The sequence below is a fragment of the Microchirus variegatus genome (assembly GCF_963457635.1).
Source record: "Microchirus variegatus genome assembly, chromosome: 10".
Taxonomy (NCBI): domain Eukaryota; kingdom Metazoa; phylum Chordata; class Actinopteri; order Pleuronectiformes; family Soleidae; genus Microchirus; species Microchirus variegatus.
Window position 1 is genome coordinate 26640607 of NC_139811.1, and position 72089 is coordinate 26712695.

Sequence of the window (72089 nt, forward strand, 5' to 3'; positions counted from 1 at the left end):
CATGGCAGCGGGGGTTTTTGACGCATGGGTAAAAAGCTAAACGAGTCTATCCACTGTTGTCTGTATGATTTGTCATACATCAGAATGACTCTACCTCTCATTGTCACCGGGGGGGGGATACCCTGCTTCACCATATATTCAAGAAGAATATAGTTGTCGAAACCTGATGCATTGTGTGCGATAAATGTGTATCCTCCATATTTGGGTTGTCTGTATCGTTTTACAAATGTGTCGACACATTTTAATGTACTAAAACCAAACTGGTTTCCCTCCATGTCCATCGCGCACACATAGTTTGCCTCATGTTTGCCGTTATGATACCTGGGGCCTCATTTATAAAACTGTGCGTAGGACCGACGTCAAAATTGGCGTATGCACGAAACACAGAAAGTGCTGAAATCATGCCGAAATCAGAGAGAAAGGCCAAGGAACGTAATTTTACCCAGTGTGAGGTGGAAGTACTTGTCGGGGAGGAGGAAGGCTTTATTGTTTGGTGTTCTAGAGTGGCAGCATGTGGCGGATAATGTCAGTGCTGTTGCCTCAGAAGGTCGGAGTGTGACCGAGGTGAAAAAAAAGTGGTCAGACATTAAAGTAGACGCAAAAAAGCGCCTGGCGTCACAGGCAGAGCGTCTGTACCACGGGCGGGGGAACGGGCCAACCGGAGCTCACCCCGCTGGATGAAAAACTGGCGGGGATCATCGGGGAATCCCTCCTGAGTGGAGAGGTGACGGAGGTGGAGGGGGACACCGACGCAGGTGTCGTGCAATGTAGGTATCTCCGACAGAAAGTTTTGCTGCGGAGGCGGAGAAACAGTGGTGCGCTTCCTTTCACCCAAGTAAATTAAAACAATTGTATTGTTTAATGATTTATTTTATGTATTCTTCACATACTACTCTATAACCTCTGGCAAAGATATGGGGGAAACACATTATTTCAGACTGTCTGCCATAATTTGTATCCCCCCATATTTTTGGCTAGAATAGAAGAAAGCTGTTCATAAAGAGGTTATAGAGTACTATGTGAAGTATGCATAAAATGAATAATTAAACAATGCAATTGTTTTAATTTACTTGGGTGAAAGCAAGCGCACCACTGTTTCTCCGCCTCCGCGGTCGCGGCCAACATCTGTCGCCAGAAACCCGAGTGTTGTGAGCACTTGGAGCGGGACTGGCATGGCGTGGTTTCTGCGGGTGCTCCTCTCTAAGGCTGGGCCCAATTCCGCACACAGATCCAAGAGGACAGCTCGTGGGAGTTGGAAACGGCTCATCAGCCACTCATCACTGTTGGCCAGTGGATCTAGCTCGTCACAGAAGTTCCGCTCCCTCCGTATCTTTCCGTTTGACACATCCTCTAACAGTGCCAAATCAGCCATTGTGCGGCATGATGCATTGTGAGTACCTGCCTTTATATGCCCATCGATTAGGTATCTGCTACACGAGTGAGAATTACCCTGATATCAGCATAAACATAATTTGCCCTACTGTTGTGTTACTATTGTCCTAAATCATATGTTTCCCGTGCACTCCAGGGAGTTTGTTTGTTTGTTCATTGTAGATTTTTTTTTTTTTTTTATCAATTTCTTTCAAATAAACTGTTCATATATGAGAGGTCATATAACTATTTATTTTACATGATCAGTTTTCACACAGTTTCTCCCGTTTCTTTTTCTGCCATCAGTGGCGCAGTTTCTCCTTACCCCAGGTATGTGCGTACGCATGGGTCAGAGTTGGCGTGGAGGACCGCACATTTTCCCGTCAAGTTCTCTTTTTATAAATCTCACGGTTTGCGTAGAGAGTGGCGTACGCCTTCTTTTGTGCGTACGCAACGTTTATAAATGAGGCCCCAAGTCTCAAAATCATACAGAATGTACTTTTGTTGTATTTTTCCGGGATTAGCAGGTTGAATAAAACACTCATGCTGTACCTCGTCTTATGCTTTATCTACACCACAATGTGGACACTTGGGAGGGGTGCATTCATGCTGCTTTTTTCCCTGCTTTGTGTATTTTTCCACATTTCTCACAGTATTTCAAAGCGGCGCATGGTGTTATTTTATGTTTTGACTCGGGCTGTTTGTGCTGATCGAAACAGTATTTGGATTTGCAAATACGTTTACAACCCACACATTTTATGGTGTTGGTAGGGTACATGTGACACTGTGTAAAACACACGTTACAGCGCACCTTGCAGTTGTGAAACATAACTGTCAGTTTTGTTACACAGGCTATGATAGACATGGTTGACGCCAAAAAATCCTGTCTGATTCTCAATTAAATAGTAATGGTCATTGTGAAGACACAACTAAACCGTCTGTGGATGTGGTGTGTTTGTTTGAAAGCACTATGCGCTTACGCCCTGTGCCATGATGAAACACTATGATTTTCACGTTCATGTGTTTCTCAAATTTAGTTATGTCTTAAAAGACAAATCTTGTCAGTATGCTCAAAGTTCAGAGAGCTGTGTAGTTGTTTGGACTATGCTGTTTTTTGAGCCTCGTTCATAGTTGCGTTAATATAATGTGCTAGACACAGAGAGAAACACAGCTTGTTGTTGGTGGCTATGTTGATGGGGTTGTACAAAAAAAACACCCTTTTCAGATAGAATTTCATCATACAATGTGTTACCCAGTTTTAAACGACGGCCGCCGCCACTGATTCTACCATTAGCTAGGGATACTATAAATTCCAAATTGTCGTCAGACATGGAATCATCATTACTCTGTAATGCCTGTGCTACTTGTTCAATGAATGATTCTGTGCTGTATTCATTGTTTGAGTTTAAAATCGCCTGAACATCATTCATGAGAGAAGGTCCTCAACACAACGTTTAACACACCGTCTGGTGGGGAAATCTCTAATGCACGTTCAATGACACCCGAAAGACTCTCTCTAATCCTGCCCGGTACCTCATCAATTTGACTCGCGTCAATGTTTCTAAAAACGAGACTTTGACGTAGTTCTGCAGCATTAAATAAGGGAATGTCTCTGATATGAACGTCACCATCCGAGGAAGCTGATGATTCGATATCATTTGACGACAGACCTGCACCATGATGCAACGCATTTTGATTGCTGACAAGGGGGGCGATACGCACAACACTAGATTCAACACTATGGGGAGCAACAGCAGTCTCAACACCAATAGCACCAGCTGCAGCAACAGCAGCAGCATCAGCAGAAGCATTATCAGACAGGTGTGCAAAGACATCTGTCTGAGGGATGTTCAACGTCATTATTATTATTATTATTAGACCAGGCAGCGAAACTATCAAGATTAGTATTTAGCCCTCTAAATCTCTGCTTTAGATTTCCCACATCTGCCAAAGCTTCAGCTGCCCCCATCATTGATGCTGACATTTGCGGGGTTAAGTGATCTGATGAGATCTCCATTCTTGGTATTTTTTTTAGGCTGTGACATGTTTGTAGTAGCACTCCTTACAAGAAAAACACTGTGGCATCAAATCCTCCCCTTGTGGGCTAATTTCTCCACTGCAGCACCTAGATACCCCACTGCTGTGACCACATCTTTGGAATACATTTCCACATGTTTTGAAAGTTCAGCTAGTGTCACCCGTGTTTGCTTCAGCTCTTTCGACATTAAATTAATTCAGTGCTCCACTCATTCAAAATCTGTTTGGACAGGTTCTACTGCTTCTGCATTTGGCTCATAATTACTATTCATACATAGATCAAACAACTCATTTAGTAACAGGGGTGTATCATAAAACAAAGCCGGTGTTTGTAAGACGCTCTCAATCCTCATACAAGTGGGTATAGTCGGCACCTCGCTAACTTGTAGAATTGGTTCTGGTGGTTGGGGAGGCAAATTGAGTGAATCCCCATGTGCTAATATGGGATACACGCTACTCTGATCACACACTAGACCCCCCAGCGTATCATGTTGAAGCAGGTTACCATGTATCGGCGTCGACGTTAGGTTTCTTGGCTGCTTGTCTGGAGCTTGTATTTCCAGGGGAGACACTTTCCTGTGCCTGCTGTATCCTCTTGGCCTCTCTGTGAAGAACCTTGGTTGGAAGCTTGTCCTCTTTAGTTCCCCTCATAGATCCAGTCTCTTTAAGCCATTTCGAAGATGTGGGCTGTTCCCTCATCTTCTCACCTGGTGGTACGAATAAAAGATTTAAAAAAAAAAAAAAAATATATATATATATATATATATATATATATATATATATATATATATATATAAATAAACACCATGCAAAAACACAATACATTTTTGAATAATATATACATACCATAAATCCCTTGGATCATCTAACTTCTTTTTTTCTTTATACCCTCCTTTATTAGTTTCTAAAGAAACCGCTCTGCGTTTTTGTGCTATTTCTTTAAGAAGGGAGAAAAATCACATTACTATGGTATAACAATCTGATTAAATAAATGGTTTTTTTTTTTTTTTTTAATGAAGAAAACCAAACCTTTCGTGTTAACAGATCACTGTCGTTTCTGTTTAACCGCCACAAAGTCGTCAGCATCATCATTGTCGAAGCTAAACCAGAGCGGTGGCGGTTGAGCCTCCACAGTTTTGCCTGGCCTAGGCCTTGACAAACGTTTTTTTCCTCGTTCTTAAAGAAAGGGTGAAAAAAAATAAAACTTGCATTATTTAAGATGTAAGAATATTTGAAAATGAGGAAGATCATACCTTTCACATTAACAGGGCGAGGCTTTTTGTCTCCAAATGTCCGCAGATTGTCATCGACGTTTTAACCTTAATAAAGTCTTTAAGAAAAATGTTTTTTTTTTATCATATTTTACAAAAATATAGCCCATGAGACCACTAACACATGGTTTTATCAATAATAAAGAAAAAGGCTCTTACCCGAGTATGCAGCCATGAGGGTTTTCTGTTTCAGTCGACTGTGGTGAAGAAAGACCTTCGTTCAACAAGATCGGCGTTGGCAAGACATGTGCTCCTGGGTGCTAGCTTTTTATGTTACTTTCTTCATTGTCCCCTCCCTCTCCATGGGATGTGTCCTGTTTTATTTAATTAAATTTAAAGTCACTTAAGGTTATCTGTAAATAGACCATTTAAAAGAAAATAAAGACTCTTACAAAGTCCGTCGAAACTCTTTTTAAAGAAACTTTCCAATCATGCACACAGTCAAACACTGTTTATCTGAAACATTTGAATGTGAATTCACAAGGGGGTTGTGTTTCAAAAGGCCTCATCATACTCATGCGCACACAAACGTGAGTGCTCCTTACTCTCTCTCTTAAGATGAGAAGCAGAAGTCTTGACTTGTTTAGGGGTTGTAGTAAGAGGGAGGATAGAAAATAAAAAGTATAATATACGTGAATCAATAAGATTAAAGAAGTATTAAAGCTTATTTTCTTAAATTATCTCTCACATATCCTGTCCGTAAATGTGGCTCATCTCACACACCACTCCTGACTTCCTTTCTGGCCAGTCCAGCAACCCTTGACCTGACCAGTATGACTCAGTATGACTCACCAAACGTTGCCTCTGTCCAACCAGCAGTCCAACTCCAGCAGTCCACAATGAGAAACCCTATACATAGTTTCAAACGTTGCTTTTTTTATGCATAATTAATTAGGTATATTTTAAATAGATATGTGCGCCCACTAGTGGCAGATATGTGAATGTACTCATATAGACTATATACTACTCCTGGATTTAATTATCTGTAATGTAATTCTGTCAAATAATGGATTTTTTCATGAGTTAGTAAGTTTTGAGTTTGGTGAATGTTATGTGCCTATAATTACATTTTTATAGCTAGGTGTTAAAGTTGTGGTTTTCTTTAATTTTAGGTACATTTTACCTGACTTGATTTCTGGGCCAGTCTTTCGAAGCGATTTGACACCTTTGCATAAAAGGGTCCTCTTCCATGACGTCCAAGGTTACCTGTCACAGAATCACAAACCTTAACAATAAGAAAACAAGCTAAAAATAAATGTCAACATGAAAAAGAGTTTGTTTACCGACCCAGTAGTAGGCCTGACCACAGGGCAGCCTGAGGCAGAAAGTACTTCTGAATGTTCGGTATGAAGTTTGGGCAAAAGTAGACATTTTGCCCTCTGTCTTTGTCCAATGCTGGCTGCTGGATTACCGTCTTAAAGTGGTTTTCAAACGGTGTTGGGCCCAAATCATTCTGCAAGTGACAATCACATTCATATAATTTCTGTACATTTTGTTGTACTTTGTGGTAATAAACCACATGCAATTTACAAGATTATATTTCTGTGATCCATGCAATTGTGCATTTCTTAATTTCATTGACTACCCTCTTAGAAATAAAAGTGCTAAGTAGAACCATATAAGGTTCTTCGGCTTGTCCTCATAGGAGAACCCCTTTTTTATTTGTAGTGTTACCAAGAACCCTTTATTCAGGAAAGAGGTTTTAAAGGGTTCTCTTGATCAAAATGGTTCTCACTGGAACCATTAGTGTTACCAAGAAACCTTGAAAAACCCATTCGAAGCAAATGGTTCTAGGTAGAACTTCAGCCCTTGTCGAAGAACACTTTTGTAACCCTTATTTCTAAGAGTTTAACGTGACAATATATGAAAATATGCAGACATCTCTCACACAGGAATTAGCTTGAATCATTAAAGAAGTCCATTCAACATGTATTTAGGCATAAATAACAAAGGAAATTCCTGCAAGCATACTGAAAAACACAAACATACACTACTTCATCAAGCTGTTTCATAGTAGCCTGAGTCATCAGCCCGAAGACCTGCATGCACATAACATAGTGTGTTGCAGCACTATGAGGAAGAATTACACATACATTAGTTATTTTTATGCCACTGCATTGTAATATATCAAATATTATTCAGTCAAAGCCCGTACTCACTGTCTTTTGCAGAGGTCCTTAGCGTTTTTCATGACATGGCTGAGGCACATGTGTAGGATAGGAAGTGCAAATGCTCCTTTCCTTGTCCTGTCACGTCATAGTATTACGATAACATTTCATTCACATTTAGGCCACAAAGGTTGTGAGCAATTGACTGCATCAGAACTGTGGAGCCGTCACACATGCACGAGTGGCCTTTTGCAAATTTTGGGGCCATGTAATTTGACACAGTCTGTGATGAAGGAGCCAAGAAAGTAGGATACAGACGCAGTGGTGTGGTCATATGCAGCAACAGGGAAGTTCGTAGATATAAAAAGGTGCACTCTCCCCTTTTGCCCTTTTAACGATGCTACCAGTGGCATCTAGGTAGACAATGTCCTCCTTTGACCTTTGCTGGAATAACTGAATAGTTTTCTTAGACCACAGCATAACACCTTTAGGCTGCAGGATGAGCTTCTGGATCAACTGGTCATCAGTGTCTTTGTTGTCTGACAGGAGTTGTAGACTAATCATGTCACGGTCATGCCACCTTAGTTTTTTCCTTTCACTCCATGAAAAAGTCTTCATTACTCCAGTAGCTGGCACCTCATCTCTGCAACCAGATTGCACAACAGTCTCGTCAAGCTTGTTTAAATTTTGCAAATAGACACTTCTTGGGAGTTTTGAGGTCAAAGTGTCGGCAATTGGTTGTCTTTCTTTGCCTCTTATTGGCCTGCATCTCAACTGTTGTGTCGGATAACGCATTATGCAGTCAGAGAAGTATAATGTGGCCTTTAAAAAATATTTCGTGCAGCCGGAGAGACTCTCCAACAGGCTCACCGGCGACGTAGAGGGGTCTCCGTAACCTATGTAGAGCACTTTGCGCAGGAGTATAAATTGGGCTTAAGTCCCTGGGTGCCAAGAGCTGCCATCATTACCTTTCTTTGGCTGGATCCATGTTTGACCAGTACGTTCTGTTAGGAAGGCAGAACACAGCTGGACCCAAATGCACGAGACCGGAGGCATGGCGGAATATTTAAGATTAAGATTTTTATACTATTAAAATCAAAACAAAAAATAGGAACACTTAGTCCTCCGAGAAGGAAATAACATAAAGCATAGCACTAAAGGCTAGATAATCAAAAATAAAGAAACAAACTTAAATTAACAGAAATACAGGAATACTTAGTCTTTTAAAAAACACAAAAAGTAGCTCATGAGCTAGAAGATCAAAAATAGTGAGACAGACTTGGATAAGGTTTCCACTTGCAGCATAAACAACGTACTGGCACAAGAGAAAGTGACTGGGGACACTATATAGGGAAGGGGGAATCAAGGGCAGGTGTGAGTGATTTCTTAAGGATCACCAGGTGAAGTGCATGAGGGAATTAGGGGAGATGTGTCAAGGTCGGTGAGGTGACAGGAAGACATAAACATTATCAAAATAAAAGGGGAAGTGAGAATTAAATTCAACACCAAAAAGGTGACATGAACTTAACGTGACTCTAAACCAGGGGTGTCAAACAACCGGCCCACCAGGGGGTCCAGTCCGGCCCACCGGATAAATTTGCAATATGAAAAAAATGTATGTGCAGTTCCTATGTTGTCCGCTAGGGGCGCACTGTTATAGTCAGAGTAGACAACATTGCCACAGAACTAACAGCAGAGGGCATCTGGGTCTGTAAATGCCATTTTGTCCTATCATTATTGGAATCTTACCTGCTTTTCTTTTGACCCTGACACCCTCATCAGCGAAATGTCTTAAACTGTTAAGGCTGTGGAATGCTCTCCCTGAGCATCTGAGAGCGCCACAGTCTGAACATTCTTTTAAACAAGGACTGAAAACACATTTATTTATCTGAGCGTTCTGGTTTTTTTTTTTACCTGGAAAACTGTTAATTTTTTCCTCAACTTTCTGCCAGGTTTCTTTGGATTGTTATTTTATGGATTTATGTTTTTTTTTTTTTTGTTTTTTTATAAATAAAATGTATTATTATTATTAGCTTCGGGTGTGGCACTTAAAATGTTAATGACAGGCTGTTCTGCACAATAATGACAATAATTATACATTTAAATTGTATAATGCATGCACTGTTACAACATTCTTCACAATTAAAAAAATGCAGGAATTAAATGAAACCCATAACATGAAGACATAATTTGAAGCACTCAGCTGGAGCACGAGAATATGGATCGGTGCAAAGATATCCTCCTGTTTTCCTTGTCATTCCTGAGAATTCCTTTAATACCACACAAGTATTGTTTAATAACGGCAACATTTAATTTAAAGGTTTCCTTAGCAGGTGCATTTCAGGGAGTACGTCAGTCAAGCAGGTATTTGTTGTAAGTCCATTTGTGCCAACTAATTTAGCAAAATTATAAAATTGGTTGTACCACACTAGCTATTATGCTGTATATTATTGTTTATTTTCATGCCAAATGAAGTGCCAGATATCATATCCATGGTTCTGTGGCTGTCACTTAATAACTCCACCTCTTTCACAAGAACGCGCGTCTGGCCCGATAGAAAACTTCAAGGTTAACTGAGCCAGCTGATAACCAGCTTGGTGATACAGGTTATTCTTGACGCTAAACATTGTGTCATGTGAAGCCGATGCTCTAATATAACCTGGCTATGCAGTTGAAGCTGCTTCGTAGTCAGGGCGAACTCGTCTGATTGTGTTTTTGTTACAACAACATGGCAGTCCGCCGTGTCCGCCGTGTCCGCCTGACCAGTCAGCGTCGCGCTGCGCTTAGCTTGGAGGAAACGAGCGTGCGCGTTCACGACTGGTTGTGCTGTCACGAGCCTTATCAGAGCCGTGGAGAGGAGGCTGGAGAATTAGAGCGGACATCAATAATACACGACATCTTATTTAACGCGTTAAGTGCGTGAGAGACAGGGAAAGACACGTATTTCGTATCGCTACCCGATCGTTACGACTCTCAACCGAGTTATTCCGGTTAACCGGTGATGTATCCCAGCATTTGAACATTATTGCTAGCCAGCTAGCCAGCTAGCTGTTGAGCTAGCTCTACATTGCGTGACTCATAGTAAGTCAACGTTAAATTCCTGGGCGTTATTTCTATTAACATACATGACCGCATTCACTAGAGAGACATCCTAACATATCGCGGGTTTTACGTCAGCCAGACGCTGTCAGTGTCGTGTGCAACGCATCTGTCCCAACCAGATAGGGATTGAATGAAATAACGTTAGCTTGCCACAGGCAGCGGAAACGAGCCAGTTAGCAGGGATAACGTTAATTTATCCCACTACTGTTGGTTGATCCACCGCCGTCCAGCTAATCTAGCACATGCTGTCCGAGCTCGCCACATTCAGACAGTACAGTTAGTAGTAGCAAACGAGCTCTTCCTGTGAAGCCCTGACCGCTACCAAACGTCAAGTTATTCATCTACCACTCAGTGCAGGCTGACGGGCTAAGCAGCGGCAGGTCGTTTTCACGGATAAGGCCGGAGTGAGTTCAGAAAGCAGCAAACATGCCGGCGGTCTCGAAAGGAGATGGAATGCGTGGATTAGCGGTTTTCATCTCAGACATCAGAAACTGTAAGTGTCATTTTCTTTCGTTCTTCCTGCAAATGTGTGACATGTAATTCTTGTGTGTCTGTGTGTGTGTGTGTCTGTGTGTGTGTGTGTCTGTGTGTCTGTGTGTGTGTGTGTGTGTGTGTGTGTGTGGGGGGGGGGGGGGGGGGGGGTGTTGAAGTAGTACTAGGCGCTCACATATAACAGGTATTACTTTCACCTGTCACTTTACACTGAGTGATGTTAATGTTTGTAGCACCTAGAGCTCTAATGTTTTTCAGTGTTGGCTCTCACCTTTGGTCAAACTGAAATCACAATCATCTGTTCGACATTTGTCATCCAGATGTCCAAACTAATGTGAGGAATGGGGTTTTATTTGGTCCATCTGAAATCATTACTATTTCATCATTCATTTGAAGTCCACTGCATGACATGCTATTTTTATAGATTTTTTTTCAGTGAATACATTGTTAAATGTAGGATTGATATGAAGAGAAAGAGAAAAGACAGTAAAGGAAAGAGAAGAAGAATGTATCAAGATTGTTGACAAATATATCTGTGCAAACCTCAAAAAACGTCAGTTTCCCTCAATGTCTGTTTTGCAAGGGTAATGTTGATTTACACCATAATGTAATAATTTATCCAAATCCGTCATTTCATTTTTTTGTTATACTGCTCACAAACAGGCAGACACACAATCTATGCTTAAAACAACCTTCCTGTTGAAAGTAGTGAATGGACATAAACCACTAACTCAAATAAAGGTTAAATATGCAATTTTTGCGTGCAACAAGTTGTTGCAGTTGAGCCGGCATGTCATACCAAAACAAAAGTTATTGTGACAGCTAATGCCAGTTAGCAATCATGCCTATTCTGGTAGGTCACCTAGTAAACTATATCACCTTTGCTGTTTTTTTTTGTGTGGCGAGTTTACATACAAAGTCAATGTACTGATGTGAATAAACATGGTGTGTTTTTGCATCAGTCACTCCATTAGCTCAAACTGAAACATTTTAAACATGCAAAAACATGAAAACCAATCGGCCTTGAGAATCTATGACGTGATGTCACATGTATCCGTGGCCAGCCAGGCTCTGCTTGGAATAGTCAGCGAGGAAGTCGGTGTACAGCAGGGGTCTCCAACCTTTTTTCTTCTCAGAGCTACTTTGACAAAATGAAAATGGCAGAGAGCTACTCATTTTTTACCTTTATCCTCATAGCTTTCAACCCAAACAAACTGAAAAGGCTTATTTTGCCTGAACGTTTTATAAAATGTTGATGTACACAACAGAGTTTATGTGAGAAAATATTTTTGACATAGATGTGGCCGGAAAATTCCGGCCATGAATATTTAATGCTGGACATACAGTCCAGACGGAAATGGCATGAATTTATTTTTGCTGTTTTCAAACGGCATAGTTTCAGGAAATATAAAATATATCAGGACTGCAAGTTGTGCTGTAACGTTACACCAAAAAACATAGAAGGCATTGTGAACATTAACAAAACAAATTTAGCGAATTTCTGTCTCCCTTATTTCTGTCGTGCCAAACTTATGGTGACGATCTTCCCCAGCTTCGCCCCAGTCGATTTCCCCAAAATCCCTCGGCCTTGTAACAAAAAACTGGCCCAGAGATGTCTGTTTAGCTCTCGACATCCTGTTTAGTTCATCATCGAGCTGATGCGCGCATTACCCAGAGCTGTTTGACTTCACACTGCATTGGTCACATGACCACATGATGACACAGGAAACTCTCAAAAAGATAAAATAAAAAATACATTTTAAAGAAATTATTTTATAATATCTCATATCTCACAGGTATCTGAATATGTAAAACTTTATCACTGATTTCATTATATGGCATTTTTGGCCTGTGACAATTTTATTTGCTGGCCAAATTCACGTGACACTGCCCAAAAGCTGACATATACCGGCCAACGTAAACCTTGATCCACAACTCACATTTTGCAATGTACATAACAAACTACTATCTTGTTCAGCTCCATGTGCATTTTGTATTTCTGTATGCATTTCTTTCTAGATTATCTCACACACTATTGAATTAAAATATTAAATATAATTAAAAATATAATTCTGTCAAAACATAACAATGCAACCAAAAACCAAAAAAGAGTTTTAAAAGGGTTCTTGGTAACCTTGGTAATAAAGGTTCCTGGTGCAACCTTTATAAAATGTTCTACCCGGAACCAAAAAGGGTTCTCCTATGAGGACAAGCCGAAGAACCGTATATGGTTCTACTTAGCACTTTTATTTCTAAGAGTGTAGTGCTGGGCCACGATAATACAATAACAATATATATATTGCCATATAGCTTTAGTCTCTCTTTGTCTTTTCCAAAATACATGTTTTAAACACTGACCATGTTGTGCGACTTTTATTTTCCCTTCTTAGGTAAGAGCAAGGAAGCCGAGATCAAACGGATCAATAAAGAGCTGGCCAACATACGCTCCAAGTTTAAAGGTGACAAGGCTCTGGATGGCTACAGCAAGAAGAAGTATGTCTGCAAGTTGCTCTTCATCTTCCTGCTTGGCCATGACATCGACTTTGGACACATGGAGGCTGTCAACCTGTTGAGCTCCAACAAGTACACAGAGAAACAAATAGTAAGGCCCCATCCCAATACCTTCCCCTTAAAATTTCCACTTGGTTTTGAGTGCTCTCAACCATAAATTCCCCTCGTTGAGGGAAATGGTATTGGGACGCCACTACATGCAAATTAGTGTAATGAACGTAACGAAAGTGCTGACCTACGTCACATGTTGACAATTCTGCCGGTGGAGCGTGCTACTATTTTCATACAGGAAAAATGCCGGCAGATCCAGCTGTTGTGTTGCCTGTTGCGTTGGCTACATTTGTTTTTCTCCGTCCTCATAAACGCTATATCAAGAATGAATGAAATCTGAAGACCAGGGTATTCGTGATCAAGTGAACGCCGTTACATACATCCAAAACACTGACAAAACTACCCAGATGTAGAGCTAGCTAGTCTCTACATGACATCGTTTGCCTGCCACACTCTCGACATGGTAACGTGCTTATATGCGAAAATATATTACAACTAGATTATAAGGGGAAAATCGAACTTACCCTTGCTCCCCCCTACATGAATGCGCAAAATGTAGGGTTAGGGCAAAAATGTGGGGGTTAGTGGAGGTATTGGGACGGGGCCTAAGTCTCTCCCTGCTTGTATGGTTTGTTATACCATTGATGATTGTTGTTTGTAGGACTACACTGGGGCTACTAGAATAGGCTGGAAGAAGAAAGGGCGTTTTAGTGTTGCAACAGAAATTGTTCTGTAATTTTCATCACTGCCAAAAATGAAACTGACAAAGAAGAATTTAGCATTTTTACCAAGATCTTGCATTGCCACTAATACCAATTGGACCCACAGCCAATAAAATCTAGTGTGCATTGCAGTCAGTTGACCAAGGAACAAATGATGTTTAAACACATACCCTCTGGTCAAAAAAACATTTTGTCAAAAAAATATAAATAAAATAAAGTTTACTCTTACACACCCTCCAACCTCTCGCCAAACTATCATGTCATTTAATCTCTAATTGAAAGACTGCCAGACCTTCTTTCTCAGAATAAAGTAATACACTGCATATACCATTTTAGTGCAATGTGTTTGAAGTTTAAATATAATTTAAACATATAACATAGTTTAACGCAGGAAAAGTTAAAGCAGAAAAAACACATCAGCCACTTTTTCCAGTTTCTTTCTGGGGTTTTTTCAGCATCAGGAAATGTTGAGTAAGCACATTTTGACTGAGTCAGGATCTAAGTGTTGTCAGTTAACTGCTGTACCAGCAAAAACTGCAGAAACGGATGAGTTTCTTCAGTGTCTGTGCATTTTTAAGTGGACACTGCCTGTGATCATTTTAATGTTAACCAAATTTACTCACAATTGTAACATTTTAAAACCCCATGGTTATTTTCCGTTGACCCAGTAAAAGCAAAGATCAGGCACCACCAGAATTCAACAAGAACAGACAATAAGTAAATAAACATACTATGAATTGTCCAGCACATAATTGTGGTTGGCGATTCCATGAAAAATAATGACTTTGAATCTTTTCTAAACAATGCAATTTATCAATATGTTACAGAGACCAACAGCACTGCAATCGTCAATTATTGTGAAAATCGATTTGAGGCTCTTTCTTTTTTAATCATTAAAACAAGTTCTTTTATTATTATTTAGCTTCTTAAATGTGAAAATTATCTGGTTTCTTTGCTCCATAGAACAAAGAAATGGAAAAAACAGAATAATATTTGAATTGTGGACATAATAATTTGTGTTAATGTGTTAAATGAAAGAAGGACGTGTTGTTTTTTTGTTTAATAAAAATAATTATCATATAATGTAAGAGTAATTACAAAATAATTTGCTATATTGCTGCACCTACTATAAACAAAACTGATAGGTGAAGGTTCTTAAATAAATAAATAAATAAAAAGTAAATATGATAATAAATAGAGATCAATCATAGTGCAGCATGTAGAAAATACTGTCAACATTTTCAATTTCACATTCAGTTAGTCTAACAGTCCCAGCTTGTACTCATTCTATTTTCAAGTCACATATATCTTAATTTGTTGTTAATTATATGAAAGGGAAGATACTGTGGTTACTAACAGCAACAGAGCTAACGTTTGCCTTGCCACAAACTCTTTGAGTACGCTTAAAAAAACGTGGATATTTTCACCTGTTTTTCAGTAGTGAGGGTTGACGCAACATGTCCTCTTCCCTCTGTGTCTAGCTGTAGGTGTATGCTCACGTTTTTGTGTATGCGGGTGCCGAACTCCGCCCATCGTAAAACAGAGCAGAGGAGAAGCATAGATGCGAGACGATGAAGAAAATTAAATTAAATATCCTCGCTTAAATTAAATTAAATTAGATTCGATTTATAACATCATTATTTATTAAAAGAACACGGTACAGACCAATTCTATAGGAAAAGTGGCCTGAAATTACTTCTGTTGTGATTTGGTGATATAAGTTAAATTAACTTGACTTTCAGAGGGGGGGCGCCTCCCCAATATAATGATAGGGGAAACAGACCTGTCAACTTCTGGACGAAAGACGTTCGCGCGGTTGCTCGTCTGTGCTCTATAGTGCATTACAATGCTCATATTTCTATTGTGTAAAGATCATTTGAAACATCGTTTTCTGCTCTTTTTCAACCAAGGCAGTGGCCAAAACCATCCAGACGGCCCACCTTTGCCTTAGACATGCAGGGAAAACCCTGTATAAAAAGAAAAAGAAAGTCTTTAAAGTACTTCACTGAGCTGAAATAGAACATGTCAAACTATGTGATATGACTGGCTGACAAAAGCGCTATTACTGGCCATATTTTGGCTGACAACACATAATTAATATGTATCTTTCCCATGCTTAATAATCGCTTCCCCACTCACTTCTATGTCAGATATTCAACATACAAGTAGACAATGACGAAAACAAGAACTCTATAAGAAGAAAAAGCAATTCTTATTTAAAATTCATTTTAGCCCACTTTTAAATCACTTTAAATGTAGGTCTTAATATATTTGACATTAAGCTAACTGAAAATCACAAAGGGCTATGTTATGTCCCTCCAACAGGATTTAGCATGACAGAAATAACTGAAAAATGTCTCTTAAACAGACTTCTGAGGCACATATTTTCTTCTGTTCAAGTTTGCTGGATGTCATGTTTATTAAGTGCAGGTACACACACACACACACACACCCTATTTAGTGTTGGACCAGCGTTCAGCACCACCCTCCTGTGGAAAACTGGCGAGAATATCAAAATGGGCCGAGAGGGATAAAATCGATTTTTGGCACTTGCAATTTGGCGTCTCTACACTTTTGTGTGACGCCGGGATGGAAACGAGCGCAATGACTGGTCGAAGTCGTCTTTTCCCAGCAGGCTAAATTTCTGAACCATTTGCGTCAGAGACGCAGGATGCAAGGCATCGCTGACGTATTGAATGTTAAGTAAAATTCAGTCGCATACTCAAATTATGGTCAATTGACCATCAAAATAAATTGATACCACCTGTCCTTCGAAAAAAAATGTTTCTTATATTGATGCATGTCAGACAAATGCATGTGCTGATGTGTGACATGATACAGAACAGTTGGTGGGCTTTCTTTAAAAACTTCATGATGGGAAGATCTATTGTGGAAATGCTGGATTACACTGCATTGTTAGAGCTAAGGATTACAGAGTAAACTGTAAAACTACTGTATACAGGTATTATCATATAACACACTTGGCAGTGTACACTATATTTTATTGTAATGCCCACCTTGACTTCCTCTTCTCTACTGTTACTTTAGGGTTACCTGTTCATCTCAGTGCTGGTAAACAGCAACAGTGAACTGATCCGACTGATCAACAACGCCATCAAGAATGACCTGTCCAGCCGCAACCCCACCTTCATGTGTCTGGCACTTCATTGTATTGCAAATGTTGGTAGCCGTGAGATGGCCGAGGCCTTTGCGAGTGAGATCCCACGGATCCTGGTTGCTGGGTGAGTCTGACCGCTGCTTTTAAGAGTCCTGCTTATGTTTTGTTAATGTTTCTGTGAATGATAAAGCCAAAATAATGTCCATAATGTCATGTAACTGTGGGTATGTGATGCACTGCAGTGACACGATGGACAGTGTAAAACAGTCGGCTGCCCTCTGCCTTCTGAGGCTTTACAAGACTTCCCCTGACTTGGTTCTGATGGGTGAATGGACGTCACGCGTGGTGCACCTGCTCAACGATCAACACATGGTGAGAGCTCAGTCCAGACAACCTTAGACACAACCATTTCAGGTGTAGGTGAGCATGCGGTGGCTTTGGGCATAGTTATTTTGTCCTCATTACTCTGTTGCCAATTATAGATGCATATATTCTACTGCAGTGTTTTATAGCCCTCTAAATATCTGTTGCTGATAGAAAAGAGGACCAGCTCACGCCCCCTGATATCATCAACCCTTTGTCTGCTGCTTATTTTGTGTTTGTTTTGTGATACTGCAGTTAGTTTGTTCACTTTGTCTACAAACTTTGGCCACTACCCTGTCACATGTACTGACCAGACAGCACACCACTTTGTGTACACTTCACTGGGCGGGTAATGAAACAGTGGCTGTGGCATTCTGAGAGGAAACTACGACACTGATCTTTTTCTGACATTACCTGGAGAAACTGTGTTTATAGAGAATAACAACTAAATAAACTAACCCTTCCAGCTTTGTATTTCAAATACTTTCAGAGTTGTGTCTGATTGAGTCAATGTGCAAACAGACATAGTGAAGCTGGTGAAACATAAGACAATATGATGCAATGAAGGCTTGGGCAATGTGGCTGTGTCCTGAAATTCCCTAAATCACCTGAATATCCTACTAGCATGTTGATATTGATATAGCACGATATAGCCATATGGCTTATAAATAGTATCTCGATATTTTTAGTCTATATCCCGATATGCAATATACTATTTCTAATCTGTATTACATGCTTAAAATACAGTTATTACTTTTAATTTCAAATAATACCTGGTTTATTTATTTGGTCTTTTGATGTTGATGATATTTATGTTAGAAACAATAAAATTGACCATAAAAAAATGGTCAAATTCTGCTATAACACAAATAATTAGGCTTAAAATGTAATAAATGTTAAGTAACATTTTAACCTCTTCTTCCCTGACCCTCTTTTTGTAGTCCCTGCACAAAAATGACATGCCCAAACTAAATAAAGAAAATAACAACATGTGGATATGAGCTGTGCAAAAGTGAAGCAGAGTAAAATAACAGGTTTTAGTAAAGAGATGTCTCGGCATTCTCTCATTTGGCACAGTTTGGCACCATCTGTGCCATTTGAGATTTCTTATGTACCAAATTATTATAACCCATTTAATTTTATTTACATGTCAGTATTGGTCCAAAAAGAACTTGTTTTGAAAAAAAAAATTAAAGTTAGAAAATACGCTGTAAATCGGTGATCCCTGTGCAGAGCTTAATAACAATTCTGTGACTCTGCAGCATGTTCAGTTACGCAGTGCCATAGCTCTGGCTTTTGGCCGATTTGGATGATTGACAGCTCGTTGTAATCCTCATAACCGATATATAATTGGGCCCCGGTCTCCAAATGCGTGTGAATTACTTCAGAACAATCTTATATTGCTCTGGAAAGACCAGACAGACTGGGAATAGTCCCCAAAGCATGCTGGGAAGTGTAGTTCTTCATTAGAAGCGGTTTTGTTCTGGTGGAAATGACTTGTTTTGATAAACAGCAAAGTTAAGACAACATTTCTGGGTTTATTTCTTGAAAGTCAGTTGTTGTTTTGCTCTTGTTTTGCAGCTGGAACCGTGAATTTGGTCGTAGGTCCTATCATTTATATGGTTTTGTTTACATAATCACGCTGATGCTCCGGTGCGGCTTTTCAATGTGTGCACTGTAACAGTGTTTTCCTGATGGTTTGATCCATCAGTGTTTTAACTGTGTTTGGTGAACATAAGAATGGTTTATATGAGCTTTTAGCTGAGTTTCTGACCTTTCTGTGGGTATGCAGCATGTCTGTGTTTATTTAAGTTAGACTGGGGGAATCAGGGAAGAAGAGGTTAAAGTACAATTTTGTTGATTCCTTGTATTTTTTAATCAACATAAATAATATTTAATTTAGAATGTTTGCGTATTTCACAATTTTATCCAACATAATAAATATGATTGTTATCAATGCAAAAGCCATTAAAACCAGGAAAAGTCCTCACAAACACCTTATCACAATATGACAATAAAATAAATATAATTCTAAGATGATTTATTGCCTAGCCCTAAGAGATATGATTTGGTGCTTTACATATAAAACAGAAGTGAAATAAATATATAGGACTATCTGTGTAGCTGATAATTTAATCATTGCACATTAGGGTTGAGAATCTTCATCATCGAAGCGATACGATACGCGTCTCGAGACTGCCAACGATTCGATACATTAACGATTCATGAAATTTACCAGCGATACGATTCGATACGATTCTCCCACCTATTACGATACAGTGCGATACAGTACGATTTAATTTTAACACAATGCGATGCAGTGTGATACGATACGATGCAGAAGAAAATTATACTATCGAATACATAGTAGTTCTCAAGTTATAGCAGTTAAAGCATTAAAGCTGGCTGTGACTTTTATTTTGAAACATAGGAAATACAACAGAGATCAGAGAGAGCTTGAATGTGCTGAGACACACTGCTTTGAAGCAGAGACAATGGATTGTTACCAGGTATCTCTGGAACTGATACAAGTTTAACCTTTAACAAAAATCTGAAAAGATAGCTGTTGTGTATGAGCCTAAAATGTATTATACCATTAGCTACCAGTAGATGGCACTAAGCAACTAGTGCATACGTTCGTGTTTACAATAAAAGAAGCACTGAAGAAGTGAGTGAGGTCTGCATAGCTCTGTGTGTAAAAGTGTTTACATATTGACCTAAACGGGAGCAAAATAACAACAACTCTGTCTCGAGTCGACATGGATTGGGAAACATTTAAGTCGTGTCGCCGCTTCAGGTGAGGAGTTAAGTTTGTTGTGCTACCGGTGTATTTAACAGTGACACGGCACAATTTACATATCGCATTTGATTTATCCAGCTCTCCACCACACTTGTAAAAGCCGAAACTTTTCCACACACTTGACGCCAACCAGCGAGTTTATCACGTCAGATTGTTCCTCCATGTCTCTACCATCTCTGACCTGACTCGCTGCCTTGGGCTGCGGAGATGACTCAAACCAGAAATAGACCAGTTTTTATAGTTTATATACGTTTATAATAATAGATATTATTCGGTTTATATCGATGCAGATGTTTTAGATACGATACACCTCTCGAGTTCATTTGGATTTTGAACCGATGCACACGTTTACCATCGATGCAACCGCATCGTATGTTCATATCGATATACCGATGCAAATCGGTGAATCTTCCCAACCCTATTGCACATGGATATGTTTATTTTATATATTTAAAAGCATTAAAACAAAAGGAAGTTGCAGTAGAATTATTTTCTTCATATCATCTGATGTTGACAAAACTCTCACTGAGAGTCTGAATTAAGTTTTTTTTTTACATAAATGTCAGTGAACATCTTGCTTTTGAAACCAAAGTTCAGAAATGGTCCTGTATATTATGCAGCTTTGTAATATGTGTTTATGCATGTGATTTTGTAAGCGAAAAAAAATTGTTAAATTGAATCATAAAGACTGACTGAGTTTAACTGATATATGATACTGATATTTTCACTTTTACAATTATTGAAATCAGCTACAGCACTGGTTTCTACTGCGCTGGGCTATTCATCATGTGGTGCTTTTGTGTGTTTTTTAGGGTGTGGTGACAGCAGCTATCTCTCTCATCACCTGTCTGAGCCAAAAGAATCCAGATGAGTTCAAGACCTGTGTTTCTTTGGCCGTTTCCCGACTCAGCAGGGTAAGTGTGGATGTGCTTGTGATTATGTGGTGTACATAAGGGTGTGTGAGTCTTTTTGTATTAACATTATTAGGGGTACAGGTAAAGCCTTTTGCACTGACAATAGGACAGACATCCTAAAGTCCGTCCTGAAGCTGTGAAGTGGTTAATTTCACTCATTTCTCAAATCAGTATTGGTTGCACTTGCACCCTCATATGTTTTATTTGATCACTGACTCCACCTGCTTTTTCGAACACTTTTTTTTTGGTCCCTAAAGGTGATTTTCAATTTTCTGCAATTTCTTTAAGTAATTGTGTGCAAAGGCCTTGGGGTAAAATTTTGGGAAAGCATTAATGCAGGATTAGGGTTAATCGTTTTTGTAATGGTAAGTGCAAGGGTGCGGAGACGAGGCATTATAGTGCGTGTCCTCACATCACACGCAAGTTAGGGCTGTAGTCACCAAAATGAAACGTTGCTGGACTGAATTTGTACTTTGTACTATTCAACCATCGATTGGTTGCAAGGAAAAAAAAATTGTATGGTATTTCTAGAGCAATAAATCAGTTAAAGACGATGTAAGGAAAATGCAGAGTTTCTCCTCCTCACAGATTAGAAAAGTGGCTGACAACTAAAATACAATTACAGTGGAGTAAAGAATTATTGAGTAAAGACTGCAAACAGTTTCACTGCCGCCTTCTGTTCATGTTCATGTGTGTGTGAGAGTGCGTGTTGGGTTTGGCCCCTCCAGCAGACACCCCCCAGCATTTCAGAGCAGAAAAAGAGATTTGAAACTTAATTTTTGAAACACTTTTTAATCATTCAAGTTTATAAAGGAGATTAGTAATGCATTTTCTGTTTTTGTGATGATTTTCATGCCTTTACAAGGACAAAAAGATTATACATAGAAATATACTGTAGCACTATAACACACAGCTGTTAGATGAGACACTATTCCTTCAAATATATTAACAGTAATACAACAGCATTGTCTTTTCTAATGGGTCTAGAGGGCATTTCAAAATTACTTTAAAATGAAGCTGTGCTCAGATCGCCCTCTGCTGGACCATGTGATAATTACTTCAGATTAAATTTAAAATTCAAATTAAACTAGGACCGCTCGTGGTCTCTCAGTCATGAAAGTAATAATTATGACCTCCGTTTTGTCCTGGTTGAGCTGTATCCATACTTACAAGAAAGTGTAAGAGCCAACCACGGAGCTCGACTTTTAAAGCATTTGTTGACTGTTCTTTGTCCCTTGTTTGAAGTCACATGATCACAGTGTACATAAGGTCACATGCTGCATCTGAAACAGTACACTACCTGGGCAGGTAGTATGGTCTCAAACTGACCTGCTGAATGTTCAGAAAGCCTGGTGTGCTTCTAGCAGGGTTCGTACGGTCATGAAAAACCTGGAAAAGTTTTGGAAATTGAAAATGCATTTGAAAAGTTAATGAAAAATTAATTTCCTGTAAAGTTTTGGAAAAGTCATGGAAATATTGCATGGATAATATTTTGGATGCGTAAAACGAATAACATTTAAATTGAAATTCACACGGAAGTGTCAAGCGGAAACAAGCAGATCACTGGCGCCGTGCTTATCGACCCTCCAGTCCTCACATGGATTTTGGGATGCTCTATTCAACGACAAAATGCCAGGAAAGTGTAGTTTCAACGAGTGTGATATGATTTAACTGCGTCTGTGCAAATAAGTAGTACGGAGACGATCATTCAGTCCTGGCGTGTGGGTTTCGCCGGCTAACACACAAAAGCTAACGGAGAAGCTAAAAACACAAGGCAACACACTTCCTGGGGCGTTCTTACTCGGAGGTAAAAAAAAAAAAAAGGAGACGCCTATAGGGGACAACAATTCACATGCAAATGATGCCACACAGTGGCTGCAAGTGTATACTGCAGGTGTGAACCAAAACGTGAACAGCAAAAAAGCCCTTACAGAATACAACCACTTCCTCTCTTTTAACCATTACTTAAAGCATTACTCGAATAATAATTCAAATCAATAAGTATGAAAGAAAGTTACAACAGAGTGGCTTTTTAAGGAGAGCTTTAAACTTTGGCTACTGAAAGATGCAGACCATGGACGTGCAAAATCCGGATTATGAAAGACGTGTCGCAACAAACTGCATATGTTTTTTTATTTGACGAAAGTCTAAGACTATGGGATGGCACCGATTTTCGGTGAAAAGGTTATGGAGAAGTCATGGAAAACGATTGCTAAAAAAGTGCAGAACCCTGTTCTCTGTCATTGTTTTCTAAAGTTGAACAGGTTTCTAAAGTAAGAAATTGAACTGATTTTGAACTGATGTAAGATAAGATACCCACTTTTTAAATAAAAAGTCACAACCCTATCATTGTGTGTGTGTGAGAATTCAGTCACTGCAAAGACTCCCAAACCCAAAACTGCATGTAGTGTAGTGTGGGATGCACAGCAATCCTATGAAAGTCGTCCAATGTGTGAGCTTGGAGTAAGCAATACAGAGCTGAGAACATTTAGTTGTGTCTCAAATAGATTACGCTTTTATGATTGTAAAGAAACTAAAGAAAATAATTCTGTCCGTCTAGATTGTGTCGTCAGCCTCCACCGACCTGCAGGATTACACCTACTACTTTGTGCCTGCACCATGGCTCTCGTGCAAGCTGCTGCGCCTGCTGCAGTGCTACCCTCCACCAGAAGATGGTGCTGTCAAGGGTCGTCTGGTAGAGTGTCTGGAAACCATCCTCAACAAGGCCCAGGAACCACCCAAATCCAAAAAGGTCCAGCACTCCAATGCCAAGAACGCAATCTTGTTTGAGGCTATATCACTTATCATCCACTATGACAGGTGAGGCGCTCTGCGCAACTATTTGGCTCTGCTCTGGCAAGCAGCCAACACACTGTACAGTCTTAGTAATTTAAACTCTGCATTTAAATATGTTCACATGTCCAATAGAACTTGAAATGACTGAAGGTGTTATGTTATTGTAATATATATACAGTGGGGCAAAAAAGTATTTGGTCAGCCACCAATTGTGCAAGTTCTCCCACTTAAAATGATGACAGAGGTCTGTAATTTTCATCATAGGTACACTTCAACTGTGAGAGACAGAGTGTGGGAAAACAATCCTGGAAATCACATTGTAGGATTTTTTAATAATTTATTTGTAAATTATGGTGGAAAATAAGTATTTGGTCAATAACAAAAGTTCAACTCAATACCACGCAAGATCTCATCCTGTGGGTTCAAAATGATCAAGAGAATGGTGAGCAAAAATCCCAAAACTACACGAGGGACATGGTTAATGACCTGTAGAGAGCTGGGACCAAAGTAACAAAGGTTACAATGTGATTTTGTCATTGCCAACAAAGGTTATATTACAAAGCATTGAGTTGAACTTTTGTTATTGACCAAATACTTATTTTCCACCCATAATTTACACATACATTCTTTAAAAATCCTACAATGTGATTTCCAGGATTTTTTCACATTCTGTCTCTCAAAGTTGAAGACTATGATGAAAATTGCAGACCTCTGTCATCATTTTAAGTGGGAGAACTTGCACATTTGGTGGCTGACCAAATACTTTTTTGCCCCACTGTATATAAACTGTAAAAATTATTTGTTTTTTTCTATTTTATAATTTTGGGACTAAGTTGTGGCTTAATAATTGTGTATATTTAAGTACCTACGTGGGTCAAACATCGACCAATCATGGAGTGGAGCCACATAGTTTTTTGACCTTTCACTTTCTCTCCTCCCTTTCTATTCAACTATTCAACTATTATTTATTTTTCTTGTTTTTGGATAACTGTTTGTACCAGTGGAAGCTGGTGATAAAAGATTGTTTTGTATTTTAATGAAAACAAAAGCAACTGACACGGATCGAAGTGGTGGGTGATTGATTAAAGATCAGACATGATTATCGCTGTTCGGATTTGAGAGAGAGAGAGACGCACAGATTGCTGCCTCTTGCTGTTGCGAGAATGGTGTTTCTAACCCTCTGTCATCATCTGTGTCACCTGCTGTAGAGAAGCCCCGTGTCCACACTGACCCTGCCAGATTTGCAGCTGCGCACAAGAGCATGTCCTGGTAGTAAATGGAGTTGGATGATTATATCCAGTTATCTCTGCTTGGCTGTGGGCAGTCTTTGGGTGCTACATTTTGCACTAAAGTGTTTCTTTTGTATTGGAGGGGGGTCTACTGTCCATGCACACTTTATAAAGAATGAGTGAGTGAGAACATCTTTAAACTACAGCAGATTACACAGGGCACAATTATTTTATGTGATTACTATCTTCTTCATGTGAGACAGGTGGGGTGGCGCTCTAGTGCCCTCTGTTGACGGGCCGCCACTGTTTTGTAGCAAGAACTGATCTATTTTTGAACAGTTTAACTGAATTGCAAGGATCCAGTGGAGTTTTAGTGGTGTCCTTGGTGTGGATTACAACAAGCAATTATAAGTGTCAAGCTGAGGCTTCATTAATGAAGAAACTACATCTGTCAAAAAACTAGCCCTTCATGGATTAACGGAACATGGAACATCCTTATTGGAAACAAAGGAGGGAAGCATTGTGGTGACTTTTGGAACACAGTAGATGGGGAAGCTTCTCAGCCTGGTGACAGATGATTGGACTGGGCAAGTTTATTAAAAGGATGGCATGCGCCGACGTGCTTGAATGCATGTGGAAAAAAAGGAGACATAGAAAGGACCGTTGTTCAGCTGAGTGATGAAGTAGAATGGATTAAATGTGTAAAGCTATTAAGTGCTTTGACTTTCTTGCTAATTAAAGGTGAAAAAATGCTCATCATGGATGAATAAGATGGTGGAAAATGAACAGTAAAAATTACAGAGAAGGCAGTAGAGGAATACAAGGCTAGACAAATCCAAGCTCGCAGGCACAAGCTATCCCAGTTAACTAGCTTGATGGGATAAATTGATCAATTAATGGAAGAGAATGAAAATGTGCACACTGTAAAAAGTACATTTTGCAGCAACTTTTTTACTATTATTAATTCTGCTGAGGCGGCACTGCATCAATAATTAATGAAGGAGAAGACAAGACGATAATGAACAAGAAAAGGGTCTCATCTGTTGTTTAATGCAGGACAACTATGTTTCCATCACATCAAAGCAAAACATGGAGCTGCATCAAATCGTATCGTGTTATGTGAACATATGAAACATACGCTGCAGCAATGGACTCTGACATTTCTCTCGTTGTACATGTGTGTATGTTTTGTTTTTTTGCCCACAATGCCGGCCAAATACAGACCATTTACAATTTTTAATTGACTCTTACTGGGAGGTCGTGGGAAGAGGAAACATAGGTGATCAGTGCCTCGGGCAAAACAATCAAGAGAGCAAAATGTTTGGACCATATGATTTGGTTCAACAGTTAAAGATGAAACGTCTTCATGGGGACAGTGACTACCATTACAAAATATTATGATGTCTGCGAGAGCAAATCTGCAGTTGCATGACATGAGAGAAAAACAACTCTTAGTTTGTCCATTTCTGTTGCTGGATATATTTACAAGTGTTGAGCAATGACTTAAAAATCTGGCTTTACTGTAGCCTGCCAATGTGCTTTTCCAGTATGTGATGGTGCTCAGAGACAGAATGAGAGTGCGTTAACTAGCTTTGCTTTGTGTTTTTCAGTGAACCAAACCTGCTGGTGCGAGCCTGTAACCAACTGGGCCAGTTCCTGCAGCACAGAGAGACTAACCTGCGCTACCTGGCTCTGGAGAGCATGTGTACTCTAGCAAGCTCTGAGTTTTCCCATGAAGCTGTCAAGACGCACATCGAGACTGTCATCAATGCCCTCAAGGTTGTGCCTCACTTCCACAAATTGTTATTTTTTTGGTGCAAACTTACACATCTTCTAAGGACATTTGCTGTTTAGCTGTGGCATACTTGTCAGTCATACGGAACAGTTGACACAAATTTAATGTCTTGCTTTTGTCTCTGCAGACTGAGAGGGATGTGAGTGTTAGACAGAGGGCAGCGGATCTGCTGTATGCCATGTGTGATCGCAGTAATGCCAAGCAGATTGTTGCAGAGATGCTCAGCTACCTTGAGACTGCAGACTATTCCATCAGAGAGGAGATGGTGGGTGTCGGAGGTTTTGTTCTATGGACAATTTTTTGTATCTGGTCATATTTCCCCGAAATGTCACATAACATTGATCGAGAAATGTGATTGAGCTGTGCTCTGTTATTCCTCCAGGTGCTAAAAGTGGCCATCCTTGCTGAGAAATATGCTGTGGATTACTCCTGGTATGTGGACACTATTCTCAATCTTATCCGCATCGCTGGTGACTATGTCAGCGAAGAGGTGTGGTATCGCGTTATTCAGATCGTCATCAACCGAGACGATGTGCAGGGCTACGCAGCCAAGACGGTCTTTGAGGTAATGCTATATTAAAGGATGCTGTTCTTTAGCTGAGAAAGACAAGCAATTAAAGCTGAGAGTCAAAGGATGGATATCAAATCACCATACAATAATTCTTCATTAACAGTCAAACTACAACTGAAAGTTGTTCTTTATTGTTTAACTCAGGTGTAAAACACTGTACATGAAACTCTTGGTCGACTAAAGCCCTGAAATTTCGACTAAAAATCGACTAATCGACAAGGACTGTAAAGTCAAGTGTTTTAGAGCACGTGTTTCACCGGGTAACAGCGTGTCTTCAGAGAACACCCCCCCCCCCCCTTGTTTTCCACTGTTTTGGTTTAGTCCAGCCCAGTTTAAGTCCAGCCTGGGAGACAGGCAGATTAGCGTTACCATTAATTAGACATGAATTTCGAGCTTTTCATTTCTTTTAATTTGAAAAGAGCTGCACCCGCAACGCACCTGTGCGGCTGCAGCTCTAAATTTGAAAAGACCCGCAGCCGCGGCTGGAGTTCAACAGAGTCTGACGGCTCTGACAGCATTTCGCATTACGTGCATCTGCGCAATACCATAGCATGTGATATCCGAAAATAATGTACTATGTCAACTATTAATATTAGCAAAATAACTGTTGAGGAGTACAGAGCGAGGCTGAGACACAAATAGTCCGTGGGACGCTGCCGCTATTGCGGGCAGGTGCGTCTGCTGTTATAAAACCTATCAACCATTATTAGACTAAAACATTGAAATATGCTAATAATTCTGATATGTTCATACTCAAAACGGACGGAGCAACTTTAGCAAACTTTTGCCTGCAAAGTTAGACCATAGACCATAAAGTAGACCAATCACAATTTTGGTCGAACCAGAACGTGTCGACCAGTCGACTTTGATTTGACAGCCCAACAGTACATATCAAGTGTTGTTATTTGTCGATCCAGGTCAAAATCAAAGTTTTCATAATCAGGCTTTGGTTGGAGTTTGCTGCAGAACAGGGGGCTTAGTTACACTTGAATGTGGCAGTCCCCTGTTTACATCAACATTTTGTCAGTTTGCTGTTATTAAGATATGTATATTTTGTAAACCTGCTTTTTTGGTGGGTTAGGGTTGGCAAACCCAAAGATGTCCACTTTTGATGGTCCTTACCCAGTCTCTGAGAATGACTGCTGTTAAAGCTTCCTTGTACCATTATACAGTGTCTGGATCACTGTTATAATGCTTTGTCTTCCAGGCCTTGCAGGCTCCTGCCTGCCATGAGAACATGGTGAAGGTTGGAGGCTACATTTTGGGAGAGTTTGGTAACCTCATTGCTGGCGATCCACGATCCAGGTATGTTGCCTTTTAGTTAGCAAGGCACTTAAGCCTAGTTCACACAAGAACATTTTTGGCAAGTCATGGCTAATTGCCCTTAATTTGCACTCGCAGGGATGAAGTTCTCCATTGCCATGACAGATTTACCAGTACCTGATTTAATCTTCAGCATACTGGAAACTTTTCAGTAATAGACTCCCACCTCCCTAACTGATTAGATCAGCTGAAACACAGTGTGTCAATAATTGTCCACTGTTCAACCAGCAGACAATAAACCAAGCTAAATTCAACCATTTGCCATGTCACTTTTTACAGAGTAGTCAGAACTCCTTATGACCGACCCTTCAACTCCGAAAGCTGTGTAATCTGTAGTTGGCTTGGGTTGACTATTGATATGATAAATAATAGATATGTTGGTCCTGCCCTCCAGCCCTTTGGTCCAGTTCAACCTTCTCCACTCCAAGTTCCATCTGTGTTCTGTGCCGACGCGTGCCCTGCTGCTGTCGGCCTACATCAAGTTCATCAACCTATTCCCAGAGACTAAGGCCACCATCCAAGAAGTGCTGCGCTGTGACAGCCAGATCCGCAACTCAGACGTGGAGCTGCAGCAGCGTGCTGTCGAGTATCTGAAGCTCTCTTCCATTGCCAGCACCGATGTCCTGGTAATTTCTGTCAAAACTAAACTCAGTAAGCAGTAAACGATTAGGAAAGTTAGCAAGAAGCACTGGGTTATATAATCTTCATTGGCAGTCTGGAGCCTAAATGTTGATGATTTTTCTTCTTTCCTTTTTCAATAGCTGATGCTGCCCTTTAGAAAACAGTGCAGACATTCACAAAATAATGCCAAATATTTTTTTCAATGTGATTGGCTGTTGGTTATTTTCTCAAATAATTTATCAGTTTTTGGTCCATAAAATGACAGAAAATTTAGAATGTTGATCTTTGTTTCCCAAATCTCGAAATTGCACTTAGGCGTTATATCGATTTTAATCGATTAATCTGAGTTTTTTCTTCCGGATGATTTTAAAAAGAAAAACATTGATTATTTTCTCCTATTACTACAGCGCACCTTTTGCCCTCGGGAGCTTCCGTGCGGAACCCTCCCCTACTTGTTTCCCCTCCGGACATGCACACGGATGTACACATAACATGGCTACCGCAAACGAGTGCTATAATTATGTTCCCAAGAAAGGACTAGTGATTTGGAACTGGTTTGAGTCTGTGGCGACAGACGTGGGAGAAGTGACTGCACACTGCAAAGTTTGTTTAAAGCCCATTTCAACAAAAGGCAGTAGCAGACAGCACCGCTGATTGCGAGCGGCGAGTCTTTCCTCCAGAGACCTCCGACACAAGGATCATGCCGAACAGTGCCGAACTGTAGATCATTTAAAAATATTGAACAGTCCCAAAAATGTGGTTTAATCTCCGGCAATTATCAGGGAAATGTCTAAAATCTCAACATTTAACACAGTAGTCTGGTCCACGACTGGCATCATACTGCTGCTGTATTTTAGTCCAGAGACTGTGGCACAGACACGGAGTCTGTGCTAAGGTCATGGAGGACGTATTTAAAATAATTTCATTAACTGACACTGAAACACTGTGTCTGTGTGTGTAAAACGTCATGCATTTACACATAGTACATCATATGAAGAATTATTTTGTCTTTAGTAGTTCGAAAAATCGATTTACATCGAAAATTGAATTTCTTATAAATAAATCGGGGATTTTATTTTTAGGCCATATTGCCCAGCCCTACTCGAAATGATGATTCAGTTTTAATGAGTTATTTGATATATTATAGCAGGGTTAGGGTTTTTTTTTGTTAATGTCGGAAAGAAACCAAAAAAATGTACCTTTTTAGAAGCTGAACAATCAGAAACGTTGGTGTAATTATTACATAAAAGTACTTTTTTGACCATAAAGTAAAAATATATAAATAAATAAATTATTTTTTTTTATTTTTTTTATTTTTTTTATTTATCATTTATTAATCGATTAATTGTTCCAGCCCTACTACCTACTCTTTTCCTATAGGCCACTGTCCTTGAGGAGATGCCTCCTTTCCCAGAGAGAGAATCATCAATCCTGGCCAAGCTGAAGAAGAAGAAGGGTCCTGGTGCCATATCTGTGACAGAGCTGGAAGACAGCAAAAGGGAGGGTGGAGAGTTGAACGGAGGGAGTGACCGAGGGCCAGATACAGCAGCCATGGCTGCCTCCAATGCTGTAAGCAGACTCTTTGAAAAACAGAAATGCTCGGCTTCAGCTGTGTTTATACAACTGTAACAAAAATTGGACACCTTTCGTTTGTTTTCAGTCCACCCCATCACCATCAGCAGATCTCCTTGGGATTCGTTCTGCCGCTCCCGTCAATGCAGCTCCGGCCAGTGCTGGCAGTTTACTGGTTGATGTGTTTTCTGAGGCAGGCCCTATTGCACCTTCCACTGCTGTGAACGACGATGGCTTCCTAAGGTAAAAGGTCACATTTATATGAGCTGCTGGCCAAAGTCCAGTATGAGTGACTGAAACAAAACGCAATAATGCAGTAAAGCATATCACGAGCTGATTAAGGGGCATTAGTTGTAAGTTGACTATTCAAGCTGTTGGCATTCATACTGGACTGAGTGAAAGTTGGTTTCAGACTAAAATAAGGAAAGCATCCTGACTTAGTAATGTAATGTGGTCCTTTTAGTTAACTGTTAAAAGAAATAGTTGTAGTGATGAGTGTTTGTGTGTCAGTCTACTATGGAACTAGTTGTAAGACGTCTGTGTTGGTTGTTGTTCTCTTGAGTGTTTGTCTTTGCTCTGTCTTTGTCTAATATGGACCTGTCAACCTGGAGACACTAGTAAGATAGTAATATTGTATGCTGAACTATTTCAGCTAAACCCTTAAACCAAAACAAATATTAATGAAGTAAATCAAGTTTTAATCTAATTTTGGCATGTGTTCAATGTTCAATGTTCAATATTTAACGCTTGCCATGTTGCCTCACAAGATTTTTAAAAATCAATATGATCTATATTTATACCACAGTACTGATGTCTTGATTGGAGAGTGATGTCACTTTGATGTCACACTACTAAGCGTGTGTTTAGTTAGCCTTTCTAGCCGTTTCATTGAGTACTCTTAGGACTGCTATACCCTGTTTATAAATATACTGTGTTAAAAAACGGGTTTTCTTCTGATATGCTGGTGCTCAGTTTTGTTTTTTGCTCCTTCAAACTATGAGGAGCTGCCGAGTCCCTCATTTGGTAACGCAAAAGTAGGGCTGCAACAATGATTTAATTATGTACTAATCAGGTACTAACAAGCTATGTGATTTTTCCGCTTCTTTAGTGTGACTTTTTTCTGTTATAATTGCTCCGTTTGACAACATTTTGTGGACAAAACAAGACATCTAAGGAAATTGTCCTTTCGAGGTTTGGGAAACCAAACAAATTATCGATTCATCGAGCAAATACTGGATGCTGTGCTGTATCTAGCTTCTACATGTGTCTTGCCACCGACTGTGTTTGTGCTTCACTGCATAAGATAAGATAGAGCCCAAAGTTTAGGTTTAAGAAACCAAATACAGACTAGCTTTAATGAAATCGTTGAAAGGCTTAAAGGTGGTTACCTTAAGTGTAAACACAAATTACAGTTGTTAAATACAATAAAACAAAGCGACTATGAAAGCAACAGGAAGTGATGTAGACACCTCTTCATGTTGGCAGGTCTGCTACACTATTTCTTTTTATTTACTTTTTTTCTTACCTGTATGTGACTGTCTTTTTCTCTCCTTCCCTCCATTGTGTGTGTGTGTGTGTGTGTGTGCGTGTGCGTGTGCGTGTGCGTGTGCGTGTGCGTGTGCGTGTGCGTGTGCGTGTGCGTGTGCGTGTGCATGCTTGATATGAATATATGTCTGTCGCCTGTCCTCTACCATGATTGGACAATGAAAGAGATCTGGAACATCCCACCGAGACCTCCGATTCCCTATTGGTGGAGGGTTCTGGTGACTCGGAGTAAGGGCCTAGTAGTAAACCACAGAAGTAGCCCAAAAAAAGACACAAAAACAGCCACAAAATACAAATATATGAACTATGGCACAGCTACATTCTTGTACTATGTAATTCCTTTATATCTTCAACATTTCACTGCCACTGAGTGAGTTGTGTGAGATCATCGTCCCATTTAATATGATGCCTCTTAATATTTTTAGATTTACCACAAACCTCTTTTTCTCCAGCTCTTTTGGCAGAAGATGTGGAAATATATGGAAAATTTGAAATATAGAAAAGAAAGGTGCAATACAACCACACACTTTTATTCCTTTCAACACCACCACATTAGTACTGTTTAACATACTAATGTGACTGAAACTGACCAGCTTGCTTATAGAAGTGTAAATTGACATGAAAAAAAGGGTAGTTGCATGAATTCAAAACAGGTGAACATGTTGGTCCTCTGATTGCTTGTTCAGTAATCTGTGTTAAGAGTAGATTTGTACAGATAGACCCCTCATTAAGTTAAGGGCCGACACTTTACATTGCACAATAGTACCAATATGTTAATTGGATAACAAAAGTGAAATAGGTTAATAATATGGTAGTGCCATCTTATTTAGACAGAAATCACCATGTATTAGCTTCGCAAAAACAATACAGAATTTTAGTAATTCTCATTACCAGACTGTTACCTAAATATTGTGTTAGTGCAATCACACCAGGCGCAGGGAAAGTGACGAGTTTACATACAAAGTGAATACAATGGCCTGGCAGCGCAAATAGCCCGACAAGTAAAAAAAACATATACATATTTGGTGAAAACTTCGCCTCCATACAATGACGCGAAAACCCATCAGACATAGACATTTTATCCTCCCCCTCATTCAGCTCTCAGCCCACTTATTTGGCATGTGGCTGCAGGAGAGGGGGTCTAGTTACAAGAAATAGCATAGTACTGTACTATTATCTCTATCTATGACTACACTAATACCAAGTTGGAAATTATATTAGAAATAAGGTGGTATTACTGTAATATGACTTCTTATTCCAAACATTATTATACTACCATACTATTGTCAAGTGGTTACTGTAATGTAAAGTGTTGCTAGTAAAGGCTTGTGTGTTTCACATTTGTTTGTTTATAAAGTTGAATTTTATCACTGCAGTTGGAGTCATTAAAATGCATGATGGACACGACCGTCCATCATTGTAAATGGTAACTCTAAACACATAGGCAGGTTAAAGTAGAAAACTGTCTTCAGGTAGTTGTGTTAACACTGTAGGGAGATGCTACTCCACTAATCCTGTCTTGCTTGCTTCCGGTACTTCACCAGATTTTTTCGTAACCAATTCAGGTGTGGCATCAGTGCAATCGTGCCATATTTAAAATGCACACAAAAACAGGTGGATGGAAAAACACACTGTAAATAGTGACAATACTCCTCAACTACATAATACATTGTAACAACATTCAACTGATATCATTTCAGGCGATTAACTTAAACCTTAACACAGTGTGCACACTCAAACATTATTCATGGAATCAAGCTTCATATGTAGGCTATGTATGTGCTTTTAAACATGTTAACATTGGCTGAAGTAGAGTGCAGTTAATCATTTTATGTTGTTTTGGCTCTGTATTTTTTTGATGTGCTATGAATACAGAACCAAAAAAAACGTTTTTCCTGATGAGTGTTTGTTAAAGTTAAATTATATAGCAAATATTTTGTCATTGTGCAATTCTATCATTTTTGTACAGTTTGCTTTTACTAACAACCCCTGCATTGTATTATTTTTATCCATTCTTTTTCTCCTTTCTTTGTTTAAACTAATCAATGTTGTCATACTGTCTCTGTACTGTACTTGATTGGATGGCCTCTTCTTCTTCCATTTCTGCTCTATCCATTCCTTTCTCATTTGTCGTGTTGCCTGTCTACATCGTTCCCTCCTGTACTATGGGCTGTCTCTTCATTCCTGTGCTGTTCTGTGGTCTCTCAGCTCTGCTCCTCCCTCTGAGGATCCTGCTGCTCCTCTGTCTGAGGCAGACGAACTTCTTAACAAGTAAGCTTTTCCCATGTGTACATTTGATCATGTGTTTACATAGCTAAGTAATAATAATACATCCACTGGCTTATGTTTTATTGGAGTGCAACAGTAATACATAATACTAATTTTTTTTTAACCTGTTTTAACCTGTCACATCATCTGTTAACTAAGCAGTTCTCAAAATTCAACTTGCATCTCACCTAATTCTACTCCGATCTGTCCACACTACCCTGATGTTTTTAGCCATTATCACAGAAGTTTAATAATGCTGCTGACTTGTGTTTTAGTTTGAAAACTCATAGGCTATGTTTCAGTCTGGAAAGCCAGAAACCTTTGAAAATGATGAAGCAGTTACCAGCCATCCGCTGTGAAAGTACTATTAACATGTGCTTTTAATTTTGCCTCATCAATCTCCAAGGAAAACTATTTGCTCTGATTTTCCACCACTGTTGTATCTCATTAGTAGTTCTCTGAAATTAAGAATCAGCGTTCTGTTGACACGCACATTCCACGCTTTAAAACAGGGCTATCCAACTTCAGAAGTGGGTGCACCAAAAGTGAAAATAGATGGTGTTTTTTGGGTCACACAGAACATTTGTCAAAAAAATAAAAACAACAATTAAAATAATGATAATAATAATAATAATAAAATAATTTGGCTAAAAATAAAAGGTTTATAGAAATTATTGCAAATACATTACTACAATGTATGAAAATAGTTGGACATTCAAGAGACGTGCAACAATTGTCAACAATTACAGTGATTGACATGACGTCACTTGACCGTGTTGAAATTGTTCTATAGTACAGTAATAAAAAAAAAAGGGTGTAGGTTTGCGTATCGACAGTGAGGACAGGTCCCCGCTAATATTTGGAGAAAGCCAGATTGACCAATATTAGAGACAGGGAATGTGTGAGGGAATTCTGTGAGAGGAGAGTGACAGTGAGCAACTGGATTTACGAGCATCGGTGAACGCATCACAGTCGAGCAGAAATATCACTGTGCATTCAGAGATAACACAAGTGACGGAGACAAGAGAGAGAATTGAGGTGATATGCTGATCTGACACAGAATAGAAATAGCGTTTCATTTTTAGGGCCAAGGGTAAAGCAGTTTTGTAACCAAACCTACACCTGGATGTTCCTCCGCCTCCCCTTCCTGCCCTTGGGAAAATTGGCAAAAAACAATCCATGATTTGACTTGTAGTACCTCTTTAAGTTAATGCACAGTTAATGCACAGAAATAAAATAATGGTTTAAACTTGCTTGTAATTGCTGGAATAGTAAATGAATGTTTCGCTCTGACGATATGTTGACTTTGCATCGCTTTAGTTTTGCGAACAACAGCGCAATACACTTTGTCAGTTCAGTTCCACTAACATGAGTGTCTCTGACCTGTCCCTCCCATGAAGAGCAGTGTGAGTGACTCATGTTGCAGCCAATCACAGCCCAGCACGTGTAACATAACGCACAGATGTACCAAATCCGATTTTGGAACAGAATTTGTTACTGAGTTACAAATTATTACTGTAAATTGTGTGACTTTCAAGTACATTTTACCAGAACTTAATCTAAACTATTTTCAAGCAGTTTTTGTTGATTGCGTGGCACTGTCTTCGTCTCCGTCTCTCGTTTTGTGGACGCGTGTGGCGTACAAAGTTCCATTAGGTCGGAATTGCTTGACACCGATGTGGATAAGCACATTTGTCCAGGGCATAATGTGCATTTAAAGTATAAATTCTTTCCTTTAATTTGCGGAAAAGTAATGGCTATACTTCCAGTTCAATACGGCTGCTTTAGGATTAACTGGGCTCCCCATTCCTGTCCAACTCTGCCTCTGATTGGCTTACAACTAAATTTTACTCGACCTCAGCCAGTCATCATCACTAAAGCAAAAAGTAAAGTAAAAAAAAAACTTTGCCTCACGAGTTAGAGATCTAGTTGGTCTGATGAAAACGGCTTCAATGAGCTAATAATTAAAGTAACACGTCGTAACAGTAACAGTGACGGCATTGTCATGATTGAAACTGTAATTAATTAGATTACTCATTACTGAAAAAGTAACGCTGTTTATTTTTAACACTGGTACTCTCATCACTGCCTAAATCAGATGAGAGCTGTTGAGTCTCGGTTGCTCAAAAGCCCATAGGTAAGTTTTATCATAAAGTCAGCTTCATTTACAGAGAGTTTGCAGGATGTAGGTAAATAGGCCTGCTCTTAAACAATAAAATCATGAAGCAGGATAAATTGCATTTGATGACTGTTCATCCACCTTTAATTACTTCAATCGTGCTATCGATCGTACTCTCGGTGTAAACCAAAACCAAAGCAGTTACCGTTGACAGTAACGGGCCCTGCTTTATTAGTGTCGGCATCATTGTCCAGTCCCACTGTGTTGAGCTGTGTTCAATAGCTTTTAGTTATTGATCACATTCTTGAATAATTTGATCTACAAGATACTTAAAAGGTCAGTCAAATTGACACATAATTGAATGTTATTGTATGTTCGATCAGAGCAGCTATAGTACAAATATAACAAGGTCACTGGCAAAAGAGAAGACTGCAATATCTAGGTCATTGTATGAGAGTGTAGATGATTGATTACTTTTTTTTTTTATCATTATTTCTTTTTTCAAACTTGGTGGATATTGTGCTTCTATTTACACTGGAAGCATCGTAGACCAAACACTAAAAAGTCTTATGTTTTTATGTCTATTAGAGAAGAGTGGCTGTCAAAGTGACAGTTCTTGTTCACTAACTTGAAATTCCCCCCTTTTATAGGTTTGTGTGCAAGAACAATGGCGTACTGTTTGAGAATCAGCTGCTTCAGATTGGCATCAAGTCAGAATATCGACAGAATCTGGGTGAGTTGTCTCAACAGGAAAAGTGGGTGGTGCTTAGCACGATTTATCAGCACATGGTTGTTTGGTGGACTCTGTTCACATCTCTCTGAAGTAGACTGTGAGGTCGCATCATATCTAAATACATATAAATATTTAGAGAGCTTATTTGTACAAAGTAACTGTTTTTATATTCTAAACTGAGGTTGGATACATCAGGGTTTCATCTAATAAGAAAAAAAAAAAAGCACCAGTGTCCAACAAATTAAACTTGGAAAAGGAAAAAAAAAACTATGTTATTCGTGCTGCTCACTGAAATCCACATCCTATCCATATTTGTAATTTAAATGGCTACCTCGCCTTGTTTAATTAAAAAAAAAAAATTCTACACTCGCACCACGCATTGTAAAATATCTGTTTGATGTTCTGTGTTCAGTCAATCACGACACAACAGAAAACTATAACACAACACGTTTTGCTACTGTGACTGTAAGAGAACGTGATTTGTGAAGTTACAGATTAATATTCTTATAGACCCCTTGGCAGCCTACTTCACGCGCGCGTCACCTTCTCTCTACTGCGCATGTCGGTTGCAGAAAGGGATATTATTGTGAGCAACAAAACAACATGTCTCATTGCGCTGTTGGTTGCACTAATCGTGTTAACCAGCAAGACAAAAGTCTGAAGTTTTACCAGATACCGCGTTGCACCCCTTTCAAGAATAACCGGAGACGTCTTTGGTTGCAAGACATCAGGAGGAGCAACTGGAACGAGCAAATGATAAAAGAAGCAAGAATTTGCCGTGCTCACTCCATATTAGTTAACGTTACGTTCATTTTTGGCATCAGGTAACAAGCTAACATGAATGAAGTAATTATTACTATGCATAACAATGTTAAAAAAAACAGTGTTTGAGAGCAACAGCGTAATTAAACCACCGTAGCTTAGAAGCTAATGTACTCCGATCGTTTTTCTAGTTGTGTAGGACTTTCCAGCAGGTATGGAGCATGTATACTTTCCTATTTTTCCTCTGTAACTGATCATCAGAAGCTGTTTGCTTTGTCGGTTTACAACCTATTAAGTTGTGTGTAGAATAAAACCTCTTAAGTATAAGTACTTATTCTGGTCGCCCTTCCCAGAGGGTAGTTTAGTGAGCTGTAGGAAGTAGCTGGTAAAAAATCTGGAAAAATTGTGTTGCTTATACTGTAAGCATTCACTGTCGTAAGCATACAGAGTCGTGTAGGACTTTAACCTCTTCTTCACGGTTGCCCCAGACGCAGCGACAAAAGCGTCATAAAACCATATCTAACTTTAACAAACACAGACATGCTGCATACCCACAGAAAGGTCAGAAACTCAGGTAAAAGCTCATATAAACAATTCTTATGTTCAAGAAACACATTCAAAACAACGATGGATCAAAACGGCAGGAGTGGAAAAAAACTATCACATCGCACACATTGAAAAGCGGCACTGGGGCGTCAGCGTGATTATGTAAACAAAAAGACGGAGAACCCATAGATTCCAGCGGTACCATTTTTATCACTCTACGACCAAGATTCACGTATACAGCCCCAAAATAAGAGCAAAACAACTGACTTTCAAGAAATACAAGCAGAAATGTTGTCTTACCTTTGCTGTTTATCAAAATTTCCACCGGAACAAAACCACTTCTAAAGAAGAACTACACTTTCCAGCATGCTTTGGGAGCAAATCCTGGTCTGATTGATCATTACAGAGCGACATTAGATCGTTCTGATTAGAGAAGGGTGAATGTCCGCCTCAATGCGTCATATGCATTTATATCCTTTTGACTCGCTGATGAAGTGATTCACATGCATTTGGAGACCGGGGTCTGATTCTACTAGTTTAGAGGTTTAAAACGAGCTGTCAATCACCCTAATTGACCAAGGTAAGCCAGAGCTATGGCGCTGCGTAACTGAAGACGCTGCAGAGTCACAGAGTTATTATTACGCACCACACAGGAAGCATCGATTTACAGTAGGGTTGGGAATTTCACACATTTTTAGAGTCGATTGTCGAGGTCCACGTGTCGAATTTTATGTCGACTTTTTTTTTTTTTTTTACTGCAGCAGTAACAGCAGCAACGCAGGGGTGGACATTATTCTACACTGTACTACTTCATTTTAGGCTCATAAACATGGCTGTAATGTCCATTATTGACCATCAGAACAGCGGTAATAAATATGAGGGGCAAAAAAAAAGGAAAAAAGCGGACTCTCCGCTGGAACACGTGTGTCGGCACTCAACAGACGGCTCAGGTCTTTGAACCTGCGCTCGTTAGGTGTCCACCAGAGTGAAGTACAGTGATCCTGACTGGGTGAGATGCCGTCTTCATTTGTGTAGCGCTTGTGTCATGTCCCCCACCCCCGTCCTAAACTTAAGCGCAACCTCGTTCGCACTGCACGCACACACACACGCTTGGATGCGCACAGCCACTCGAGAGCCGGTGACGCGCGCACCTGCAGGGAGCCTGGACAGCATCACCTTTTCGTACACAGCTTCCTCAACCTCCGTGGTTGTGAACTTTACGCGTTTGTGACACTTCGACTATTTTTACTCGTAATTTATTTGTCGAGGTGCGCACGTGTCGATTGTCGATCGATTTGTCGACAAAAAAAGTCCCATCCCTAATTTACAGCGAGTTATACTTTTTTTTTCAAAACAAGTGTTTTTAGACCTGTAGTGACATATAAATAAGATTAAATGGGTTTTTAATAATTTATAAAAAAAAAACTAAGAAATCTCAAATGGCACAGATGGTGCCAAGCTGTGCCAAAAGAGAGAACGCCCAGACATCGCTTTATTAAAACCTCTGTAATTTCACTCTGCTTCACTTCAGCAGCATCAGACTTTGCACAGCTCATGTCCACACAAGTTCTATTTTCACCTGACTGTCAAACACACAGAAGCTCCTCATTTTCTTGGACCACCTTCATTTTGATTTGATTCCTGAAAATGAGAGGTCTGGTAGGGCCTCATCTAACAAAGTATGCAATTGTGTGGGACAATGTGAATTTCCACCGTGTCCCACTCATCAGAGCCTGGTTCACTACTCATTCAAGGATATGGTCATGGTGTTCCTACCACCTTACTCTACTTTCCCCAATCCTATTGAGGAGTTTTTCTCTGCTTGGGGGGAGAGAGTGTATGAGCATCAGGCTCAAAATCAGAGGTCCCTGCTCCATGCAATGGACGCTGCATGTGATGATATTACAGGAGATCAGTGCAGGGGATGGTTGCGTCATGCACGCTGTTTCTTCCCTCATTGCATCACAAGGGAGAATATACTCTGTGATGTGGATGAGAATCTGTGGCCAGACAGACAGCAGAGTGTGGATGGCCAGGAGGGTGAGGATGGTTGCCAGGAGGGGGACGGTGAGGACAGAAATGTCCTCAAGAAATGTTAGCTTTGAATCTCTAGCTTTATTTACAGCACTGCTACAAATCATTTTCCTTGTTTTTTGTTTATGTGTTTATATTACAGTATATTGTGCTGTATACATTTTCTTTGACTCTGATGTATGCATACATCAGTACTTATTGGTTATTTTTAGGAAGAAAGAATTAAGAAAAATAACTGCAATGACAAGTGGAATGTTTTCTTGACAGAACTTTTACATGCGCTTAAAAACATGATAGTGCCTTCTATGATATGATTTGACTCTGATGTATGCATACATCAGAGTAAAAAAAAAAGGTAATAAAATGGTTAAATTTTGCCTGGCAGTATGAGTGCAATGTGTGATGTGCCTTGGAGGATACTCATAAAATCCTAAAAGAAATCAGTATTCTACACAATTGTATTCTGTAAGCTAGACAAAAAAATACAATGAAGGTCTGGGCTAAAACTGAGAGGTGGACATGAGGGATATTTCAATGACATAGTGACAAAACATCTAAACATTTTGACTTGCAGTGCTTACACAATGCCAAAGGGACAATTTGGGGGCACTGACTATATGAGAAAGGAATTTAGTTTGGACACATGAGTGAACTGTTTTGTGAGAGATGTGAGCTTTTGCAGATTAACCACGGTGTTGTGCTGAACCATCCAGGTTATTTTGTCAAAAGCACCGAGTGTTGAGAACGTCCGGTCTGTTTCGAGAAATGAGCCAAAGCAATTGAGAAGAATCTTTTGCCTTTTAGTGACACTGACTATTTATATGGGACAGGAATTTAATTTTGAAGCATGAGTGAACAGTTTTGGGAGTGATATGAGCTTTTGCAAGTGAACTATGGTGTTGTGCTGAACTGTAAGACTGAGAAGACTTTTGAGAATGTAATTTCTGTTTCAAGAAATGAGCCAATGGAGAAAAACTGTAAAACCAGCTGAATGAAAGACAAATTTCCATGTATTGATATGCAGCGAAATCAAAATACAATACACAGTTCTAATAATAAATCATGCCTTTATTTACATTTTCCACTTGTACATGTGAAAGACATTGTAAAAATAATAATAATGTAGTCCCTGTTGGGTCATCTGTGGTGAGCTCAAGTCCCTGTGCTGTGTGACAATTAATTTTGATAATAACCTGCAGATACCCTCCCAAGTAATTGGTATAGTACCAAATAGCCCCTGGGGCATTATACCGATAAGCACTGATAACTGCACTGTGATCATGCAATGATGCACATTCAGTTGTGTTGCCACAGCTGTAACGCTCAACCCAGCACTCAGCATGCCAATGGCACGCTCCCTCATGATTTGTGACATCTGTGGCATACTGACAAGTGACAAAAGTCCACATTTTGGTGTGCCCTTTTATTGACCAGACCATAAGGAGTGTCTGTGTACTGGTCACGCATATTGACCACCACTCTGCCATGCTCCATGACTCTCGTGAGTTGAAATACTCAATCTGAGATTGTAGTTAATAGGAGTACATTTTTGTTGAGTATAAGTCACTTCATGTATTGGTTTGCCCTCTTTTTTAAAGAATGCAAAAGTCATTTTTAGACAATTTTAACTACACTGGTTACCATGGTGATCAGATTGTTTTATTGACTATGTGTCTCTGTTTCAGGGAGGATGTACCTATTCTACGGTAACAAGACGTCAGTGCAGTTTGCCAGTTTCACAACCACAGTCAGCTGTCCTGGAGAGCTGCAGTCTCATATCCTTTCACTGTTCTGATCATTTCAGCCTGTGAGGTATGTAGTAAGGTCAAAGTTGAGTGTCTTTATTGAACGTCCTATCAAACATTTTTAATTTTCTATTAATATCGCATAAGTGTCTATTGTGATACATATCATTATCGTATTATCACCCAGCCCTATATATATGAATATATATGTGTATATAAGTACAGTTAGGATCGTAAATCTTGGAACATCGACACAATTCTCTTTATTTTGGCTCTATACACCACTGTGTATACATCACTGAACGGTGAAGGAATTACAATACTTTCTGTGTGTGGCACCCACTTTTTAGGGAACCAAAAGTAATGGGACAATTGGCTGAAAGGCTATTTCATGGACAGGTGTGGGCTGTTCCCTCATTATGTCATCTTCAATTCAGCAGGTAAAAGTTCTGGAGTTGATTCCAGGAGTGACATTTGCATTTGGAATCTGTTGCTGTTAACTCTCGATATGAGATCCACGGAGCTGTTGCTGTCAATGAGCCATCAGCCATCATTAGGCTGAATTTTTTATTTTTTTTTAAACCCATCAGAGAAAAAGTAAAAACATGAGGTGTGGCCAAGTCAACTGTTTGGAACATTCTTAAAAAGAAAGAATGCACCGGTGAGCTCGGCAACACCAAAGGACCTGGAAGACCACTGTGGTGGACGACAAAAGAATTCTTTCCCTGGTGAAGAAAAAGCCCTTCACAACAGCTTGCCCGTATATGTATGTGTATATGTGTATATATATATATATATGTATATGTATATGTATATACATATATATATATATACCGTATTTTCCGCACTATAAGGCGCACTTAAAAGCCTTTAATTTTCTCAAAAAACGACAGTGCGCCTTATAATCAGGAGCGCCTTATATATGGATCAATTGGTAAAGTTTGACTTTATCTGTTTTGTTGACATTCCCTTTAGCACAGCTCCATCTAGTGGATGCATAACGCAACCCCAGTCAAAAGTTTGACTGCAATGTCTTTTATTCTATGCGCCTTATAATCCGGTGCGCCCTATAATTGAAAACAGTTCTAAAATAGGACATTCATTGAGGGTGCGCCTTATAATCAGGTGCGCCTTATAGTGCGGAAAATACGGTATATATACATATATATATATATACTGTATATATGACTGTCCATTTTGCCACTTTTTTCTTTCTTTTATCATAGAAGGCACTATCATGTATTAAGCACATGTAAAAGTTCTGTCAAGAAAACATTGCACTTGTCATGGCAGTTATTTTTCTTAATTCTTTCTTCCTAAAAATAGCCAATAAGTACTGTTAAAGCATTGGATCAAACACCAATATATAAAAAAAAAAAAACTAGTGCTGTTAAAAGTTACCCATCCCTACTCACCAAGGCCAAAGGCCCATTTAAACAGATACTTTTATGTTATGTTTAGATACACAAAACTTAACATGCTTTGTATTTTTACACAAATAAGTGATCATATCAGAGAATGTAAATTGGGTGCCTGATGTTGAAGTATTTCAAATGCCCTAAAGATCAGCCTGAACAAATAAGTATGATGTATCATCCTTGACACTTGGCCACAGCTCAATGTTCAGACCAAACAAGTGGAACCACTAGTAGAGGGTGGAGCCCAGATCCAGCAGGTCCTCAACATTGAGTGTCTGACTGATTTCTCTGATGCCCCGCTGCTCAACATCAAGTTCAGGTAAGGTCCAAAACCAGCAAGAACACACAGTGAGTGGTTTGAGCCTCACACTATGTTGGATTTTTTTGGGGATATTTGAATTCTGCACACAATGTACGCATTGTTCTCAGACACACTGGATATATTTCAGGTAATCACAGTCACACAAAATGTTTGGTTCAAGGCTAATTCTGTATAATTGCATTTGAAATCATATTAAGTAATCTCTTAACACTCCTGAAACATGTATTCTATGACCAGTCATGTACACAGAGCCTTTATGTGCCAGTGTGAACAGGAAGCCGATCCTCTACTCATTTAACAAACTACTGCAGAGAACTATATTATACATAGTTGTGTTATACTTTGACAGTGCATGATACACCAGAGGTCCCATGTGTTATGTTCAGGTATGGAGGAGCTTTGCAGAACCTGACTCTGAAGCTGCCCGTCACCATCAACAAGTTCTTCCAGCAAACTGAGATGGCCTCACATGACTTCTTCCAGCGCTGGAAACAGCTGAGCCAGTAAGTGTCGACCCACTTTACCACCTGAGCCTCAGCCACATGCAGAGATGCTCTTCAGTAAAAATCGATACGCAAACCTACGCACTTGGGCCTGGGTCACACCGTGCACTTTCCAAAGTACAATAGACAGTGAAAGTGATCTTTCACCGCAGTTGTAATGTCTTAATCTGTCGTATATATCACAAACACAACGCATTTCATGTGTATGCACCCTAGTTGTCTGATATATTTGATGAGATCCTCCTAAATATTTTTCATAGATTCTTATTTGAATCTATATTTGAAGCATGAATATCAATCTATACAATTCTGGAATTAGATTAATGTCAATATTTTAACACTTTTCATGAGTCAAATAACAGTTTTTAAGAAGCAAAAAATATCATATTATCATTCAAAAAGATTGTATTTTATTGTTTGAAAAAACACTGTGGGGCCCTCACTTCTTTGGGCAGGGTTTTTTGTTTGCGGGCAGACCTCAGGAAACTTGCGGGCTTGGAGTCGCTGTCCGTCTGATTATAAACTTTAGATACTGAATATTATTTTGTCGGATGTCGACGGGGAACGACTTCCAGACGGACAGCGACTCAAGCCTGTGACAACTTCTGGTCCATTGAGCGGTCACTCCAGAACTCAGTAGCCAATAAGCAGGCAGCTTCCTAAGGCCCGCCCACAAACAAAAAACCATTGCGCAATGAACAAGTGTATTTTCAATAAAACAGTAAAATGTGTATGTAAAAAGTATGTAAATGTATATTTTTGTGATCTTTTTAAAAGGTAAACGCTATGTAAAACAGCTGCTGCTCCATGTGTGAACAACTAGAGATGTACAGACACAGCAGATCATCGACGGAGCTGTCACACACTGCACACACATCCATTGTAGACCTGGCCTTAAATTATTGTTTATTTTGTTGTGTCACTTATTGTGCGTTACAGCAGTATTTTTTGTATTTGGGATGATGCTTCAACACAATATTGGCTGCAGGCTAACAAGTGAGGGCAACACGATCAAACACATAATGTGATTCTAAACATAACTGCCGGTCCCATTCATTTTACTGAATCTTAAGGCGCTTTTCCACTACATAGTACCGCCTCTCACGGCACGGCATGGCTCTATGCGGTTTTGTTGATTTTCCATTAAAATTTTCGTTTTGAGTCCTGTGTCAGACTTCGTACTAATGCGTCTTCCTGTGACAGCACTCTGGCCAATTAGTGGACGGCTGTCTGACGATGTCACACATAGTATAGGCTCAGCTCGCTTGGTACCTCACCTGAGCAGCTACTAGAAAAAGTACCAGGTACTAGAGCTCAGATCGGGCCCAAAAGATCAAGCCGACCCTACCTGAGCCCTTGCATGTTGTGTCTGAGCCCGGCCCAACACATTAACTGTAATTACGAGCCCGAGCCCGATTTAAACCCAACAATTTTGAACGCGCATATGTTCCTAATGACGTTCACACAATACAACGCGCTGTAACATACCACGCGAACGTGACAAGGGAGAAAAAACACAAATGCTTGATCAAGGGCCCGACCCGGCTCGGGCAGAGAATCTAAACTCTACCAGGTGCTATTGCTAATGGAAAAGCAAAATAACTGTCTCATGCTGAGGCGAGTTGCGCTCGTGGAAAAGCACAATTAGGCTGCCAACATGTTGGATCATAGAAACTGAGTTATGTGAAGCTCTGTAGAAGACTCCATACCTAAAGAGGCATTAAATTACATATGTGTGTATGAGAGCCACAGGGGGACAGACTGTTAAAAAAAGCCAATGCTCAGACATTGAAAATGCCTAAAGGTCAAGACAAATATAGGAACAATGGAAAATGCTCAAGCACTTACTCTGCCATGATCAGTGCCAACTTCTGTTGTGGAAAACCCCTGATCTTTGCGGTCTGAACTTTCCTCAGGCCTCAGCAAGAAGCACAGAAGATATTCAAGGCCAACCACAGCATGGACACGGAAGTACTGAAGGCTAAGGTATGTTCACATTTCAATCACCTGTCTCTGTTATAGACGTTATAGATTATTTTTGTGTCTGATGTCTTATTACTATGTGCCCACTGTGATGCATTTGTGTGCAGCTACTGGGACTTGGAACGGCTCTGCTGGACAATGTTGATCCCAACCCAGAGAACTTTGTGTGTGCTGGAGTGATTCAGACCAAGAGCCAGCAGGTCGGCTGTCTGCTACGACTGGAGCCAAATGCTCAGGCACAGGTAGATCATTTTGACTCTTGGGGATGACTCTCAGTCCCATTTCACTCTTGCTTCTACCACTTAGCCTTGCCCCTCTGTCTTTTGCATTTACATGTAGTAGTGTGTCCTGATTTTGAACCCCTAAAATGGAAATTTTTCAACGTCATATGACAGATGGATGAGTATGATATTTTTTTCCCAGAATAACAAAATCCAGAGTAAAAAGATTAGGGGCCGTATTTATCAAGCGTCTCAGAGTGCCATTTTACACTTAAGTCCTGAGAATATGTGAATTATAGTCCTACTCTCAAACTTAAGAATAAAAGCTATTTATCAAATTTCTTACGTCTAAGAATCAATCAGATCCTGGACACTTCACCAGTCCATCACAGGGACGCAGAGACAAACAACCATTTACTCTCACACCTACGGTCAATTTAGAGTGACCAATGTACATAATCCCCATATTGTTGTTTTTGGACTGTGGGAGGAAGCTGGAGAACCCGGAGAAAACCCATGTACACATGAGGAGAAAACGTAACCTCCATGTAGAAAGACCCTTGTTCTTACCGGGTCGTGAACCCATGTTTTCTTGCTGCAAAGGCAAGAGCATCCTCACCCACCCAACGTTGGATAATTACAAAGACATAACAAACTGAAAAGTGTGTGTGTGTGTCCTTCCACAGATGTACCGTCTGACTCTGCGCTGCAGCAAGGACTCGGTGTCCCAGCGTCTGTGTGAGCTGCTGGCCGAACAGTTCTAGAGTCCAGTCTTGTCCAATGAGCAGAACCTTCAGCATCCCCACCAGCGACCTCTCTGGCTCTCTCTCTCTCCCTCCCTCTCTCCCTCCCTCTCTCCCTCTACCCTGAGCCCTCATGCCACTTCTCTTCCCCCAACAAACCAAGAATCTTTAGGTAAAAAAAAGGTATAACCGACATAAGGGAAAAAACTGCCGCTGCCAAACAGCAACGGTCATATATTGTCATTCTTCTTGTCCCAGATTTTGATTCCAGTTCATTCTTTTACTTGTTTATAACATGATGCTTCATTCTTGTTTTTGTTGGTGTTTATCTGTGTGAGTGAGTGAATGAATGAAAGAATGTGTGTGTGGAAAAAGAGATGATGAACGCCTGTCTAGCTATTGTGTGTGTGTGTGTGTGTGTGAGAGAGCACATGAGAGAGGTTTAATTTGAGTAGGTAGAACATTCCGTGAAGTGTAGTGGGAGAAGCTGTTCATTCCATATATGCACTCATCCCCTCCCATGCTCCATACACACTTACACACACACACACACACACACATAAATGCACACTAGTATTGGGTCTAACTGACTTGCTGTCATTCAGGTGGAGCCACTAATGAAGAATTTCCTGCTTCTGCCCACTCATTTCCAATTTGTGATACATTCCCAGTGAAGATGCACTTGTTGTGTTGGGATCTCCTGACTCTTCCTTTCATGAAACAGCACACCCATGTATGTTGATTTGTTTGGAAAGGAAAATGTACCAGTGGATTATTTTGACTGCTTTCTGATGCTTGTGATGAAGGTCAGTGAAGGCTGGCACAGAGTGAACATCACAGGAATGACCTGATCTCTGTAAAAAAAAAAAGTCCAATGCAATACAATCCACTTACCCTAAATGTCACATAAATGCTTAACTAACACAGACAGCATGCTGTAAAAGAGAGACATGTAAGACACTGTTGAAGCAGTATGTTTTTTTAAATGTCTTTATTACCTGCCAAGGCTGTATTGGTCATCTGTGTGGGCAAATACTCAAGGTTGTGATGTTGGTATCAGTATTGGACGAGAAGTTGTTTTGACCCGTGTGTAGTTTAAACAGATCTGAGACCTGTTTGAGTCCATCTCATCCACTGTCTTGGGAAGCACCGGTGAGGTGATTCTGATGACTGGATGAATACAGTCATCCTTCTTGAAAACTGGAACATTTTCTGAAAAACAATTGGGAGAAAATCCTGAAAGCCACATGAGTGTTTGAAGCTCCTGTGCTGTGGTGTTTATTTTGTCGCTTAGCTGCTTCCCTAACCTTCTGATTAGGAAGCTGTGGAAGAGAAAGACCCAAACTGGGATTACTCCATGTCAGAATGCACCATTACTGGTGAAGCATCCATTGATTTTTTTCTGTGTAAAGAAGCATAATCAGGACTGTTGCTCATCTGTGACACTGGCACCACAGCAACCAAACAGAGAAATCACACAGATCCATGGTCCTGAACACACATCTCTGTCTGGTAATCTTAATTATGTTCACAGCACAGCCACTGCGGTAAATGTTGAGACTTAAGCCCATGTGTCCATCTTTCACACTCTTCCTGTACTGACTGATGTTGACAGCATGAAGGATTTGAAGGTTTATTTGTGTGAATGTGAGTGTGGCTGTTAGCAGATTTAAAAAATAAAAAAGAGTCTAAAGACATTTCTAATACATGGTCATGTTACACTATTCTCTGGTTGTATGAAATCACAGGACCTTGAACTTTGTTGTGGAAAAATGTAGTCATTTTTGTCATTCAGTGTGTGTGTGTGTGTCTACACAGTATCCGCTAGCTAATGCAGCCTCATGTATCGGTGTTAACAACCTGTCCAATACCTGTGTTAGAATTAAAATTTACTCTGTAATGAAAATGTGAAAGTAAAACTATGCCATATATCCAACATGGTGCCTCCTGTCATTTGTCACAACAGTGAATGAAGCAGTCATTTCAACAGGAGGAGTTAAAATAGTTCACTATTCTGATGTACGAAACATTAGTGCAGACAAATCTAACATCCATATCATGACTGTTGTTTCTGTTTGTGCTAATAGGAAACATGGCTATGAGCAGGAAAAAGGAAAAATGGAATTTAGCCACTTTACGAAAGGATTCCCTTCATAAAATCTATGGCTACTACAATATCATGCATGTCCACGGGGTGTTGAAAAGTAGTTGATTTCGATTTTCATGAGGAATTTGACGGCAAAAAGTGTGCATGAATGTATTCATTTTCCTCCTCACGTTTGTTAAAAACAATGATGCGCAGACGTGCTCGCCCTGCAACATCAGCTTGGGGCCGCGCACGTACATGTGACGTTAGGCATCAGCGACGAAAACACACAAAATAAACTCTATGGTTGTGCTCTATAGATTTAATTGCAAACTAAAGCAGTTTTGTAAGTTAAATATGTGTTGCTGATTACAGCTTGAAGTGGCGATAAGATCTTAAAATATTTTGAGAAGGTGTTGAAAAAGTCTGAAAAAGATATTGAAATGAACTTCAGGATTCCTGCATATACCCTGTCACGGATGATGCTTCTTGCTATGAGAACCTTTACACTGGAAACTGATTTTCTTTTTTTCTGCTCACACTCATGCACTGAAAGAAAATCAGTACTTTTAGCTCATGGTGACAGAAGAGCTGCTGGTCTTTTTGCTAGTGTGGTCACTTTGTGTCACTGTGGCTAATCGGAATTAAGGATTTCAAACAACAAAAGTAAGACATTTGAACTTGGTGATGTGATGTTAAATCATTGATTTTCTCTATGGACGTTGGTGCAGGGGAGTTGACTCTTAAAGAAACACAAACTTCAGTTTCCAGTTGGAAGAGGCAGTCGCCAAAAAGATAAAGTGACATAATAACAGCAACTCCCATAGACACTGGATTTAAATATGGGAAACATGTATATGGGGTGCCGAATGTAAAATTCAGTCACACTTTTCTAGGTGATGTATTTTCAATTTTTACCTCACTTTTCTCACATTTAGCTAATTTTCTTCACATTTGAGGTACACATTAAATGGTGAATCTAAATGTTAAATGCTAAATCTTTATCTAAATACTAAATTTAAATGTCAAATCTAAATCTTTAGGAATATTTTTCAAATATGAAACTCCATGAATTAAAAATATGATATATAAAGATCTATAAAAGCCCGTGTCCATGTCTCGAGGTGTCCTGTGGCACTTTTACAGGCGTCTCTTTTACTATTGCGGTCAATGGGGAAATTGCTTTTTGGGCACCATGGGATTTTTTGTTGCAGTACCCACAGTGGCCACCATGCAAAATTGTCATTGTTAATTGTCTCCAAGCAGAGGGGGCGCTGTTCTATCCAGTTCATATTATACATCCATGGTTTACATGTGTGCCGGGGAATGACCGGAGCAGATAGTGAGAGTGTTGGATGTTAATGTGCAATCAGCTAATAAAGCCGGATTATCTTCACCAAAACGGCCTGTCATTTGCGTTCCACCACGTAACAACTGTGGAGAAAAGTGTCGGGAGTGAACCCCGGTAACGATGTTACCTCCGGCCCTGGAGAAGATAGATCTCCCCTGTGTCCCCTGACCACGGTCAGGAGATAAAGCAGGAAAGGTTAACACTAGTCTCTTACCTGCTGAATCTGTCTTTTTTCTTTTAAATAAGTGTCGTACGTCCATGGTCACTCACGTGCACACACACACAGAAAGAGAGACGCTTAGAGTTATCTTTCACACATCATCTCATACCAGTGTGATAAATAGCAGCTATTTAACGCAGCTAACGCTAACTGGTTAACAGTGTCTGGACCCCAGTGCCGATTTGGTATCGTAATAACTCCAGTCTGGGTAGACATAGCGGTGTAAAGAGGATGACACCATTTGTTAGGCGGGGGTGTTAAGGTTAAGGTAAGAGGTTATGGAATGCATTACGTCAATGATTGTCCTCAGTAAGGATGCGTGTGTGTGTGTGTGTGTGTGTGTGTGTGTGTGTGTGTGTGTGTGTGTGTGTGTGTGTCAGCGGACGCGTCTCTGTGTATATGTGTGAGTGAGTGATAGAGAAAGAGAGAGAGCAGAGAACACTCGGCACTGATTGGCTGACGATGACATCATCCAGTCCAGCTCTGTTGTGGGTTAGTTAGAGGATGAGCTCATCGTCTCTCACACACACACACACACACACACACGGATCTGAGCTGAGGACTAAAGGACACCTACGCCATCCATCCACCGTCTGAACACAGTGAGTACATATTGTATATATACATATATACATATATATATATATATATATATATATATACATATATATCCGCGTACTGCTGCATCTGTGTTATATGGCTTTATTATTGTATAGTTTTATGTGTGCGCACTGCGCAGTTGTGTGTGAGTGTTATTGTATGCGACTGTAGTTGTGTGTGACTGCAGTTGTGTGAGTGTCGTTGTATGTGAGTGTAGTTGTATATGAGTGCAGTTGTGTGAGTGTAGTTGTATATGAGTGCAGTTGTGTGTGAGTGCAGGTGTGTGAGTGTAGTTGTGTGTGAGTGTAGTTGTATATGAGTGTAGTTGTATGTGAGTGCAGTTGTGTGTGAATGCAGTTGTGTGAGTGCAGTTGTGTGTGAGTGCAGTTGTGTGTGAGTGTTGTTGTGTGAGAGTGCAGTTGTGTGAGTGCAGTTGTGTGTGAGTGTTGTTGTGTGTGACTGCAGTTGTGTGAATGTAGTTGTATTTGTGTGCAGTTGTGTGTGAGTGTTGTATGCGAGTGTAGTTGTGTGTGACTGCAGGTGTGTGTGAGTGCAGTTGGTGGAGACATAGGCTAAACATTGCTCTGATGCAGCGTGTTGTTGTTGTTGTTGTGCAGAAAATGCTTTGGTCCCGGGACACAGAGGCGGAGAGACCCCCACTGTCCGTCATCCTGCCACAGCTTTACCTTGGAGCAGAGAGCGACGTGACACAGGTGAGAGAACACACACACACACACACACACACACACACACACACACACACACACACACACACACACACACACAGACACGTACGCTGACCGTGCTGACAGTGATGGAGAACACAGACACACACACTCATAGAGACTCAATGCATCCACAGCTCCTTACCCTAACCTTACACTAACCTTACCCTAACCTTAAACAAACAAATTGATCTGATTTGGTTCATAAAATGTCAAGAGAAAAAAAAACTCATGCTGGTTAAATTGTTATCAAAATGTTTGTTAATTAATTAAGTTGTCAATGGTTAAGTTAACTGATCAATTATTAGTAATTTGGTCTGTTTAATTTCAGTAAAATCTCAATCAGTGTTTTTCATATCATAAAATGATGTTTTCACATCAAATTGGCTTATTTCTGTAGAAAAAGAAACATATGCTCACATTAATGTAAATGAAATCGCAGAATATATTTTATTAAAGAAGACTCATAATTAATCACTGTATTTTAATTAATTAATTTTAATTAATTAATTAATCATTAAAAACTGTATAATTAAATTCTGATTTTCTGATTTGATCACCAAAATGTCTCTCTGTGTGTGTGTGTGTGTGTGTGTGTGTGTGTGTGTGTGTGTGTGTGTGTGTGTGTGTGTGTGTGTGTGTGTGTGTGTGTGTGTGTGTGTGTGTGTGTGTGTGTGTGTGTGTGTGCAGGAGCGGCTGGCCTCTCTGGGTATCTCATACGTGCTGAATGTGAGCCGCTGCAGTCCCCAGCCTTCGTTCCTCCCTCGCTCCAGATTTCTGCGCATTCCCATTGATGACTCCCTGTGGGACGAGCTGTTGCCATGGATTCCACAGGCTCTGCACTTCATCGGTTGGGATGCTCACACATCATTGCACACACTCAGTCATCTCACAAGCCTTTTATGCAAAGGCTCCGTTCACATTACCAGTTGATCATATTCATAACTACACATGTTTTACATATGGGATTTTCCTGTCAATGCGACTAAAAAAACTGAATTCTGATATGTTCTCAGGTATATGATGATCAGATGTCTGTGTCAAAACAGCAGTGAATAAGTCAGGTTAGAGTCACAGCAATAGAAAACATTGGATATGAGTCATTTTAAGATACAACGTGTACATTTTTCATAAATAAATAAAAATGTATTAGGGAAAATGTTGCCTTTAGCTCCCCCTTGTATGTAGCCTTCATTTAGCATCAAAACTCTTTGTCCACTGTCGTCCAAAATCACAGGGAGTGCTGTAAGGCGGAGGCGGGGTCACCCTTATAGGCGGGTCACCCTTATAGGCGGTGTCACACCGTTATAGGCGGGGTCACACCCTTATAGGCGGGGTCACACCCTTATAAGCGGGGTCACACCATTATAGGCAGGGTCACAAACCTTATAGGCGGGGTCACACCCTTATAGGTGGGGTCACACCCTTATAAGTAGGGTCACACCCTTATAGGCAGGGTCACCCTTATAGGCGGGGTCACACCCTTATAGGCAGGGTAACACCCTTATAGGCGAGGTCACCCTTATAGGCGGGGTCACACCCTTATAGGCGGGGTCACACCCTTATAGGCGAGGTCACCCTTATAGGCGGGGTCACACCCTTATAGGCGGGATCACACCCTTATAGGCGAGGTCACCCTTATAGGCGGGGTCACACCCTTATAGGCGAGGTCACCCTTATAGGCGGGGTCACACCCTTATAGGTGGGGTCACACCCTTATAGGCAAGGTCACCCTTATAGGCGGGGTCACACCCTTATAGGCGAGGTCACCCTTATAGGGGAGGTCACCCTTATAGGCGGAGTCACACCCTTATGTGCGGGACCACACCCTTATAGGCGAGGTCACCCTTATAGGCGTGGTCACACCCTTATAGGCGGGGTCACCCTTATAGGCGGGGTCACACCCTTATAGGCGGGGTCACACCCTTATAGGCGAGGTCACCCTTATAGGTGGGGTCACACCCTTATAGGCGGGGTCACACCCTTATAGGCGAGGTCACCCTTATAGGCGGGGTCACACCCTTATAGGCGGGGTCACACCCTTATAGGCGAGGCCACCCTTATAGGCGGGGTCACACCCTTATAGGCGGGGTCACACCCTTATAGGCGAGGTCACCCTTATAGGCGGGGTCACACCCTTATAGGCGGGATCACACCCTTATAGGCGAGGTCACCCTTATAGGCGGGGTCACACCCTTATAGGCGAGGTCACCCTTATAGGCGGGGTCACACCCTTATAGGTGGGGTCACACCCTTATAGGCAAGGTCACCCTTATAGGCGGGGTCACACCCTTATAGGCGAGGTCACCCTTATAGGGGAGGTCACCCTTATAGGCGGAGTCACACCCTTATGTGCGGGACCACACCCTTATAGGCGAGGTCACCCTTATAGGCGTGGTCACACCCTTATAGGCGGGGTCACCCTTATAGGCGGGGTCACACCCTTATAGGCGGGGTCACACCCTTATAGGCGAGGTCACCCTTATAGGTGGGGTCACACCCTTATAGGCGGGGTCACACCCTTATAGGCGAGGTCACCCTTATAGGCGGGGTCACACCCTGGACAGATCATCTGTCCATCACAGGGACACAGAGACAAACCACTCACTCTCACACCTACGGTCAGTTTAGAGTGATATTCAATTCCTGCCATATGAAAATTACACTTACATTTTAGACACCGGTCATGTAATGTAATGTAAATGTAGTCTAACAGACAGACAAATTATTCCTCATTACACTCACTGTCAATGTTTCCCTAAAAACGCAATATTTAGATTTTTTAACCAAGATAAGCAGTAGGTGGCACTAAAGAATAAGAATGAATAGCTTGATGACATAAATCAAGAGCTCCAGTGTTTCTATTATTGTAGTAATAATACAGTATTATAGTATAGTTAGAGTATAATACTGTATTCAGTGTGCAGTCAGTGCAGTGAAATACAGAGGCTAGAGTGATCAGTCAGTTTGATGTAAACAACACTGTGAGAAAAGCAATGACAAATACAGACTTGTGAACAATAATTTTTTCCCCCACTATTTTGTATTGCCATTTCTGTAACTTTATTATTTATAGGTAGAACACATTTAACACAAGACATATATGTTTGGACAAGGAATTACAACAGCATTTAATGCACGTTATTTCAAATATATGCATAATAAATCTTAAACAAAAAGCTAAAAAAATATCTCCATGTGTGTCACAGATACAGCCATGTCTTCTGGAGCCTCAGTGCTGGTTCACTGTGCAGCAGGAATCTCCCGCTCTCCTGCACTGGCTGTGGCCTACATCATGTACAGTCTGGGGATGGACCTGGACCAGGCCTACAGGTACGGCTGATGTTACTCACTGTCATACATACCCATTACACTACAATATATATATAGAGTGGTCCTGTTGCACATATATGTTAGTTATGGAGGTCTACTTACATACATTAACTTGTTTTTATGCTCAAAAACCTCCTAGTTGCTGTAAACGAGCCGATAGAAATCTCTCCTCACTGAAGCTCTCGTCAGCCGCGCTGTTTCAGACTGAACTCTCACCCCCAGAAGACAGAATTGGGTGCTTTCCCAACTGTCTTGTGATTGGCCACGTACCTGGAAGTGACGTAATTAGCACACCAGCTCTCAGAAGCAAAGCTCCCCCCTCTGGACCCCGCCGCAGTCCCTTTTATGACTTTGACCCGGAGTCAGACCCAGAGTCAGAAGACACTGTCGCTCGTGAAACACCTCCACAACGGACGTTATTCTTCTTCTTCTGCGGTTCAATGTACGCAACCGGATGTGCTCGGACTAGTGCCCGGAGCAGGACGATCTGCTGTTCAGGAGAACCACTGTTTACGTAACGAGAACAGGTTTTTTTAGAGATCTCGCTGAGCTCGAGATTACAATAAAACGCAGATAGCAGATGTTTTTCACCTCTGTGTGCAATGACATGCAGTTCCAGCAGAAAAGACAGAGAAAACATAAAGAAAGTTATGTTACACATTTTATAGATTCAAGATCAAGATTCTATTTGTCATTCCCTCATAAAGGCATATTTAATTATTTTTCTCACAGTCCCACCAGCTAGCTATAAAGATGTGTTAAAAAGAACAGCAAATGGACAAAGTAGTGCAGCAACTGCATCTAATAATGAAATCAGAGTCATTTAGAGGCACGATCCGTCTAATATGCAGTAGCTTTTACACAAAGACATTGTGAGGAAGATGCATTTGATTGGCTTCTCACGCTTTCACGCCACACCTCCGATGTCTCACGCTGAAGTACACATCACGATTAAAAACAGTTGTGAACATATCTGACAGCTGAGTTTATCTGTGATCTAATCTGTTGAGCCTGAGAAAAGCCACTCATGATCGCTAAGTTATGTCTGCAGAGACTGTGAAGACTGTGAGGAGTACAATATTAAACTGTCTCTGGTTGATCCAATACATCCATGGGCTGAGCTCGCGCTAAGCATATGGTGCAAATTAGGGCATTAATGACTTCAGTTTTTCTCAGGTCGACTTATCTGTCAATAAAGTCGAAGTCGAGTCGACAAGTCGTTTGATGACGTCATCACATTGACACATCGGAGGAGCACAGCTGTCCAACAATGAGCAACTTTTATTAGTTCTCTGTAACATTAACAAGTACAGTAAAGGGCACTTTCGAACAACAAGAATCAACATGCATTCTCAAAGACATTTGAACTAGGGATGCACCGATTGCCATTTTTGGGGCCGATTCCGATTTCCGATTTTTCAAGAAGTTTGACCTGCCAATACCGATTTTAGCCGATTCAGATTTCAATTTTTTAAACCACTTTACAGCATACAGAAAGATATATATTTTTGCATATTTTCTTTAATAGAACATTTTAACATAGAAATACAATCAGTTCACATCCAATATCCAACTAAATATACAAAAACAAATCACTACCTGTATGTGTAGTTTATTTAAGTTTAAACATATTTCACAACATATTACCTACACACAAATAAGTAAATGAACTAATGACCAAGAGCTCAGAGCTCACTCTCTCTCTCTCTCTCTCTCTCTCGCTCGGTCTATCTCTCTCCCGCCCCGTGCCAACAATGCCTCTCTCTCTCGGCGCACACAGGTTTAAATGACAAACAAACAAATGCTGATCAAAAGTTTTGTGCAAGTGATTTAAGGTCCTGACTCTTGTCTTAAATATGACAGGCTTCATTCAGTGATTAAAACAAATATATAAACATTAATAAAATGTATACATGCAGAGCGCTCACTCGCAAAGCAGACAGCAGCGGCGTGGCTGCGCGGATGTTGTGTGATCAAATACACCGGTATGGCCGTATATTAAAAATGCATCATATCATAACGGGAAAAAACAGTATTAGGTGTGAACCAGTATACGGCCCAGCCCTACACTCTAGTACATGTGCATGTAGTCGCGTACACGTGTGTTGCTGATGCTGCGCGATGCGGGTGCATTTTGATCGGCTTATTAAAATCGGAATATTCTGACTGACCGATCATGGTAACAATGTTAATAAAACACATATACAATATATATACTGTATATATAACAAAAATTAACAGAAAAATGAAAACACACTTGCTTGACAGCAAAGTAACCCTATTCGGAGTCACCCTCATATTCCTCTTTCACAGTCCTGGCGCACTTGCGCTGCAGGTTTTCATGCAAAAAGATAAGAGTATCCACATGTGCTGGATGAAGGCTTGCGCGCTGTCGGGTGATGGTATTCCCGGCTGGTGGCTGGAACAGCCAAGTAGGAGTCCGCCTGATTGCGGGCCCACCACTGCAGTGGATTCTACTTGGTTGGGAGTTGAGGGGTTGCGAAATACGCACGGAGTTCGGCAGCTGGAGTGGAGTGAGCTTCTTTGCGCCCGCTCTCCGGCGGACGACTTGTCGATCCCTCTCAGGGGTCGTCAACTTGTGCTACTGAAGTCAATTTTCTGTTAATGCTCTAGTGCGAATATCATCCATCCTCTGAAACGTTTGAGACCGCTTGCACCCACCATACCTAGACAGTTTGGTTATGATCAGTTGCATCATACTGAGCGGCAAGAGAGGTGTCAGAGCGTCAATGGCTCTAGGAATTCAGCCAAGCATATGCGCAGAACAAATCGAGTTACACGTAGGAAATATTTTCTTATATTTTCTTTCTTTCTTAAGTTTTATGTTTTATGTTGTGAGAAAGAATGTTGCATATTGTTCCTTAAAGGAGTTAAAAGAAATGAAGTGAATTAATTTGAATGTCATTGTGTGTCTGTGATTCATCAGATTTGTGAAAGAGCGTCGGCCCTCCATTTCCCCAAACTTCAACTTCCTGGGTCAGCTGCAGCACTTCCAGGGCACTTTGTGCCACAGCGGCACTCGTCTGTCTTCCTCCACTGACAGTGACGACCACTGTAGTCTGAAGATGAACCTTCCGGCTGACACTGTTACTGGAAACACAACAGAAGTCACAGAGCAGGCACAGACAGAGACCTTTTACAGCAGAGACGACACACAACACAGACACACACACACTGATGAAAATGGAAACCAGCGCCTGTCACTGTCAGGGAAACTTCAGAATCTTCATCTAACTCTTAATCTAAATCAGCAGCAGGTACAGACGCCATACAAGGATCAGGCTCCAAGTCCCTGTGATCCTGTCAAACCTGCACCAAAGCCCACTCAACTACAACTCCCATCAGGCTCTGCTTCTCTAGTAGAGAAACGCAAAAGCCTCACCCTCTCTTTGACTCCCTTGGTAAGCAGCAGTAGTCAGCAAACAGAGGACACCAGCAGGTCTAAGACATTCCACAGCAGTGAGACAGGAGGAAGGGCCGGGGAAAAGATGCATGAGAATCACGCTTGGAAAACCCACCAAGGGTGGAGTTCCTCCTACAGTAGGTGCAGCAGAGGTGAGGTGCAGGAGCAGAGGGCGCTGTCGCCTTTCAGCTGCACCCTCAACAAGCTGCTGGACTGGGGGGAGAGAGTTCTGCTGGGAGGACTGTTCTTCCCTCCTGTGCGGATGGGACAGGCTGCTCTGTCATACAGGTGCTGAGGCTGCTGCATTTCCTTCTGTGCATGACAAACTGCACATGTGATGAACCACACATACAACAAGTCAGACAACTTCTGTGTATCTATGTGTTATGTATTTATTGCAGACTTAATCATAGGAACAAGACCCCAAACCTCCACATGCATCCTATTTATTACAGCTTTTCTATTTGTATCATACAGATATTGAAAGTTTACAGATGGTGATTAAATGATATCTCAACTGTATGTTGCTGCCTTTGTCTCATGTTTTTAATAGGGTTGGTTTGATTGTCAGCTATAATCAGTGAGTCATATTTAGGAGGGTTTATTGGCAGAAATTGAATAGTGTATAACCAATATTATATATATATATATATATATATTATATTATTATATTATATTATATTATATATTATATAACCAATTTATAATATTAATAGTTTGGATTTGTGGCCTCAGAATAAGCCTTTAATGACTCTGTGATGGACTGGCAACCTGTTCAGAGTGTACCTGACCTATCACCCTATGTCAATGGGGATTGGTTCCCAGCATATATAAATATTTAAAGAGCATTTCATTTTCTGTTTTCTTTGAAACTATAGATGTCTTGGAAAAACTCCAGAGTTGCCACTTATTCACTAAATTGTTACTTTCTAGTTACATTCACTTGTTATGTACGGCCTATGTGTTTAATAAAGTGGCCATGTTTGTTCCAAAGTCTCAACAGACAAACCAATAATAATATACATGTGTATCTGTGGTAAACTCAACAGCTAGTGTTGTCCCCTGATGCATTTAAGAAAAGGAGGAGTCCTCTGTGTATTACGGTGGCCCTGAGGTGCAAAACACAAACGCAAATCACAAAACACAACACAAATCAAAAACACAAAAGCAAATCAAAAAACACAAACGCAAATCAAAAAACACAAACGCAAATCAAAAACACAAAAACATTAACTCACAACGCAAACACAATTGTTTTTTGTGTTTTCTGCATTTGTGTTAGCGTTGTGTGATTTGTGTTTCCGTTTTTAGTTAATGTTTTTGTGTTTTTGATTTGTGTTGTGTTTTGTGATTTGCATTTGTGTTTTGCAACTCAGGGCCACCGTAGTTTATTATAATCTACAGTCTCATATTTCAATGTCATCAATTATTACACGCTGTACCTTTAAATTGCCCTTGTTTAATACATAAACATATAAGGGGTGTTTGTTTAACACGTCTATCTGTGTGGTCGAGCTGTTCAGAGAGGCTGTATGTAAGAATTTAACAGTCAGACAGAAGTGACAAAACTTAGCAGCCTTAGCATCTGGACATAGAAGCCAGCTTTAGTTTAGAGAAATTAAAAATTGTGACGCTGTTTAAAATTTAAAGCTAACAGCTAGTTTTCAATCAACTAACTTCTGTCTTATCAAGCCATTTCCAAATTAAGAGTCCCCACATCCCAATTTTAACATTTTAAACTCCTCTTTTAATCACAACTCTGCTCATAATACATGATATAGGATCAGTTATCATCTCCTCACACATCTGATTATTTATAGCCTATTTCACAATCAGCTAGAAGAAAACAATGGAGCCCAGCCAGCATGTCCATAGGGGTTATATTCAGACCGACCATATGCATCCCATATGGGGATGAGGTTTCCATGGTGGCCCCACCCGTGTTTGACAACATGGGCTTCACATTGGGGGCCCATGTTAATGAAACCATATAGGACCTGGATAATTTAGCACACAATTAGCCTGAAAAGGGTACTAACTGGACATGCACTTTAAGTGGGCAAACATGTACAAACCCTAATATAACTCTAATGGAGTCCACATGGAATTTCTGGCTGCATATCTAAGATAGAAAATGAAAAACTCCATAATTTATCCAAATGTTATAATCCCTCAACATTCACAAAATTTGCATAGCGCTGAAAAATGAATGAGAATTGAGCTTCATTTAAAACTGAAAATAAAAGCCTGTTTTAATAATATATTTGTCATGACTTCTCATCATACACCCGTGTTACCTTCTACCCACTCTGGGAATCATTAGTCCAGACTCATGCATGAATAACACATTTATGGGCTATTGCTTTCCACCTTTGCAGTGACATAAGGGTTTGGTCTTGTTTGATCCCTTGAAACACCCATGAATACATGTACAATTAGACTGGATCAGTGAGAAAAATGTTATGTTAATCACTCATCATCATTTTTCTTACTGGTTCTCACATACACACATCTCCTCACTCCAGTCCTGGTTGATTGTCAATGGCTCCCAGTTAATTTTAGAGTGGATTTTACTGATGACTTTTTAAAGGTCACATAGAGTGGTCCTGTTGCACATATATGTGAGTTATGGAGGTCTACTTACATATATTAAGTTGTTTTTATGGTCAAAATCCTCCTAGTTGATGTAAACGAGCCGATTGAAATCTGTCCTTTTCGAAGCGCTTGTCAGTCGCGCTATTTCAGCCATAAATCTCGCCCGAGAAGACAGAGTGTGTTGTGATTGGCCAGCCAGCGTAGAGCCTTCCCACCTGTGTTGTGATTGGCCAGGTATCTGGAAGTGACGTAATCTATCACGTCAGCTCTCAGAAGCGCAGCTCCCTCTCTGGAGCGGTGGATGCATTGCTACTCATTATCAAAACATTGTTTTAACAGTGTTTAAAAATAGCTTCGTCACGACTCCCCGCCGCAGTCCCTTTATGACTTTAAACCGGAGTCAGACCCAGAGTCAGAAGACACTGTTGCTCGGGAAACACCTCCACAACGGACGTTATTCTTCTTCTGGGGTTCAATGTACGCAACCGGATGTGCCCGGACTACCGCCCGGAGCAGGACGATCGGTTGTACAGGAGAACCGCTGCTTACGTAACTATAACGGGATTTTCAGTGATCTCGTTGAGCCCCGAGATTACAATAAAACACAACTTTCTCAGCAGTGGCTGAACTGTTTGTTTCGAACCGTCAGGCTTCATAAACAAGGTAATGACGCAGATACACACCAAAAAAAACAGCGATAATAGGAACTTCCGGTCTAGTTCCGCTTTAACCTCATATGGTTTTGTTCTGTTGCTACATTTCATAGATGTTGACCCAATATGAGCATCCTTGGGCAGGGCCCTCCTGGATGTCCTAAAGTTGAGGCTCAAATCCAGAGGAGACTTTAATATCAGGACTCCTCCACTTGTTTGTTTCTAGTCTGTCATCTTGTTTCGCTTTCATTAATCTGGTTTGTAAAAGCACTTTCAGAAACTCCGATCAGAGGGCTTCTGATCAGGGACTCAATTTACTTCCAAGTTCTGGAAGGAGGATGAATCAGGACCTCGAGACCACCCTACGGTGCCTGGTGTCACAGAACCCTACGACCTGGAGCGAGCACTTGGGGTGAATTCCAATTCCTTGCTTAACCCTCAATCTTAACCCTCACTCTCAAAAATGCGCGCTCCCTCTAGTGCAAGTGCTGTCCCGATTCTCAGAAAAATTAAGTTGAGGGGCGAGTTTAAGCTGTATCGCCCTCAATATAGAGATTTTCTGAGACCACCCTTGGGAGCAAGGGCTACCCAGAATGCATTGCGTGTTTTCACATAACAAAGATGGCGCCGAAAGCAGCGAAGCGAGTGCGATACAAATTAAGTATTTTCTGTCACGATCCACATTTCATGGCTTCCATAGTTGTTGTTATTTTGTCTGCTGCTCCGTGTTTCTCTCTCTCTGTGTTCACCCTGCAGGGGGTGTGGTTGACCCAGTTTTCCAAATGACGCCAGAGATGACTTCCACCTGCGCAGCTCCTGCGCAGCTCCTGCCCAGCTGCGCCTGATCAGCGATCATCCGGGCATATTAGGCGGGACTTCGCGTCTCTCTGGTGTCAGTTCCACATTTTCGCTTAGCTGGTAAATGCTTCTCTACCTCGCTACTAGAATTCTTGACTACCTAAGTACTCACCCCAACCTCCGTCTTCAGGTCTCCACGTCTCCTGCCGTGAGAAGAACACAGAGTCCCCGCGGATTTACTACCACTCCTGGAATCGCCTACTCCTGTTCTTCTCCACCGCATTCGTCTCTTCCACCATGACGAAGCGGCTTCGCCTCTCCTCGACCTTCGTGGATCTTCAAACCCCCCTCGCTGAACATCTTGAGTGAGTCCGTTCCTTGGGGACGTGAAATGAACTGTGTTTGCCACGAAGGAGCCGCTGAGGGTCTGGCCTGATGCTATCTATATTCTTTGTCTATCACTGTCACATTCTACGCTCTCGCTAGCACGTGTATTTGTGTATATATATATATCTATATATTTATTTTTTGTTTAATAAATATTATTATTATATATATACCTACCTACCTGTGTCCTGCTCTGCATTCAGGTCCAACCCTTTAAGTTCTAGGTTTTCCCTTTAAAGGGAAAACATAACAGTTGGAACTGACCAACTATGGACCCGGCAGACAGGGACTTAATACACCAGGCATTAGCTTCTCACGGCGAGGCCATACGCCGACACGAGGGCCTGCTAAGGGACGTAGCTACCGCCGTTCACGAGCTAACCGTTAGCATTCAACCGCTGCTAGCTTCCGTGTCTCCTGCCTCACTGCCCGCTCCTTCGCCACCAGCTACTCCTACGTTAGCCCCCGCGCTAGCTTCACGCGAACCGTTTGTTCCTACACCCGAACGTTTTTCGGGGGAACTTAACAAGTGCACGAGTTTCTTGTTTCAATGCTCACTAGTCTTTGACCTACAGCCAACCACTTACCCCAATAACCATGCTAAGATCGCATTTGTGGTAAATCTGCTAACCGGTAGAGCCGCTCAGTGGGCCACGGCCTTCCTCCGAAATGATCACCACCGCTCCATCTCCTATGCTACGTTTTCTACAGAGTTGAACCGGGTTTTCGACCAAACTTTCCATAATAGTGACATTTCTAACCAGTTACTCGCATTGAAACAGGGTAACTCGTCCGCCGCTGATTTCGCTGTCAGTTTTCGTATATTGGCATCTGAGAGTGGGTGGAATGACGCGACGCTAAGGGCCATTTTTCTACATGGGCTAACAGACGAATTACGGGACGAATTAGCTACTCGTGACATAGCACCCCACCTTGAAGTGTTGATTGAACTAGCTTTTCGTATAGATTGTAGACTCCGTGAGAGGCGAGTTGATAGACGACGTAACCCTACTGTTCGTGTCCCGGAGACCACGCGTTTTCCCGTCTCCTCTACTCCGTTTTTTCCTTCCGCTAACTTGGTTAGCATTTCTGAACCCATGCAGCTAGGTCGAACTCGGTTGTCGCCCATGGAGAGAAGACGACGGTTGCAGTCCGGAGCCTGCTTATACTGCGGACAACTTGGTCACGTCATGTCAGTCTGTCCTCAACGCCCAAAAGCCTGAGCTCACCAGCACACGCAGGAGTGCTGGTGAGCAGGACCATCTCCTGTCCTGCACCCACCCGGGTCTCACTGAAGGCTCAACTCCGCCGGGGTCAAGACTGTTTCTCCACCACATGCCTACTGATGAAAGTTTCATTGACACTCACCTGGCTGAACAGGCTGGCATCCCTACGACCCCCTTGCCTCAACCCAAGATCATCTCGGACCTCAACGGCAATCGTCTTGCTGAGGTTACTCTTCGCACCATTCCCCTCACCCTGGTCCTGTCCGGGAACCACGTCGAGGAGGTCCAACTCTTCCTAATTCCGGCTTCCTCCGCTTCAGTGGTCCTGGGTCTTCCATGGCTGTCTCTGCACAACCCCTCCTTCGACTTGTCTTCGGGTCGTCTGTCCAGCTGGAGCATCCTCTGCCATTCCCGCTGCCTCAGATCCGCTCAACCCTCTTCACTGAGACCTGCCGACGTTCCACCTGTGCCACCCGACCTCTCCAACGTTCCAGAGGCGTATCACAATCTAGCTGAGGCGTTCTCTAAGGATCGGGCCCTCTCCTTACCTCCTCATCGTCCATACGACTGCGGCATAGATCTCCTTCCTGGCGCCACTCTTCCATCCAGAAGACTGTACAACCTCTCCCGCACCGAACGTCAAAGTATGGAGGACTATATCAATCAGTCACTATCTACAGGTCTCATTCGCCCCTCGTCTTCTCCAGTAGGGGCTAGGTTCTTCTTCGTGGAGAAGGACGGATCCCTTCGTCCGTGCATTAACTATCCTGGGCTAAATGATATAACGGTGAAGAATCGTTACGCCCTTCCCCTTCTAGACGCCGCCTTTAACCCCCTCAGTAAGGCTAGAATCTTCTCCAAGCTCGACTTACGAAATGCTTATCATCTGGTTCGCATCAGAGAGGGGGACGAGTGGAAAACGGCGTTCAACACACCCATGGGACATTTCGAATACTTGGTCATGCCATTTGGTCTCACTAACGCCCCTGCCGTGTTCCAGCACCTGGCAAATGACATTTTGCGTGACATGCTGGACAAATTCCTCTTCGTATATCTGGACGACATCCTGATATTTTCTGAGACCGAAGAGGAACATGTCCAGCATGTCCGGCTAGTTTTACAGAGACTATTAGAGAACAAGCTTTTTGTTAAAGCCGAGAAATGCATGTTTCACTCTGAATCAGTTCCCTTTTTAGGATTCATTGTTGAACAAGGCAGCCTCGCACCAGACCCATCGAAGATCTCTGCAGTCAAGGACTGGCCGACGCCCACCACCCGGAAGCAGCTACAACGCTTCTTGGGTTTTGCCAACTTCTACAGAAGATTTATAAAAAATTATAGTCGCATTGCCGAACCACGTTGGCTCCTATCCTCTCCCACCCGGATCCTGAGCTCCAATTCGTGGCCGAGGTCGACGCATCCGACACGGGAGTGGGGGCGGTCCTCTCCCAGCGTAACCACAACGACCAGAAGCTCCATCCCTGCGCCTTCTTCAGTCGCCGCTTATCCCCTGCGGAAAGGAATTATGACGTGGGAAATAAGGAGCTCCTGGCGCTACAAGAATGGCGGCACTGGCTGGAGGGGACTGCCCAGCCTTTCATAGTGTGGACCGACCACAAGAACTTGGCCTACCTCCAGAACACCCGACGCCTGAACTCCCGCCAAGCTCGTTGGGCCCTGTTCCTAGGCCACTTCAAGTTTTCATTGACCTTCCGCCCTGGTACCCGGAACGTTAAACCTGATGCACTCTCCCGACTCTACTCACCAGACCCCCCGGAGCTGGAGCCTGGGACCATCCTGCCTCCGTCCTGCATTCTGGGCGCTGCTACATCGCCTGTTGAGGCAAATGTCCGCGAGGCCCAGCTGACCGAACCAGACCCCGGCGGAGGACCTCCAGACCGTCTATTCGTCCCAGAAGCTACCCGCTCTAGAGGAGTGACCCCGCAATGGGGGGTCTGCCATCCTGGATCTGCACGCACGCTCCAGTTCCTGAGACAACGCTTCTGTTGGCCCACCATTTCCCAGGACGTCGCCACCTTCGTCTCGGCATGCCCCACCTGTTCCAGAGGCAAGTCTTTGAACCGCCCACCTGCGGGACTCCTTCATCCCCTCCCCATTCCCCATTGCCCCTGGTCTCATATTGCTGTTGATTTCGTCACTGGACTCCCCCCCCCCTCCAACAACAACACTACTGTCCTCACTGTCATAGACCGGTTCTCCAAATCGGTTCATTATATGGAACGCTGCCAGGCCGTAGGGGTGGAGGTCAGAGCATCACTCCAGAAAGCATCACTACAGTCCCAAAAGCAAGACAATCGCCATCGCACTCCCGCTCCAGAATACTTACCTGCCCAAAAGGTATGGCTCTCTTCTAAGGACCTCCCTCTCCAAGGGGAATCCCGAAAACTGGCTCCGAAGTTCATCGGCCCCTTCCCAGTAGACAGAGTCATCAATGCCACCTCCGTCCGTCTCAAGTTGCCTCAATCCCTGAAGATCCACCCGACGTTCCATGTGTCTCTCCTCAAACCAGTGATCGAGTCGGACCTGGTTCCCCCCTCTGACCCCCCTCCTCCACCCAGGATGATCGAAGGCGGTGAGGCCTTCACAGTTAACCGAATTTTGAATATTCGCAGACGCGGCCGGGGGCACCAGTACATGGTCGATTGGGAGGGGTACGGCCCAGAGGAGAGGTCATGGTTTCCACGCCACTTCATCCTGGACCAGACGCTGATCCAGGATTTCCACCGTGACCACCCTGATGCTCCTGTCTTGGCGCCAGGTGGCGCCCGTTGAGGAGAGGTACTGTCACGATTCACATTTCATGGCTTCCATAGTTGTTGTAATATTGTCTGCTGCTCCGTGTTTTCGCTCTCTCTGTGTTCACCCTGCAGGGGGCGTGGTTGACCCAGTTTTCCAAATGACGCCAGAGATGACTTCCACCTGCGCAGCTCCTGCCCAGCTGCGCCTGATCAGCGATCATCCGGGCATATAAGGCGGGACTTCGCGTCTCTCTGGTGTCAGTTCCACGTTTTTGCTTAGCTGGTAAATGCTTCTCTACCTCGTTACTAGAATTCTTGACTACCTAAGTACTCACCCCAACCTCCGTCTTTAGGTCTCCATGTCTCATGCCGTGAGAAGAACACAGTGTCCCCGCGGATTTACTACCACTCCTGGAATCGCCTACTCCTGTTCTTCTCCACCGCATTCGTCTCTTCCACCACGACGAAGCGGCTTCACCTCTCCTCGACCATCGTGGATCTTCAAACCCCCCTCGCTGAACATCTCGAGTGAGGCCGTTCCTTGGGGACGTGAAACGAACTGTGTTTGCCACGAAGGAGCCGCTGAGGTCTGGCCTGATGCTATCTATATTCTTTGTCTATCACTGTCACATTCTACGCTCTCGCTAGCACGTGTGTTTGTGTATATATATATATCTATATATCTATATATTTATTTTTCGTTTTAATAAATATTATTATTATATATATACCTACCTGTGTCCTGCTCTGCATTCAGGTCCAACCCTTTAAGTTCTAGGTTTTCCCTTTAAAGGGAAAACATAACATTTTGTTAATAGAGATATAAAAATGATGAAAACCATTGTATTATCTTAGTTTAGGCCCATATTATGGATTACTGATGTCATTGTTACATAACATTTATTTTTATTTTACGATCTTTTGTCAATAGCCGGCCGGTGCGCACACGCGATCATTCGCTATCGTATACCCTTCAATAAGCCGTGGTGTGCGGAAACTGTCAGCTGAATATGTCCGTGGTTGTGGTATTTGTATGAGTATCATCTTATAACTAACTGACAACCTAATAACTTGACAAACAGATCGTAATAAATAATCCTGAGGTAAATGTGTTCTTCTTCTTTTTTGGAGTTGACAGACTGGACGCAGCTTTCGTGTTATTCTGCCCCCCGCAGTCTGAAGACGTATCTGCATTTAAGGGGTGTCCCATTTCTAAGTGACAAAATAACCCTCACCACTTGGTTTTGAGGGTCAGTTAAGATTAAGGGTTGAGCTTGAGGGTTAAGATGTGAGGTGAGATGCTGCCTTCGGGTCTGGTCAGCGGCTCGGCAGGTTCTTCTAAGAGGGTCGGCTCGTATGGAGGCGGCGCCAGAACACAGGCCAGGGCAGAAGGTTTGGTTATCCACCAAGGACCGTCTTTCTCTGTCTGCCCAGGTCGCTTCGAGTGCACCGGGCCTTCCATATCAGCACCCGTTCAGGAAAGCCCATTGGTAAATAAAGCCTCATAATTTTTCAGTCATCCTGATTCCTGTCTCGTGCATTTGGATCCAAGAGTTGCAACACCTTCTTAACATTGACTCACTGTAGTGTATACTGAAGAACATAAAACTACAGTTTACAGATTCATCTCTTTGTTTTTGTTGTGTATCTTATAACCTAAAGCGGACCTAGACCGGAATTTCCAATTAGCGCTATTTTTTAGTGTGTATCTGCGTCCTTGCCTTGTTTATGAAGCCCTGAAGGTTCTAAACAAACAGTTCAGCCACTGCTGAGAACGCTGTGTTTTATTGTAATCTCGGGCTCAGGGAGATCTCTGAAAATCCCGTTATAGTTACGTAAACAGCGGTTCTCCCGAACAGCAGATCCTCCCACTCCGGGCACTAGTCCGGGCACATCCGGTTGCGTACATTGAACCGCAGAAGAAGAATAACGTCCGTTGTAGAGGTGTTTCACGAGCGACAGTGTCTTCTGACTCTGGGTCTGACTCCGGGTCAAAGTCATAAAAGGGACTGCAGCGGGGAGTCGTGAAGAAGCTATTTTTAAACACTGTTAAAACAATGTTTTGATAATGAGTAGCAGTGCATCCACCGTTCCAGAAGGGGGAGCTGTGCTTCTGAGAGCGGGTGTACTGAATATGTCACTTCCGGGTTGAGAGAGTTGAGTCTCAAGTCTCGCGACTGCGAAACAGCGTCAGAAAAGAGGATTTCTATCGGCTCGTTTACAGCAACCTAGGAGGTTTTTGAGCATAAAAACAAGTTAATGTATGTAAGTAGACCTCCATAACTAACATATATGTGCAACAGGACCACTCTATGTTAGCTTTAAGTGGTTAACCAATATGTATTTGTCCATGGCTGCTGCTATAAATCATAAGCATAAGATATATGATGATGCTTTTTCTTTTTCCTCCAGCAAATAAAATATAACAGTTTAATCATTTACAAACTTGCACACATTTAAACTTTTTTTTTGTAATTCATAAAAAGGAATGGACTAATGTAATAAAATAAATGTTAGATTTAAAGCGTGCTTGGTGCTTTCACATCCTGTTCGCGCCAGTGGTTCGTGTGACGTCAAGGATTCGCTGAATGACCAAATAAGGAGAGCGGCACTTGAGAGGAGGAACGTTCACGTTCCCGAAGAAAAGGAAGAACAAGAGAGAGAAAACTCAGGTGTGTCCCGTGTTCAGTGTGGGACTCACGGTGATATCAGTGCCAACAGTTGTCTACGTGTGCGTGTGTGTGTGCGCGCGCGCGCGTGTGTGTGCGCGTGTGTGTGTGTTGGGGGGGGTGGTGTTGGGGGAGTCTCTTGAAGAAACAGAGAAGAGGAAGCAGTTCCGCCCTCACCAGTAGCAGCAGACTGTGGAAGCTGGAAAAACCGAGCACAGCAAAGAAGTGAGTCCGCCTCAAAGTTTTGGTGAGCGGGACCTTTTGTCTCACGTGTGTCGCTGAGTGGAAACTTCTCGAAGCAGCAAATGTCCCGCATGTGAAGAAGAAGCAGAAGAAGAAGAAGACGCTCTCGTCGCCCTGCTTGTCCACCTCACTACGGACTGACTCGGCGTTGGTTCGTGTCGGCGTCGGCTGCTCCACATACTTGGGCCCAGTTTGAAGACAGTATGAGCGGAGAAGAGGAGAGATTTAAACTGGTGGTGGTCGGAGGAGGAGGGGTAGGAAAGAGCGCCCTCACCATTCAGTTCATTCAGGTACGGTCTCGACTCTGTGTTACTACGCCGCTAGAAAGAGTTTATAACGCATTAGTCAAACAGCTCATTACCCTTTCACAGCGAATCAGGGATTTTGACTTGAGAAATCCTGCCAGGTAACTTCCCGATCGGCAGAGGCGTTACACTTGAGTTTGGGGGCCCAACGCAAAAGGGTTGGGGGATTCCCAACCCCCCCCTCCCCCCGAAAAAAAACTTCCCGTTACATTTCCCACTGGTTTAGTCTTGCACCAAACTATTTCTAAGATGTAGAATCGTATCTGTGTATTGTTTTAATATGCAGGGTATCCGCGGGGTCTTAAAAAGTCTTAAATCCAATCATTTGAATTTAAGACCTTAAAATGTCTTAAATTCTCCTAAAATCTCTTAAAAGGTCTTAAATACAATTTTGAAAGGTTTTAAAAATCTATTAACATTACTTTTATTTAAAACATGCATGAACTTCAGTCTCACTTTGAAATGTTTGTATTTTTGAGGATGCGATAACATAACTACAACATGTAACTAAAGTAGGCCACCTGTGCTGCCCGGTGAGAATTTATCGAGCACCACTAGCTAGTGTGCTGTGCACACGCTGCAGTGTGTTACAGCTTAGCATAACAGCGGAGAAAACTTAATGAAAGCCCACAGCTAAGCCCAATTGCAAGTTCAACAATTTGTGGCTCCAATTTTCCTTCATGTATTTTGTAGTTTTTTGCCAGTATGGATTTGAAATGGGTCTTGAATTGTATTCATTATGGTCTTAAAAAGTCTTAAATTTGACTTGTTGAAACCTGCAGAGACCCTGATATGAATAAATTGACATAGAAGATGTCTTTTGGGTCTGTGATATCATGAGAGACAAGATATGGTCTTAGATTTTGTAATAAGGTAGATATGATGACTTTTCCTGGTTTTAAAAGCTGTTGCATTGATAAACATCATATTTATTGTATTGAATACATTTGTGAAATACACAAAATATTCTGAATTTAATAGTATATATTGTTGAAAGTACACAGTT

General features: G+C 41.4%; 3 protein-coding genes across 5 annotated transcripts in view; all 3 read left to right on the top strand.

Annotated features, from left to right (window-relative positions):
- Positions 1 to 10091: 10091 nt before the first annotated feature.
- Positions 10092 to 47740, top strand: ap2a1 (adaptor related protein complex 2 subunit alpha 1). 3 transcript variants are annotated; one of them, XM_083897158.1, is made up of 22 exons: positions 10092 to 10382; positions 12772 to 12983; positions 16714 to 16907; positions 17026 to 17155; positions 20759 to 20860; positions 23421 to 23680; positions 26496 to 26664; positions 26808 to 26945; positions 27063 to 27245; positions 28459 to 28556; positions 28969 to 29200; positions 30576 to 30764; positions 30856 to 31010; positions 32478 to 32540; positions 34521 to 34583; positions 37350 to 37432; positions 42460 to 42551; positions 44135 to 44256; positions 44646 to 44762; positions 46679 to 46748; positions 46853 to 46987; positions 47653 to 47740. In XM_083897158.1, exons 1-22 carry the CDS (start codon positions 10316 to 10318, stop codon positions 47728 to 47730), a joined length of 2952 nt encoding a protein of 983 aa, XP_083753284.1. In that variant the 5' UTR covers positions 10092 to 10315; the 3' UTR covers positions 47731 to 47740. The 3 variants fall into 3 exon arrangements, with proteins under 3 accessions (XP_083753284.1, XP_083753285.1, XP_083753286.1); XM_083897159.1 differs by lacking the exon at positions 32478 to 32540; XM_083897160.1 differs by lacking the exons at positions 32478 to 32540; positions 34521 to 34583.
- Positions 47741 to 52586: 4846 nt separating this feature from the next.
- On the top strand, positions 52587 to 59806 carry LOC310932575 (uncharacterized protein; the record flags this gene model as incomplete). The annotated part of the gene is made up of 4 exons (XM_083895901.1): positions 52587 to 52679; positions 53382 to 53541; positions 55901 to 56024; positions 58972 to 59806. 4 exons carry the CDS (start codon positions 52587 to 52589, stop codon positions 59741 to 59743), a joined length of 1149 nt encoding a protein of 382 aa, XP_083752027.1. The 3' UTR covers positions 59744 to 59806.
- Positions 59807 to 70944: 11138 nt separating this feature from the next.
- Positions 70945 to 72089, top strand: part of rras (RAS related) — a 13571-nt gene continuing 12426 nt past the window's right edge. The window contains exon 1 of the mRNA XM_083896709.1: positions 70945 to 71068. Within this exon, the coding sequence (XP_083752835.1) occupies positions 70982 to 71068 (87 nt within the window). The 5' untranslated portion in view covers positions 70945 to 70981. The remainder of the gene's footprint in view (positions 71069 to 72089) is intronic.

Excerpts from the sequence above, each read along its gene's own strand:
- ap2a1 (XM_083897158.1), top strand. The coding sequence starts at position 10,316 with ATGCCGGCGGTCTCGAAAGGAGATGGAATGCGTGGATTAGCGGTTTTC. Across the intron at positions 17,156-20,758 it reads TGCTCAACGATCAACACATG|GGTGTGGTGACAGCAGCTAT; the intron begins GTGAGAGCTCAG and ends TGTGTTTTTTAG. Across the intron at positions 31,011-32,477 it reads AACGACGATGGCTTCCTAAG|AGATCTGGAACATCCCACCG; the intron begins GTAAAAGGTCAC and ends GGACAATGAAAG.